General features: G+C 41.2%; 1 long non-coding RNA gene across 1 annotated transcript; it reads right to left on the reverse strand.

Annotated features, from left to right (window-relative positions):
• Positions 1-555: 555 nt before the first annotated feature.
• On the reverse strand, positions 556-38,483 carry LOC149459621 (uncharacterized). The gene is made up of 3 exons (XR_016313243.1): positions 38,361-38,483; positions 2,685-2,815; positions 556-770 (listed from the first exon to the last, which is right to left on the reverse strand). It is a non-coding gene; the product is annotated as an uncharacterized LOC149459621 (long non-coding RNA).
• Positions 38,484-72,089: the final 33,606 nt, after the last annotated feature.

Genomic DNA, 72,089 nt, shown 5'->3' on the forward strand with positions numbered 1-72,089 from the left:
TTAGTGGGTGAAATAGGTCATGACCCTTTATTGCGGGTAAAACAACATTTTATTTAAACTAAGCTGCATAAATGAATTATTAACCATAAACCAAACTTTAACAGTCACCAAGACTCCAGCCTACACTTTACAAACCAGTTCAATATAAATACCAAACTAATATTTTTCCTGGAATTCATAGACTGGCGAAGACAGATTTTTCAGAGGTGTCACATGTGTTATAAAGGTGGCACAGAGTGCACCAAATTCATGTACCTGTCTAGAACTTGTACTTAAATTTGGCACATGCTGTGCCACTTTTAGAAGGCATGCAAGATACTTTCACAAAATCTTTCTCTGTACTGCAAACGAAAGTCTGTCTTAATTACATTTTGTAGGATACAAGCTATCAGTATTTTTTACAATTTGGTGCAGGGGTTACACCGCAATGTAGAAGTAGAGCAAATTAGAAGTACCTGAATTTTGTGCATAAGATGCTGTTAGAACTAAAACTGTTGCAAATGTTTATTTTAATCATGCACAACAAAGAACAATCAAGGCCAGAAAAGTGGTGCAGCAGCTTTATTGAATTTCTTTTCTACCTATAATAACTTCAAAAAAGGATAGCAAATCGGAATGGGAGGGAAAACAGTTCAGCTTGATAGAAGATACAAACAATGATTGGCTGCTTGTTTTCACATCACAACTATCAACACTAATCTCTTTTGACAGGAGCTGTAATTTTTTCCCAGCAACATCTTTCCTTGCCAAGAAACAACCAGGGGAAGGACCTGGAAAAAAAAGATTATCAGAGAGACAGGATCTGCCCAACACAAAAAAGTCTAGAACAACCTGAGTAGAATTAAAATGACCCATGTGGTTATCTCATAAATTTTGAGGCCCAAATCAAGAAAATTCTAGTAAACTCTCCAGAACACCTCAGTTGGTTCAAATGGGGAAAGTTTGATGCAATTAAAGTTCACCAGTGCTTAGACTATGGGCATTACATTATTTACATATTCTTAGCAAACAGCAAAATAGCTTTAAATCTAACTATCCCTGGCCTTTCTAGCTACTTGTGATGTGAAACAATTTAACAGCTTGGAATATTAAGAGCTTAGAAGCAGGAATGGAAGCCTGCCAAGATCTTAATTCTTACGACTAGTGATGTTGCGCTGCTAAAACCTCGTTACCTTATTTATGTGAATCACTCATATGTGCAAGTCCATATAAATAAACAATTAAAATAAATACAAATATATATATACAGTTGTGTTCAAAATAATAGCAGTGTGTTGAAAAAAGTGAATAAAGCTCAAAATCCTTCTAATAGCTTTTATTTCCTTACACACAAATGCATTGGGAACACTACACATTCTACTCCAAATCAAAACATGAAGAAAAATATATCAAATTTGTGTTCTTCCTCTAAAAAAAATTGAAGAAAAGTGAATATTAGACTGTTCCAAAAAATAGCAGTGTTTGTATTCTTCTTTACAAACTCAAACATTCACTATATAAACTGAAAATTGTTTGAAGATTTTGCTTTCCTTTGAATCACCTAATTAATATTTAGTTGTATAAGCACTGTTTCTGAGAACTGCTGTACATCTGTGTTGCATGGAGTCAAACAACTTCTGGCACCTGTGAACAGGTATTCCAGCCCAGGATGATTGGACTACATTCCGCAGTTCTTTATTTCTTGGTTTTGCCCCAGAAACTGCATTTTTTGATCTCACCCCACAAGTTTTCTATTGGATTAAGATCTGGGGATTGGGCTGGCCGCTCCATAATGTCAATCTTGTTGGTCTGGAACCAAGATGTTGCACATTTACTGGTGTGTTTGGGGTGGTTGTCTTTTTGGAACACCCATTTCAAGGGCATTTCCTCTTCAGCATAACCTCTTCAAGTATTCTGATGTATTCAAACTGATCCATGATCCCTGGTATGCGATAAATAGACCCAACACTGTAGTATGAGAAACATCCCCATATCATGATGCTTGTGCAACCATGCCTCACTGTCTTCACAGTGTACTGTGGCTTGAATTCAGTGTTTTGGGGTCGTCTGACAAACTGTCTCCAGCCACTAGACCCAAAAAGAACAATCTTACTTTCATCAGTCCACAAAATGTTGCTCCATTTCTCTTTAGGCCAGTCAATGTGCTCTTTGGCAAATTATAATCTCTTCAGCACGTCTTTTTTTTCAACAGTGGGACTTTGCCTGGGGCTTCTTGCAGATAGCTTGGCTTCACATAGGCGTCTTCTAATTGTAACAGTACTCACAGGTAACTTTAGACCTTCTTTGATCTTCCTTAGTGATTCAGTTAACACAGAATCAGCAGCATGCATGTCATGACTGTTGGGTCTGTTGGATTTCTATTACTCTACTACACCTGCTAGTAAATTATTTGCCATGTAGAAATATCATTTCTACCAAAAACAGTGACTGCTATTATTTTGAACACAACTGTGTGTGTGTATATATATATATATATATATATATATATGATAAATAAATAGAAAAATATATAGATATATAATCAATGTGTAATGTGAATCAATATTATCCCTTGTGCCAATACATCAGTTCATAAAGTCCACATATTATTCTGTGTGTGCTTATCCAACACCACAATTTCCACACGTGCTCCTTAATAACTTTGCACAGTGAAGGTGCCACCTCTGTGCTCACAGAACTCTCACCTTAAAGATACTCTCTCAATACATGTATATGTCTTTCCATCCATATTCCACCAACTTTATCTGTCTCTTCCGCCTCCAAACCACTAGGGACCCTCCTTTCTTCTCTCTCTTGGAGCCAGATGTTGGGGTGCCTTTAAGGTTCAAAATAACAAACAACTGTACTGAACAGACTGTATGGTGTCAGTAATTATAAATACCCCAGCAGAATAGCCCATTGAAAAATAGTAGACAAAACTTTATTAGTATTTAATCAAAGATTAATATGAGAACATTACTCTGTCAAGGGGGACAAACAAACACCAGTCATATACAATAAAATAAAAGAAATCGTCTGTTTTAAGGATGTATGCTGATGGTCAATATTGTGCATCAAAATAGCCTAAGGGGCCACGTGTGTTCCATTGCATATCATTGAATGGAGAACTGACTCAAAATATGCTCTCTAAATTACAAACAATAACAATGATAAATAGGACAGCATCATGCAGATATCATGTAGATAAGGATTGACTCAGGGTAACCAGTGGAAGGCTTAACTGAAATAATTTCACATCAAGCAAGTCCATTAGTCCTCCTACATAGTGGCTAAAATTGGAAATATATCAGGTTATAAAATTTCACTAAATAGAGGGTAAATCACATGTTGGTCTGCAATCCGCTTGCAATTACAAAAAATATATAGCCATCATGAAAGCGCCTGTTTTGGATTGCTTAAGCTGTACTGGGATAAAGGTGTAGGGGTGAGCAATATGAACTCAACAGGAGTCTCCCAATCACAGTAGCCACCTTCCATCACAAAATATTGGGAATCACAAGCAGCAAACAGATAAAACAACATTAAGTAACCCCATGGACCATTTAGTATGATATTTGTAAAGGTTATATATTGATGGAAACTCAATCTGCGACAGCAGTAGTATGATCATAAATGGCCACTTAATATGAGGGAGGGTAACAGCTTGTTTAGGAAAGGACAAGCATGTATATAGGGAGGAAGTCTATTGCAGCTAGAGATAGACAGGAATAGTGGTGGCTTGAACATTAGAACATAACCGAATATATTGGTATAATTGAGTCAGTCACTTATTGCCACCTCCGATCCAAACACTGCCATGTATCATCTCCCCAGTATCAGCACTTCACTTTCCAAAATAAGGCTGTTCCTATTTCCTCATGTTGCTACTGTCGGTATATCTCCATAGTGCTTAGGAGAATGTCGGTTACTCCAATGTGATGTACGGCACATATTGGCTTCCATCCAACCATGTTAAATCCATCATTGGGACACTTGCATATGTCATTTTCAGGACGTGATGATGTCACTATGTTGAGGCATTTTGTCCACCAATCATCATGAACTTTGTCAGAACTAGGAGGGGACAGTCCTATGCTTCCTTAAATACTATCTCATGCGTAATAATGCTGTCACTACACCCACTTGTGTTGAGATGTCATCATTATTATATGAAAAACTTTAAAATTAGGCTGTAGAAAAATATCAATAGATCTCTAGATGGAAATAATCAACAAGAGAAGACCAGGAGCTATTACTATAGCTTTAAACTTTTTGTGAGTTTCTGCTTTTAATAAAGGGAGCTACCATCCAGTGTCCTGTTCTTAAACATGGGAGGAAACCCAAAAAGAAAAAGTTTAATCAAGGAATACTTTGAAGTTTTATTCGGTATTTAACCCCTTGGGTATTAGCGTCCCTAACGCGTAAATCCAGTATTTTTTCTTTTGCAATAAAACTTTATCATAATCTCCTCTTCTAGATGACAGGTTTAATAGGAAAATCCCTTTTACTTTTAGACCCTCTGTTTGTCCTTTATGCGCCTCCTTAAAATGTTGTGCTAATGGGTTTTGTCAGGGCTCCAGGGTATGACCAGAGGTATGTGAACTGACGCAGGGAAACGCAGGCTTCAGATATGTTATAAACAATATAATTTATTAATACTAACAATACATAAACGCAGTGCAATACTAAAACATAACACAGAGCAAACGAACCAAACCAAACCACCCACAGATAACAATACATACAATGCAAGCGTCGTCAGGCAGGCCGGGTCAATAACAATCGGGCAGGTAGGAACAGGAGGAGCAGGCAGAGAGTAGTCAGGTCACGAGCCGGGTACAGCAACTAACGGGCAGGTAGGTACAGGGGGTCAGGCAGAGAATGGTCGGGGTCACAAGCCAGGGATCAAACAGGAGAAGTCAGAAGAGGTCCGGATCAGGCAGGGTCGGCAACGAATCAGTCAGACAGGAACAGGAACGCAGGTAACAAGATACAGGGGCCCATAGAACAACACACACCAAGGCACAGACTGCAGGTCTGGCCATCCCTTAAATACACCTCTGATCAGCCTCAGGTGTTTTGGCTGACTGCAGGGTTGAGTCTCTGATTGCTGAGAGCACCCGCTGGCCAGCCCTGGTACTGCAGCCCACAAGGCAGGTGAGTCCCACCATTACTGGCAAGTCCATTCCTGACAGTACCCCCCCCCCTCAAGGAGCGGCCTCAGGACGCTCCAAACAGTCCTAGCTGGGCAAAATGTTACACCGCCCGGGTCTGGTAACTGGCGGGATATCAAAGACTGGCACATCGGGCCGGGCAGCGGCACATCGGGCCGGACTCTGGGCAGCGGCACATGGGGCCGGACTCCGGGCAGCGGCACATCGGGCCGGACTCCGGGCAGCGGCACATCGGGCCGGACTCCGGGCAGCGGCACATCGGGCCGGACTCCGGGCAGCGGCACATCGGGCCGGACTCTGGGCAGCGGCCCGATGTGCCGGACTCCGGGCAGCGGCACATCGGGCCGGACTCCGGGCAGCGGCACATCGGGCCGGACTCCGGGCAGCGGCACATCGGGCCCCCAGGTGGAGCGGCAGGCATCGGCCCCCGGGCGGAGCGGCGGGCGCCGGGCCGAGCGGCGGGCCCCCGGGCGGAGCGGCGGGCATCGGGTCACCAGGCATCAGGTCATTTGGCTCGCTAGCGGGCACCGCGTCATCTGGCAAGGCAGTGGGCACCAAGTCACCAGGCACGACAGTGGGTTCCGAGTCAACTGGCATGACCGCGGGCACTGGGTCAGACATTGGATCGTCTGGCTTGACAGCGGGCATCGGGTCACCAGGCATCAAGTCATTTGGCTGGACAGTGGGCACCGCATCATCTGGCAAGGCAGTGGGCACCAAGTCACCAGGCATGACAGTGGGCTCTGAGTCAATTGGCACGACAGCGGGCACTGGGTCATCAGGCATTGGATCGTCTGGCTCGACAGCAGGCATCAGGTCACCAACCATGACAGTGGGCACCGGGTCATCAGGTACCAGATCGTCTGGCTCGACAGCAGGCACCGGATCATCTGGCGCTGGATCGTCTGGCTCGACAGTGGGCATCGTGTCACCAGGCATGACAGCGGGCATCGGGTCATCAGGCATTGGATCGTCTGGATCGACAGCGGGCATCGGGTCACCAGGCATGACAGCGGGCACTGGGTCATCAGGCATTGGATTGTCTGGCTCGACAGCGGGCATCGGGTCACCAGGCATGACAGCAGGCACTGGGTCATCAGGTACCGGATTGTCTGGATCAACAGCGGGCTTCGGGTCATCAGGCATTGGATCGTCAGGCTGGGTAGAGACATCAGGCTGAAGTGCGGGTGCCGAGGCACCAGGCTGAACCACGGAAGGCAGGTTCTTAGACGGCAGGCTCACCGGTTTGGATTCTGGCAGGATGGTACTGGTTGGAAAGAATTTTCGCTTTTTTCTGGTTTTAACTACTGGAGCATTGCAAGTAAACGCAGGTCTGCAAACGAATGGAGCAGCTGAGGACAGAGAAGAGCTGGAAGATGGAACAGAGGAGGGAGCAGTTGCTACAGAGGACTTCTTTACAGGGTTAAAGAAAGGATAGGTGCAGCGAGTGGGAGCAGAGGACTGATATGTGGTAGTTAGCAGAGTATACTGGGCCGTTGCTGGGGGTGCTGTTGGGGATGTAGGAAGAGTGCCTTGAGCGGAGGAATGACGTTGTAAGCTGACTGAGGCTGGGTGCAACAAGTCTGACCATGTCTGTAGTATGGGTTGAACAAAGCTCAGCTTACACAAAGCCTGTCTGGTCAAAGACTGCACTGCGTTTATACAATCCCTTAATACCTGTGGTGAACATGCAGCATAATGCTCCAAGAAGCAATCCACATCATCCTCTAATAACCATACCAGGGACTCTACCTGGTCAGCACTAAATGGTGGCAAAAAGTCATTCCTGCTTTCAGGGGTACCAGATGAAGCCAACTCTACACAAACCTGAATCAAAGGTTGCACCTCAGAGAACTCTGTGCCCTGATCTACTAGAACATGAGTGATCCGTATACATTCTAGCAGTTGATCCCGGGTATACTCCCTCAGAGTCTGATAAGCATATTCTCTGTCATCAAAAACCAGCAGCGACAAATACACAACCTCATCAAGATCCATCCTTCCCAGCAACAAGCCAAGATGGCTTCCCTGTGCAGCCACTTCTGGTCAGGATTGGGGCCTTGGTGTAATGTCAGGGCTCCAGGGTATGACCAGAGGTATGTGAACTGACGCAGGGAAACGCAGGCTTCAGATATGTTATAAACAATATAATTTATTAATACTAACAATACATAAACGCAGTGCAATACTAAAACATAACACGGTGCAAACGAACCAAACCACCCACAGATAACAATACATACAATGCAAGCATCGTCAGGCAGGCCGGGTCAATAACAATCGGGCAGGTAGGAACAGGAGGAGCAGGCAGAGAGTAGTCAGGTCACGAGCCAGGGATCAAACAGGAGAAGTCAGAAGAGGTCCGGATCAGGCAGGGTCGGCAACGAATCAGTCAGACAGGAACGCAGGTAACAAGATACAGGGGTCCATAGAAAAACACACACCAAGGCACAGACTGCAGGTCTGGCCATCCCTTAAATACACCTGTGATCAGCCTCAGGTGTTTTGGCTGACTGCAGGGTTGAGTCTCTGATTGCTGAGAGCATCCGCTGGCCAGCCCTGGTACTGCAGCCCACAAGGCAGGTGAGTCCCACCATTACTGGCAAGTCCATTCCTGACAGGTTTTCCCTTTCCTTCTCAGTTTCTTTGTGATTACCTTTGATATCTCTTCGATGTTCACCAATCCGGATCCTCAATGAACGTTTGAACTTACCTATATAAAATGTATTGCATGGATATTCCAGCATATAGATAACTTTGCTGCTTGAACAATTTATAAATATCTTAATCTCAAAGACTTTTGTTTTATATACATTGGTGAACATTCAACAATTTTCTACGAAAGGACATATCTGGCAGTGACCACAGGAATACATACCTGCCAGTTCGAATATAATTGTTAGCCAGTTACCTTTTGGCTGGCTTTTAAATTCGGAATGTACTAGTAAATCACTTGAATTAGATGTCTTTTGTGCTGGCACTCGGTGATCGCCGTGTATCATCGACGGGGGAGAGACCTGTATTGTAAACAATACAGATCTCTCCCCTGTCAGCTCCTGCACACTGCTTTGTATGGCTCTGCATAGCAGTGTAAAGCACACACACAGTAAAACAGCACACAGTTAACCCTTTGATTGCCCCAGATGTTAACCCTTTCCTGCCCAGTGTCATTAGTACAGTGTCAGTACTTTTTATTAGCACTGATCACTGTATTAGTGTCACTAGGGATGTCAGTGACAGTCAGTTCCCCTCCAGTGTCAGAATGCCCACCGCAGTCCCACAGTCCCACTATAAGTCGCCACCATTACTAGTATAACCAGAAAAAAAAATTCCATTACCTATGCCATTTGTAGACACTATATGACTTTCACGTAAACCAATTAATTTACACATACTGGGATTTTTTTTAGCAAAGACATGTAGCAGAATACATTTTGGCGTAAATTTATGATGAAATTTGATTTTTTTAAATTTTTTTACTGGACATGTTTAATAGCAAAAAGTCAAAATTATTGTTTTTTTTTTCTCTCAAAATTGGCGGTCTTTTTTTTTTCCTTTATAGCGTAAAATATAAAAAACGCAGAGGCAATCACATACCACTGAAAGAAAGCTCTATTTGTGAGAAAAAAGGACATACATTTCATTTCGGTGCAGCACTGCATAACCTCGCAATTGTCATTTAAAGTAATGCCGTGCCCGTATCACAAAAAATGGCCTGGTCAAGAAGGGAGCTAAATCCTCTGGAGGGCAAGTGGTTAAAATAATCCCTTATTTATTAAAATATATATTGCACTCACAGTTTTACATTCAAAAATGCTTGTAATACAGAGCGATCGATAGACACTTCTTCATGACCTCACTTCTGGTTTGAGTCTGCCTCCACGTGCCCAGATTTTCTTTTGATTTCACTGCCTATGTTGAGAAAAGGGAAAAGCCAATTGTTCAGTCTTGGGTTTTAGAGTGATCGGATGAATGCTTAAACTTTTTCCAGCTTGACCCCTTATTCAACAGCAGCCAAGCATCATATATATAGAAGCAGTATTTTTACTGCTTCTATTTATGACCGCTTCCTGATGTCAGTGGCTTTACTAGCAGTAGGTACTAGCACCTGTTGTGTCCATAGCAATGAGCACTGTCACAGGAACATTACTTACATGGCTGGGAATCACCCATCATGTAAGCAAAGGAGCAGGGATAACAGTGACATAACTCCCCAAATATGGTCACTGACCATAATTGGGCAATTACATTTTTTTTTCTTTTTAATAAAAGACTTGTCACATGTTTGTGTGTCTTTATTTCTAGGTTAAATTTTTTTCTGAATGAGTAGGTGTCACATACCTGGATAGTGAGCCCGACGTGAAGAAGCAGGCCTCCCGTACAACTCCGGCTCAAGGACCGCTGATAGTGAGACAGCGGTCGCAGGGGCACGGTGGGGTATGAGTGCCTGTGATCAGTCCAGTAACACCTGATGAGTCTTAGGCAGGGAGCAAGGTTCTGATGTAGCCATGTTGGATGGATGGATACTCTAGAGCTGCGTGCTGAGGATGCAGGGTCAGATGAGCCGGGTTCGGTACCGGTCAGGCAGATCAGGCTTACAGCGGCAGGAGGAAGAGTAGTCAGGTCACAGGCCAGTTCAGCAATGCTAGATCAATCAGACAGGAGAGGAGACAGAAGAATAATCCAAGACAGGTCAAGGTCAGGGCAGGAAGCAATCAAGCTGAGATCAGGAACAGGCTGGTTCGATATCAGGAGACAATCACAGGAATCAGGGAACACAAGCAGGGAAAAGACCATACAGCAATGGGACAACTACTGCAGCCAGTTTAAATAGCCCTTTTGGCGCCAGCATTAGTGACAGGCGCGCTCCCGTATGCTCAAGTGCGCATGCGTGCACGCACGTGTGAGCGCCTATGTCCAAGTGCCTGCACATCTGTTTGGCTAGTAAGGACTCTGTGCATGCATATATTTCTGCGCCGTGGAACTTCGCCTGCACTATGGGCAGGCTTTTCCTGACAGTAGGGGTACTATATACCCCATACTCATTCATTTAGGGGGGCCTGGTATCTGGGGTCCCCCTTATTTTTAAAGGGTGGTTCTAGATTCTGATAAGTCCTCTGCCTGCAGACCCCCACAACCACTGATCAGGGCTGTGGGGAAGAGGCCCTTGTTCTCATCAACAAGCTGAGGGCATGTGACGCAGTATGGGTCAGGGGGTCACTTATCCCCCTTTCCTGGCCAGACAGGCTGCATGCTTAGAAAAAAGGTCTGGACTGTATTTTTAGAGGTGCCTCACACTTTCTTTGTGTGAAGTACAACCTTAAAATCCATACCAGATTCAAAGGGTCTAATTTGCATTTGGGGGGGGGGGCATTCTTGCTGTAGGATGTGCTACAGCAAAATTATGAAATTTAAATTGCCAGCAAATTATATTTTGGGGGACTTTTGGAGGTGTCTTTGTGCTATTTTGTTTTTTAAATAGAAGCTAAGAGGGGGAATGCAATTTGACAACAATTTAAAAATGTTTTCCTTTGTAAACCTTTTGCTTTGCTAGCAATGGCCTAAAAACATGTGTGCACTTGTAGATGCTATGTGGGCAGTGCCTACCCTTATACTATTGTTTGACACCCCTTTACCCAGAAAGTGGAAATTTTTTATATGACAGAATAAGCATCCATTGATTTCAGTGGGACTTGGATTTGCCATCCAAACCTCTTCACATTTTGGTTAAACTTGCTTTAACTAAACTCAGGGCAGTTTGGCTCATCCCTAGTAGTGAATTTAAAGACAATTTTCTCCACATCTCCTACAGATACAGAGAGTAATGAGATATTGTGTTAAAGTGCTTTTACTACATGCTTAAAATATGTAAATACTTTACTGTACATAGTCTGGGCACTAGATCACTTTAGACACTAAAGTGTACAGATGTTTTTGGTCAACACACACATTAAAGTGCAATTCTTATGATAAAAATTTAAATGACGGCATCTTTAGCAATGTCTCACAATGGCAATGTACAAAGAGATACTTATATATAATTGAAAGCTTTTTTTTTTTTTTTAATTCCTTATTTTTCTTTCCCTTCCCATTATTTGCACAGTAGGCATTTTCAATAAGGGCAAAATAATCCATCAACCTTTACTTCCTGGAACTCTGACTAGAACTTTTGGTCTGCCTCATGAAACATATGGCAGGGAGCTCCCAAGACTCGTCTGTGAGACCAGGGTATTATCACCAGTGCCACAAGAAACCAGGAAGTGGAAAAACAGCCATTGTAAGTAAAAGCAAAATGTTTGTCTAATCAATGTAAGATGATTTCATGTCAGCATGCAGAGCTGAATGCTGATATTATTTTTAGAGAAAGAAGGGAAAGATTCACTTTAACAATTCTGTTGAGGCCATGAACATCTTGTCTCTTTGCTAAACAAGAGAGACTTATATTCCATATATTCCTGTAATACAGCAGCAGACTATTGAATTGTAGCCTAGGATGAGAACAAACCAGTATTCTGAGTAATAATCTATCATAATACAGAGTAGTCAGACTTTTTCTTTCAAAACAGAAAACCTGCCAAGTACACAATCTGAAAGGCAGCCAGGTACAGAGAGCTCTCAGCTGGGTTAGTAAAGCTCAGTTGTAAGATATATATTTTTAATAACTGATCTCAGCACATTTAACATCTTAACAGTTAAAAGGCAGGGAATTCACATGCTATAGAAAGTTTATTTTGAGAGTAAATAAGAAGTATTAATGCCAATTTATTTATAATAAAGAAAATGATAACATCAGCAAAGGCAAAAAAGGAGAAGAAAATTACTCTTCCACAGGTCCTGAACCCAACAATAACATTACCATTAGGAAAGGTGACCTCAACAACTAAAGGGACACTGTCATGAGAGATTAATGGAGGTTACTATTACTGAACTCTCCTTTGAGAATGCTAGTTCCCTGATTGCCACTCTGATGTTTTGATTTTAAAGTGTTAGTGTTACTAAACCCAGGAGCCTGCATTCACTATATCTGGTCTCCCACAGTACACAGCATATGGAAGTGCAATTATTTTAGTCAAAATAAACTGCTAAATACCTTTTCTTTTCAGCAGTATATATCAGTCTTGTGACTTCTAACAGTGTTCAGCAGAGCACTGGTTAAAGCTTGTAGGAGGAGTTTCCTCTAGAAGGATGCAGAACCCATGACCTCTGTCTGAACAGTGCTGATTGGTCCTGTGCTGATCACATGCACTCTCCCAAGAAAAAAACCACTCTAGCAATACACAGCAAGCTGAACATTTGCAGTGTCTCCACATGATATGTCTTAGGAGATAAGAGGCAGACACTGAAGGAAGAGGAGGATCAGAAAAGTCAGGATCAAACAGCATTTTTACACAAAGCAGAGGATTAACCCCTTAGGTTCCACAGTAAGTATAACAAGCATGCTTTACTGCATATACAGACTGATTTTACTGTTGTGGGTTCAGTAATGCTGCCTGAGTTGCTGACTTGAAATAAGTCTATAAATATGTAGTTCTGAAACTCATATACAGCATGCTTTTTCCAGGTCTGAGACTGAACCATACTGATATTCAACCAGCCAGGTACAGTTGCAAGAAAAAGGATGCGAACCCCTTGGGATTATGTGGAGTTTTGCATGAATTGGGCATAAAATGTGCTCTGAACGTCATCTAAGTCACAACAATAGTAGAACACAGTCTGCTGAACATAATACTACACAAACATTAGATGTTGCCATGGTTTAATTGCACATAACATGTAAACATTCACAGTGCAGGGAGGAAAAAGTATGTGAGGCCCTAGCTTAATGACTTCTCCCAGAGCTAATTGGAGCCAGGAGTGAGCCAACCTTGACTCCAATCAGTGTGATGATATTGGATGTGTTGCTGACAGCTGTCCTGCCCTTAAAAAACACACACCTGTTTTGGGTTTACTGGTTTCAAGAAGCACTGTCTGATGTGAACCATGCCTCACAGAAAAGAGCTCTCAGAAGACCTATGATCAAGATTTGTTGACTTGCATGAAGCTGGAAAGGGTTACAAAAGTATCTCCAAAAGCCTTGATGTTCATGTGTCCACGGTAAAACAGACTGTCTACAAATGGAGAAAGTTTAGCACTGTTGCTACTCTCCCTAGGCGTTGTCGTCCTGTAAAAATGACTGCAAGAGGATGGGTGATGCAACAGGACAATGACCCAAAGCATACAAGTAATTCAACAAAACAATGGCTGCAACAGCACAGAATACGCCTTTTGGAGTGGCCCAGTCAGAGTCCTGACCTCAACCCGATTGAAATGCTGTGGCATGACCTTAAGAGAGCGATTCACACCAGACATCCCAAGAATATTGCTACACTGAAACAGTTTTGTGAAGAGGAGTAGTCCAAAATTACTCCAGAACGTTGTGCAGGTCTGATCTGCAACTACAGGAAACGTTTGGTTGAGGTTATTGCTGCCAAAGGAGGGTCAACCAGTTATTAAGTCCAAAGGTTCACATACTTTTTCCTCCCTGCACTGTGAATGTTTACATGTTATGTGCAATTAAACCATGGCAACATCTAATGTTTGTGTAGTGTTATGTTCAGCAGACTGTGTTCATCTATTGTTGTGATTTAGATGACGTTCAGAGCACATTTTATGCCCAATTCATGCAAAACTGCACATAATCCCAAGGGGTTCTCATACTTTTTCTTGCAACTGTATATACCCATTTCATAGGGAGGCCTGCACTAGCATCCCCCATATTTTTCTCCTGGAAAAGTCAGTTTACCCCCCCCCCCATTTTCTGTCCCTAATTCCTAACACTTAACATATATTTAAACCCTATATTTTTTTCCTTTCAGAGTGCATGCATTTTAAGGCAAGTTGGCATGTTAACTGTCTTAAAAGAAATGTAATGTACAGCCTTTTTAATGATAAATACAGCTACCAATCTAAAGGGATGAGCAATAGTGACAGCACTGCAGAGATTTTACTGCAGAAAGAAAAGCATTGTCACCATAACAAAGAAAGTGCCTATTCAATGGCTCTACTTGCAGGCTATTAGCATTACCATGAAACAACTGATAAACTAGTGTGTTGCCTCCAGTGAATCTTAAAATACATCCAAGATAACACAAATAAAAAGTGAAAAGGGCTGCTGCCTCAGTTGAAAACTCAGATAGATAAGTCCAGGAGACTGCTGCCAACACAGAAGTGTTTCCAGCACAGTGAACAAAAAAAAGTTTAATGTGTGGCGCTGTCCCTATAGCTCTCAAACAAACTAAGTCCCTGTGTTACAAATTATCACCTCCCAAAAACAACATGAAACAAAAAGTAATGATGACAATCAAAATAAAGTGAATTCCTTACATATACAGTGCTTACATAAATGGGAATTTAAATAAGGATAATAATAATAAAAAAAGGAAAGAAAGTCCATGCAAGTCTATGATGATTAATGATAATCAATTTTACAGATTGCGGTCCATATTAGTGCTCCTTCATCCTCATGTGTAAAAACTCCAAAGGAACCCAGTGCTATGAATTAAATAGCCGTGCATACACCAGCTGTGCTCTTAGGTGACCTCTCACCCTTAAATCAGACCACACAAGTCTAATAGCGCTTTACTCAGATGTCAGATGTGGGGATGGCCAGCTCAGAGGTGGCAGTCCTGGATGTCACTGCTATCCCTAACAGCCAGGAGGGCAGACCATCTAGAGGGGTGGTGAGGGTAATGCAGGAAGGCCTAGACAGCTGGTGATAGTAGGGGATTCTATAATCAGAAGGACTGATAGAATAATTTGTTGCCAGGATCGCCTTAACCGAATGGTTTGCTATCTTCCTGGTGCCAGGGTTCGGCATGTGGTGGACCGAGTTAATAAATTACTGGAAGGGGCTGGGCACGACCCAGCTGTCTTGGTCCATGTTTGAACCAATGACAGAATACATGGAAGGTGGAGGCTCCTTAAGAATCAATTTAAAGAACTAGGCTGCAAGTTGAAGGGAAGGACCTCCAAGGTGATATTCTCTGAAATATTATCTGTGCCATGTGCCACTCAGGAAAGACGGGGGGAGATTAGAGAACTCAATGCATGGCTGAAGCCCTGGTGTAAGAGGCAATGATTTGGGTTTCTAGAGCACTGGGTTGACTATTGATTGGGGTGCAACCTATATGCAAGAGATGGTTTGCACCTAAATGGAAGGGGGTCTGCTGTGCTGGGGGAGAGGTTTATGGGTTCAAAGAGGTCCCAACTAGGAATGATGCTCTGCTGGACCTGGTAATATCAAACCATGCAGAGCTTATTACCAATGTCCATGTAAAAGAACATCTGGGTAGCAGTGACCATAACATGATTTAATTTATTGTTAGCTGTAAACACCGAGCACATAAAATACAAACGCTCAATTTTAAGAGAGCTAATTTTCCAAGGCTGAGAGCTGCTCTCCAAGACTTAGACTGGGAGAAAATATTGGCATCAATGAACACAACACAGAAATGTGAGTTCTTCAAAAAGACTGTATGTGAACACACTGCAAAATATCTTCCAATGGGCAACAAGTTTAAAAGGCTAAAAATTAAACCTATGTGGCTGATAGGCACTGATGGGTGACAGGTGCACTGCTGATGGGCACTCATGGGTGACAGGAACACTGATGGGCACTGATAGGTGACAGATGCACTGATGGGCAGCAGGTACACTGATGGGTGTCAGGTGCACTGATGGGCGACAGGTACACTGATGGGCATTGATGGGTGACAGGTGCACTGATGGGCGACAGGTACACTGATGGTGGGCACTGTGGATGTGTTTGTGCACTGTGTACAGAACAGTAACAAGATCTGTGTGTGAGGAGAGGAAGCTGGTAACAGTGTGTTACCACTCTGTGTTTACATTTGTGACAGGCTGTCATTGGACACAGCCAATTATGTGTTAAAGAGTCAATGGCTCTACCTCGATCGATGATGAGCTGTGTCCAAGGAATACACTTCACCAGCGGTTGCGGCTAGAGTGGGAGGACATCATATGACGTCCTCCCAGAACGAGAGAGCACCTGCCCATCCATCATTTGCCTTTACGGTGAGCAAGAGGCGGTTAAACAATGAAAATCATAAAATACCATTAAATAGATCATAGTGCCATAATTACAGGATCAATTAAAAAGGCATTTAGGGGCACGGGCGTATTTACCACAAGGCAAACAAGGCATTTGCCTAGGGCGGCATTTTTTCAGGGGGCAGTAGCATTTTTCAGAGGGCAGAGGCATTTTTCAGGGGGGGGGGAAGCAGCATTTTTCAGGCGAGCAGCGCTGCCCCCTGATAGAAGGGATGGAATAAAGGACGCATGCAGCATGGGGACCAGGTGGGATCTGAGAGAGGCTTAATGGTGTATGCAGAGCCTGACTCTTGTTCCCGGGGATGTCTGGAGCTGTGAAGGTGAGTGTTTTCTCTCTCGCCAGGGCGTATGTGGTGGGGGGGGGTTGCCAGTGTGCATGGGGCGGTGGTAGTGGAAGGCTCTCTCGGGTGGGGGGGGGGGTGCTGTTAGTCAATGTCAGCCCCTTATCATGGGGGAGGAGGTGTTTGTCAGTGTCAGGGTCTCTCCGTGGGGTGGGGGGGGAGTTGATTTTTGTGTTGCCTAGGGCAGCACGAAACCTACATACACCACTGTTTAGGGGTATGATTTACTAAAGGCAAATAGACTATGCCCTGCAGTTGCTGCAGAGCTTAGTAAATATGCAATCAATAATGCTCTTTTTTTCCCCTGCATATGACTGGGTATTCCTTGCAAAGTGAAGCTTTACCTCAATTACTAGGTTCTGGAGCAACTTTGCAAATGTACAGTCTATTTGCCTTTAGTAAATCAACCCCAAAGTCTTTAAATGTCAGGAAGAGAGAGAAGAGATAGAGAAGTAGATATACCCATTAGAAGCTCCTACAGGTGAAACTCAAAAAATTAGAATATCGTGCAAAAGTTCATTTATTTCAGTAATGCAACTTAAAAGGTGAAACTAAGATATGAGATAGACTCATTACATGCAAAGCAAGATAGTTCAAGCCGTGATTTGTCATAATTGTGATGATTATGGCTTACAGCTCATGAAAACCCCAAATCCACAATCTCAGAAAATTAGAATATGACATGCAATCAATAAAACAAGGATTGTACATAGAACAATATCGGACCTCAGAAAAGTATAAGCATGCATATGTACTCAGTACTTGGTTTAGGCCCCTTTTGCAGCAATTACTGCCTCAATGCAGCGTGGCATGGAAGCTATCAGCCTGTGGCACTGCTGAGGTGTTATGGAAGACCAGGATGCTTCAATAGTTTTATTTCGGATAGATAAGATATAGGGCTGAGTAGATATTTTATTTATTATTTTCTTGGATGTGGAGCTTGAGTTAGTAGATTTTTATGATTTTATGTTTTATTAATTTTAGATTATTATTTCTGATGAGCGGTGGTAATTTAGGGTATCTGAGGGAATAGTAATGAATTACTGCAAGGATGGGTGTTTCTTGTAGCATATTTGTGATTAGATTTGCTTTATTGCAGTACTTGAGGGAGTGTTATGATAAAAAGAACCAGTAGAGGGAGTAGTGCAATGGTATATTAAGGGTTATATTAATAGAGGGAGTATTTTTAATATATTTTAATACATAAAATTAAAAGTATATAAAGATTATTTGTTGGTATATTTTATATGATATGATATGATATTTTAATTAAAGATTAATTTTAATTTTATTTTATTTGTATAATGAATAATGTTGTATATGGGTAATAGGATAGGATTTTACATGTATAATATATAGGTTGGTGATTAAAATATACGAATATTGTATGTGGGTCTAATAGGATATTATTCCTATATGTTTAATATATAGGCTTGATGTTTTTGATAAGATTTGGATGATAGAATGTGAGAATTAGGAAGGTATCCGGTATTTGCGGCTTTAGGGATTGATAGGATGTTGTTTTTTGCGATGTTCCCTTATCCAAAATGGCGGAAATAGCCTCACCTCATTGAGAGACATTAGGATTAAAGGAGAGGCCAATGAGACGTCGGTATCCCTTCAGATGAAGTCCGGAAGTGACGAAACGCGTTAGGGGAGTGACGTCATCACGCACGCACGCCAACCGGAAGTGTTGCCGTGGCCATTTTGTTGGTTGGAAACATATGTGTTTTTCAACCTGAAACTTGAAAGAGGAATATGTGAAGCTGGATATCCCTGTTTTATATGTGAGTTGCTATTAAAATTTGTCCATTTTTATGGATTCTGCCTAAAGAGCCTTTTTATGCTTTTATGAGGAGTTGGGAGGAAAACCTAAGAAAATGAAGGATTGAGAAATACGGATCTCCTATGTCAGTTCATGCTTAAAAATACTGCAAGAGGGTAAAAGTACCTAGTATCATTTTTTGGCTGGAGTTTAGAGGGTACTAGTACCTAGTATCACTATTCACTTGTGATTGGAGTGATCACGGTTTTTCACATTTTGGGTTTTATTTAATTTATTTAATTTTATTCACCTATTTGGATTGTGATATATATTGGATTTATTTTGCACTAAATGATTTTGAGTGTGGTTTTTGGTTGCGCACAGAGTGAAGTATATATATACATATTGTAAAAGGGTAATACACTATGAATTTTCTGTTTTATTGGATTGAAAGAAAAACATTTTTTTTTTTTTTTGTAACTTGGACACTTTGGGTTTATCGAACACAGTTTTCATATATAATTTTTTATATATAATTTTTATATATATAATTTTGTTTTTTTGGGTTTATTTTTTATTTTTTAAGATAGAATTGAGTGTGGATTTATGTAAATACAATTTTGGGGATTTATGTGTACCACAAAAGGATTTATTAGATTGGAAGGAAGGAAGGGGTGGATGGAAGGAAGGAAAGGAGGGGTGGGTGGAAGGAAGGAAGGGTGGGTGAAAGGAAGGAAGGAAGGATGGAAGGAAGGGAGGGGTGGGTGGAAGGAAAGAAGGGGTGGGTGGAAGGAAGGAAGGAAAGGGTGGAAGGAAAAAATGGGTGGAGGGATGGAAGAGAGGGTTGAAGGAATGGAGGGGGGATGGAAGGATGGGAGGGTGGAAGGAAGGGAGAGGGGGTGGAATGGAAGGAGGGTGGAAAGATGGAAAGAAGGGAGGGGGAGGTGGAAGGATGGAAATAAGGGAGGGGGAGGTGGAAGGATAGAAATAAGGGAGGGGGTGGAAGGATGTAAGGGAGGGGGGGTGGAAGGATGGAAGAAATGGAGGGGGTGGGATAGAAAGATGGAAGGGAGGAGGGAGGTGGAAGGATGGAAGGAAGGGGGGTGGAAGGAAGGGAGTGGAAGGGTGGAAAGGAGGGGGTGGAAGGAAGGAAGGGAGGGGGCGGTGGAATGATGGAAGGAAGGGGGGATGGAAGGGAGGGGGGGTGAAAGGGAGGGGAGGTGGAAGGATGGAAGGAAGGGGGGTGGAAGGAAGGGAGTGGAAGGGTGGAAAGGAGGGGGTGGAAGGAAGGAAGGGAGGGGGCGGTGGAATGATGGAAGGAAGGGGGGATGGAAGGGAGGGGGGGTGAAAGGGAGGGGAGGTGGAAGGATGGAAGGGGGGTGGGGGGTGGAAGGAAGGGGGTAGAAGGAAGGGAGGGGGGGTGGAAGGGTGGAAAGAAGGGAGGGTAGAAGGATGGAAGGAAGGGAGGGGGGGTGGAAGGATGGAAGGAAGGGAGGGGGGGTGGAAGGATGGAAGGAAGGTTAGGTCAAACTCCCCATGACTCCTTCAGAAGCATCAGAGCTGTAACTGTCGGTTGCTGTGTTCAGTTTCCTGCCCACACCTCCTCTGAAGCGGCACGGACTGTGGAGTGTGGCAAGGCACAGGAGCGAGGCAGAGCAGATCCAGCCTTTCTCTCCTCTTCTCCTATTGGTGCTGAGGATGGAGAGAGGGGCTGGGCTTCTGAGCAGTGAGAATAACACAGTGGCGGAGGGAGGGGGACCGAAAGAAAACTGTTCTGTGCAGCGGTGGGGGTGGTGACAAGCAGCGATCTTCTGTATGGCTTTCAATGAAGCAGCTGGAAGCTGATTCTCCTCCTTTCCCTCCTGTGGCTTTCAGCTGCTTCATTGAAAGCCATACAGGAGATTGCTGCTTGTCACTGTCCCCCCTGCCGCCCCTCCCAGAAACCCCTAGCCCCGGTGCTGCTCACCGCCTCCACCGCTGCACAGAATGGTTTTCTTTCTGCCCCCCTTCCTCCCACTGCTGCTGTGTTCCCGCCACTGTGTTCTTCTCACTGCCCAGCCTAAATTTCAAGTCTGCAGCCAGGGAAGGTTGGCAATTTTCCTCTGGGGGGGTTCAGACCACCCTGACTCCCCCCTTATCTACGCCCCTGGGAGGTGGTGAAACATGTAACGAAGTATATCCCAACTAGTAAGCCCATGTCAAGTTGCCCGCACCTTTCTTCAGATTCCCTTGTGAGCTTTCCAAATGCCTCTATACTTGGAACATTCCTGTATGCAAATTTAGCTCCTGTAATGAACCCACCCCCACCCCCTTCAGCCTCTTGGAAATCAATATTGTCCAGGCCATCCATCACAGTGATGAACCAACAGTGAAGCACATGAGGTAGAACAGTGGAGAGCTGGTAAAAATCTGCATAGCTGAACCCTGGATTATGGACCTGCAGCATATTCAACACATAAACCTGAGGAGTCTGCCGTGTCATACATGCCTAGTTTAATTTGATTGTACATATTATTTAAATAATCTGATAAAGCCTCCAAGACATATGTATTGAAGGATGAGACATGATGTGTTACATTTTTATTCACCCTGTGATTTCATTACAGTACATGTTCCCTATGTACATCCCCTGAGTTTATTTATGGAGCCAATCCAACAAATTAATAAAAGGAAAATGGAAAAAAATGTCAGGCTTATTTCATAGATCCTCAGAGAACATATTTATTGCAAGACCATTTGCAAATATGCCTGAAAATAACCTATATGTTAGGTAACAGCTGTTTATCTACAGTCAAAGGGCCAGAAGAAATCCATGTTTAACATGATATTATGACTATGCATGGCAGATACTAACAACTCTACACACACACACATATTGCAAAAGTCTACAACAATCTATTTAATTTACATCCTTTTAAACAAAGCCTCACAATACGTAGCCAAAAGTGAATCTTTTTATTTATTTATTAATATTTATTATTTATTCTTATTTACTCATATGTTATTTATTTAAAGAATTTTGTACACAATACATACAACCTTAGACATAACATAGCAGCCAAACTAGAGGTGGCAAAAGAGGAAAAAAAAAACCTGAATTTCATCTAATACAACTTTGGTGTAGCCAACAAGATGCTATGCAAAAAAACTTAGTACTAGGATGTACCTAACAGCCTACCCAACCGAATCAATTATGAAAAATAAACAAAATACAGGTGATACATGTAAATTACAAAATATCTAAATATGTAGTGCCTAACCAGCATTTCCAGATACTGTCAAATTTACACATTACATTGCATAAGAAACATGACCACTTTTCATATGCTTTGCACCTGCTCAATTCCTGTAGCCATCCTGCTATTATAGGGGGGGAGGTGAAATCAACTTAACAGCAAGCATTCTATGAGCAGCAAAGAGTGACCTGAAAACCAACAGGGATTTATGATCATCTAAAAATGTAGTAGTAGAGTTAAAATATCCCAAAATACATGTCTCAAAGGATCTACAGTAGAGTACACTGTGAATGTGAATCTTTAGTCTGTACTGTGTGGCTAGTTTAACCACTTCAGTAGCAGGCACTATTACCCCCTTTCTGCCCAGGCCAATATTCAGCTTTCAGAGCTCTCACAGTTTGAATGACAATTGCGCTGTCATGCAACACTGTACCAAAACTAAATTTTTATCATTTTGTTCATACAACTAGAGCTTTCTTTTAGTGGTATTTAATCACCAATCACTAGATTTTTTATTTTTTGGTAAATAAACGAAAAAAGACTAACTTTTTTTCTTCATTCTGTTATAAAATTTTGCAAATAAATAATTGTTCTTCATAAATGTAGGCCAAAATGTATACTGCTACATTTCTATGGTGAAAATATTATTTAGTCTGTAGGAAATTTATAGAGTCCACCAACTATGGTATATATCTGAAAAGGATCTCATTTCTTGAGGACCAGAAATGTCAGGACAGTACAGATATCCCACAAAGTACCTCTTTTTGAAAAGTAGACAGTATACAGTAAGAGGCATGGCAAGTTTTTTAAGATGTAATTTTTTGACAGTGATCAGTATTTTTTTTTTACACATTATGATTGCCTATAGCAGTGTATTTCACTGCTTTAGGCAAGCATTTGAATTAATGAAATCAATTCATTCAGTGTTTTTTGTTGTGATTAGCTGTGACTGGCCACAGCTAATCACATGACACAGATGGGCTGTGATTGGCCCAGTCTGTACCATGTGATCACTGTGGCCAATCACAGCTAGAAACACAATTGTATACAATGGATGGTATGAAAGTAAGCCATCCATTGTTTACAGTTGTCATGTGACCTTCTGTGAGTGGTCACATGGTACCTGCAATGGGCCGGTACACAGATTGGTCAACAACCGTGTCCGATGGACACAGCCGGTGACAGATCTCACCACAACGTGGTCCTGTGGGTGCGCTAGGCCGTGATCTGGGAGGGTGTCATATGATGCCCACTCAGACCAATGAAAGTACCACTCGGCCATCATTTTGCTATTGGCCGGGTGGGAACTGGTTAAATCTAGCCATAAACGCTTGAGTTTTGTCTGGTTCCTGCTGAATCAGTCAAAGCTTGAGCCAGTGGTGGCCCTGTCAGCAACTCCAGGCTCGACAAACTTCAACTGAAAAATCAAAGTAGGAGTGCTGGCCAAACAGTCACTGCTTCCATTCCGATGCAGTCACTGCATAGGTATTTAGATAGCTGTGAGGGTAGGGATATTTAAACAATAGCGGGCAAGGGAGATTCCTCTATCCATGCTTTTTAGCACAGATGGAGATCTCTATTAGATCAAATGGACCAAGCTGGTGAGTCAAGCCCAAGGAATCAAATTGGGCAAGTGTCTCTCAATTAAGCCTGCCATACATGGCTTGAATTTCTGACATTTACTGCTGATGGCACCAACCAGTTTGGCCAAAGACAATTGTTTAATTGACTTTAGCCAATGCAGCCAGGTGGAAATTGTTGTCCAAATGGAAGCAGTCACTGTTCAGATATTCTGACAGCTGTGGTTTCAGTGTGGATGAAGGAGTTTATTAGATTTCTCTCATTCTACCTACAAGCTGAACAAGAGAAATCTATAGGTGTATAGCTAGACTCAGATTGTATATTGTGTAAACAAGGTATCATTAAGAGAGGCCATGGGCTATTATCAGTCAGCTTAACTGAGAAGCACTAGACACCCAATGAGGTTGATTCACTAAAGCCAAATAGGCTGATCACTTTTCAGAGGAAGTTTCACTTTGCAAGGAAAAGTTTCCCCAGAGTTTACTGAATAGGGTAAAATTTCACTTTGCAAAAAAAAAAACCTGGTCATGTGCAAGGTAAAAATAAAATGGCATTTTTGCTTGCACATGATTAGATGATGGAGGTCAGCAGAGCTTCATCTCATTCACTAAGCTCAAGGGATAATTTTCTTGCAAAGTGCAACTTCCCTTGCAAAGCGAAAAGTCTATTTGCCTTTAGTAAATCAAATAAAATATCTTGAGATGTTACATACGCTGCTACTTATGGGGATATTGTTTGGGCTCAACTGCAATGGAAATTTTAATGTCTTACTATTGAGTGATTTAACTACTTGGTGTCATTTACCTCATCACATTGAAGATTTTTAGTGACTACGTCGTGTTTCTAAAGTTCATAAATCCAAGTGCAGCGTTAAACATTCATAAGAGTGTCCACTTGTGTGACCCAATATAATAAAATATAATAAATGATAAAAGTTCATAAGGGGACAATCTGTGCTTAAAGTGCCAACTGTAACAATGCTTCAGTGCTTGTGCTTGTAGGTGTAGTAAAATTACGTACTCACCAGATGCGCAATGGAAATGTGCATATAAATATAAAATCAGAGGTCCTCTTAAGGGAAGCAAGGTAAGCAGGGTAAAGGATTATCCTCCCTCTGGGTGGTGGGCAGCACAGCAAATACTCCTGGGTTATACGAAAATCCAATCAACCAGAGGTCCCCTTTAAGGGATGGATGGGTGTTGCATCCTGAGTTTACAGGGACTCCCTTCTCTGGATACTGGGATGGATCATAATCTTTGATGGGCTCTGGAAATCAATGGCTCCACAGGGGAGCCAAACAAAAAGTGCCCATAGTGTAGTATAATTAAAGGTATTTATTTCCAAAGAATATCTGTTTAAAATTTATAAAATTGATGCATCGGTATACAAGATATATAGATAGGACTATCCATCCCGGAACTAAGATGGCCGCCGGACCTTCACAAGGCTCTGGCAGCATGACGTCACGGCATATTGGCTCCTTGCGAAGGTCTGGCGGCCATCTTAGTTCTTGGACTGCTCTTTTACTGTCTAGTCAGAAGGTTTAGAGTGGAGAAAGGCCACCACTGTATTTCTTTACTGCAGGAGGTGCCATCCACCTTGCTTTGTGAGGAATTGTATAAACCTCAGGTCTGGATGACCAGAAATACAAATTCTTCTGCAGTTAAAAAAGCTCAATTATATGTATTCGATCTGTGCATTTAGTTTTCTGCCTAGAATTCAGTTTTAAGTGTCAGGGTTTTAGAAACATGATTGAACTACTAAAAATCTCCTCTGTAGCTCTAACCTAATGAGGCGGCAGCAAGTAGTTATATTTTTCAGTAGCATGAGATTAAAATCATCTGCATAGCACAGTCCTTACAATTGCTGCTGGAAACTAAAAGGCATATTTGTAATGTTAACATGTGGATAAAATTATCTTAAAATCATGATAGACGTATGAGAAATATACTGCCACTGAGAAATATAGTGATTGTTCATGCTGCAAAGTGGAAAGGCTACTTCCTAATTCAAACGCCAAATTTTCCAGGCTCTTGGAGCCGCTTTGGTAGCTCATATAAAAAATATTACTATCAATTTAAAACACACGCAATCACTCATAATGTTATATATAAAAGTCACGACAAGTAAAACTTAAAGAAGAATTATCATTAGAATTGTTTTTACATTATTCTTCCCCCTAAGTCTAAGATCTGCTCCCCTCCATTCCCTGTGTGACAAATCTGACAACAGCTTGGAAGGAAATGGATCCTTTGTAAATGCAGCTTGTCTTGGCTCAGAGCACTTTCCAGAGACAAGCTGTGGCATTAGCAATGCAGAAAGACAGGGAGCTGACAACCCCCACCCTCTCCTTCTCCATTCTTCTTGTCTCAGAAAAGTGCTCTTATCTAAGGCAAATGGCAGTTATGATGGATCTGTCTCTATCCAATTGGTTGTTGGATTTGATGACTGGAGAATGGACAGGGATAGGTAAGACTTTATAACCAGACTTAAACACATAGCTACATGGAACAAAGTACTATATGTACTTTGTCCCATGGGGAGAGGCAGAACAATACAAATAAGATTGTAACAATAGTTGTTCGTTAACCGCTTTCCTATCGCCCCATAGAAGAAATACTGTTACAGGGCGGCAGGGGTGCGTAAAATCATATATATATGATATATACAGTTGTGTTCAAAATAATAGCAGTGTGTTGAAAAAAGTGAATAAAGCTCAAAATCCTTCTAATAGCTTTTATTTCCATACACACAAATGCATTGGGAACACTACACATTCTATTCCAAATCAAAACATGAAGAAAAATATATCAAATTTGTGTTGTTCCTCTAAAACAAATTTGAAGAAAAGTGAATATTAGACTGTTCAAAAAAATAGCAGTGTTTGTATTCTTCTTTACAATCTCAAACATTCACTATATAAACTGAAAAATGTTTGAAGATTTTGCTTTCCTTTGAATCACTTAATTAATATTTAGTTGTATAAGCACTGTTTCTGAGAACTGCTGTACATCTGTGTTGCATGGAGTCAACCAACTTCTGGCACCTGTGAACAGGTATTCCAGCCCAGGATGATTGGACTACATTCCACAGTTCTCTATTTCTTGGTTTTGCCTCAGAAACTACATTTTTTATGTCACCCCACACGTTTTCTATTGGATTAAGATCCGGGGATTGGGCTGGCCACTCCATAACATCAATCTTGTTGGTCTGGAACCAAGATGTTGCACGTTTACTGCAGTGTTTGGGGTCATTGTCTTGTTGGAACACCCATTTCAAGGGCATTTCCCCTTCAGCATAAGGCAGCATGACCTCTTCAAGTATTCTGATGTATTCAAACTGATCCATGATCCCTGGTATGCGATAAATAGGCCCAACACTATAGTATGAGACACATCCCCATATCATGATGCTTGCGCAACCATGCTTCTCTGTCTTCACAGTGTACTGTGGCTTGAATTCAATGTTTGGGGTCGTCTGACAAACTGTCTGTGGCCACTAGACCCAAAAAGAACAATTTTACTTTCATCAGTCCACAAAATGTTGCGCTATTTCTCTTTAGGCCAGTCAATGTGCTCTTTGGCAAATTGTAACCTCTTCACGTCTTTTTTTCAACAGTGGGACTTTGCGGGGGCTTCTTGCAGATAGCTTGGCTTCACATAGGCGTCTTCTAATTGTAGCAGTACTCACAGGTAACTTTAGACCTTCTTTGATCTTCCTGGAGCTGATTGTTGGCTGAGTCCTTTCCATTTTGGCTATTCTTCTATCCATTCAAATGGTAGTTTTTCACTTTCTTCCACGTCTTTCAGGTTTTGGTTGCCATTTTAAAGCATTTGCGATCATTTTAGCTGAACAGCCTATCATTTTCTGCACTTCTTTATATATTTTCCCCTCTCCAATCAACTTTTTAATCAAGGTACGCTGTTCTTCTGAACAATGCCTGGAACGACCCCTTTTCCTCAGAATTTCAGAGAGAAATGCACTGTAACCAGCATGTACAACATTTGCTGCCTTCCTTGCTTAAATAAGGGCAATAATTGCCACCTGTTTTTCAAAGAATGAATGACCTCACTAATAGAACTCCACACTACTATTATTTTGAACATGCCCCTTTCAATTAGTGATTCAATTACACAGAATCAGCAGCATGCATGTCATGACTGTTGGGTCTGTTGGATTTCTACTACTCTACTACACCTGCTCCAGCCACTAGACCCAAAAAGAACAATCTTACTTTATCAGTCCACAAAAGGCAGCATGACCTCCTCAAGTATTCTGATGTATTCAAACTGATGCCATGATACCTGGTATGCGATAAATAGGCCCAACACTATAGTATGAGAAACATCCCCATATCATGATGCTTGCGCAACCATGCTTCACTGTCTTCACAGTGTACTGTGGCTTGAATTCAGTGTTTTGGGGTCATCTGACAAACTGTCTCCGGCCACTAGACCCAAAAAGAACAATCTTACTTTCATCAGTCCACAAAATGTTGCGCCATTTCTCTTTAGGCCAGTCAATGTGCTCTTTGGCAAATTGTAACCTCTTCAGCACGTCTTTTTTTCAACAGTGGGACTTTGAGGGGGCTTCTTGCAGATAGCTTGGCTTCACATAGGCGTCTTCTAATTGTAACAGTACTCACAGGTAACTTTAGACCTTCTTTGATCTTCCTTAGTGATTCAGTTAACACAGAATCAGCAGCATGCATGTCATGACTGTTGGGTCTGTTGGATTTCTATTACTCTACTACACCTGCTAGTAAATTATTTGCCATGTAGAAATATCATTTCTACCAAAAACAGTGATTGATCAGGTTAGTGATGTCTGACTGCTATTATTTTGAACACAACTGTATATATACGTGATTTTGCATTTCCAGGTAGGGGGCACGCATGCCCTACCTGCGCCGCCATTCGTGGCCTCAGTTGTCAATCACCAGGTCCTGGCCGGTGATTACTCGCCGGCACTCGGTCATCACCGATGGAGGAGAGAACTGTATGTAAACAATACAGTTCTCTCCCCTGTCAGCTCCTGCACACTGCTTTCCACTGTAAGCATATATAACAGAGCCATACAAAGCAGTGTTCTTACAATGGAAAGCATGCCTACAGCCTCATAGTATAACACACAGCACACAGATAACCCTTTGATTGCCCCAGATATTATCCCCTTCCTGTCCAGTGCCATCAGTACAGTGCCAGTGCTTTTTTATTAGCACTGATCACTTTATTGGTGTCACTGGGGATGTCAGTGACACCAAGTCAGTTCCCCCCCCAGTGTCAGAATGCCCTTTGCATTCCCACTATAAATTGCTAATTGCCACCATTACTAGTGAAAAAAATGTAAAATTCCAGTATATATACACTATCATTTGTAAACGCTATAACTTTTGCATAAACCAATTAATTTACACATATTGGGATTTTTTTTAGCAAAGACATGTAGCAGAATACATTTTGTCCGAAACTTATGATGAAATTTGATTTTTAAATTTTTTTTATTGGACAAGTTTAATAGCAAAAAGTCAAAAATGTTTTTTTCTCAAAACTGTCATTTTTTTTGTTTATAGTGCAAAAAATAGAAAATGCAGAAGCAATCAAATACAACCAAAAGAAAGCTCTATTTGTGTGAAAAAAAGGACGTAAATTGCATTTGGGTGCAGTGTTGCATGACTGCGCAATTGTCATTGAAAATAACACAGAAAATGGCCTGGTCAGGAAGGGGGGTAAATCCTCTTGAGGGCAAGTGGTTGAAACATTGTGGGTAGCAGCCAGTTTCCAACTGTTACTTTATTAGTGCCATTTACAGAATTAAATTAAAAACCTGTTTGATTGCCAAGGACACCACCACTATTTTCTTTCTGTATTAGTTTTTAGAAATTAGCTGTACTGTTCTCAATAATTTATTTTGCTGGTGAACTCAGTGTGATAGTTGTTTTCTTTGGTGTTTTCAAAAGAATAATAAATATAAAATGATGTACAATTAATTTATCAATGCATGGGTATAGTCTGCCCTTTGAATTCACGGTTTAAAGCACAACAATTTATCAACAAAGACTTACTGCAGACATACTTCAGACTGAAGCATGGTGTGGGAGGTAGGAGGAGTGAGATTTAAGCATGTAATTTTGTTTAGTGTATTGCTCAGTCATTGTTCTAAATTGCTTTTTATCTTTTCTGGAGGGTAAAAAAACGTTCAATTACCATGCAATGTGTTCAGATCCATTTGTTTCATAGTTTTTTTTTTAAACTGAAAATAACTAAAACCAAAGCTTTACATTTTATATGCAACTCAACACTGTACTAAAAATAATTTTTGATATGTAACATAACGTCTAAAACTCAATTTTCCAACTAAATGATACCATGTTATATAAACCATGTAGTCTAACTGAAAATTATATTATCATCTGGGCTTTTTTAACAAGATGGATTGCAATTGTGCTTGTGTATCCAACATTTAATTGCTAATTGCAGACAAGAAAAAAAAGAGTTTCAATAATAAACTCTTGTAAGAAGAGCGGCTAAAACACTCTGTTAATATTGTTGAACTCTGCAGAATTATTACAGGCTGATATAAAATTCATAATGAACATCATTTGTCTGAGATAACTGGACAAATTCCTAGTCACCAGCCATAAATCACAGAGAGATAATTGTAATCTTTACACCACCAGCATCTCCTGATCTTGTAGTAGATCAATTGAAGCTTACTTATTGAATTGCAAAGGTATCATATATTTGTTACTTAAGCTTGTTTTATTGGCTATTCACATGATTTAAGCGATTGACTTTATAGTCAGTGTTCTTCCTGTCACTGTCATAGGTCCAAAAAGTGCACATTTATCTACAGAGAATATATGACAAATGTCCTTTGTTCAGTGTATTCATGTAGAAGAATATTGAATGCAGAAATGGAAGCAGGCAAAATTGTAGAGAGGTGACAGTGTCTTTTTACACACCGAGAGGTTTGTCTGGGAGGTCTTCCCTATGCTACAACATTCGATGCCGGAGGGAGGATGAATCTCGGGACTTACCTGGGGACATTAAAGTGATAGGGAGGGGAAGCCCGTGTACGTGAAGCTGCGGGACACACATGTTTGTGTCACGCTGTTTGTAAAGTACATGCTTACTATTTGCAGAAGGGAGAGATCTATTTCAAAGGGTTTGGAGGAAATAGACAATGAAGAGTATGTTCAGCAATGGGGGTAGAGATGTAATGTTATTCCAAAAAGGTAGGGTAGAGCCCCTATTAACAATTTCAGAAAACAAGTTACCAATGGTGTCACTAGTGTGGCACCCAGAGCACATTCCCTGCATCTCTTGCAGGGTGCAACAGGTCCACAAAGCTGTGATCACCAGCAATGTTTTTTTTATTTACGATTTTGGTACCTATTGCACTGCAGCCTCTGACATAACTAAGATACTGTGGCAGGCTTACAGCAGATGCATTCTCAGCTCTGATATGCTAAAATTACAGAGGTGAGGGAAAGACTTCCCTCATGCTGATCTGCTGTGGTATCTGAGGTCTGAAAAAGCTGTGACTGTGGGATGGTGCAGATATGCATTAATTTATTGTGAAATGATGTGTATGGGGAAGGGAGGGTGAAGAAGAGAGATGTGTACTGGTGGGGGGGGGGTGGCTAGATATGGGACAGAGATGTTGAAGGGAGCAGAGATGTGAACTGGAGGAAGTAAGAGGAGTGAGATGTGTACTGTGGGGTTGCAGGGGGCAGAGATATGCATTGAGGGGGAAGAGATGTGTACTGGAGGGGGCAGAGGTGTGCATTGGTGGGGGGGAGATGAGAACTAAGGGGGAGGGTTGGATGGGAGAGTTGTGTACTGGGAGGCTTAAAGGGGGCAGAGGTGTGCACTGGAGGGAGCAGAGATATGTATTGGAGAGTTGGATGGGGAACAGATGTGTACTAGAGGGAGCAGAGGTGTGGGAGAGGGGGAAGGGGAGAGAAGTGCACTGGGGGAGGGGTGGAGGGGAGAGATGTGCACTAGGGAAGGTGAAAGGGGCAGAGCCGTGCACTGGAGGGAGCAGAGATATGTACTGGGGGGTTGGATGGGGAAGAGATGTGTACTGGACAGAGCAGAGGTGTGCACTGGGGGTTGGGGGAGAGGAGATATGTGCACTTGAGGGGTTGAAGGGGAAAGATGTGCACTGAGAGGGGGTAAAGGAGGCAAATATATGTACTGGTGGGGTAGGAGGGGGCAGAGATGTGTACCTGAGGAAGTAAGATGCATACTGGGGGGTTGGAGAGGGCAGAGAAGTGTACTGAAGGGGTAGGAGGGGGCAGAGATATGTACCTGAGGGAGAAAGATGCATACTGGGGGGTTGGCGGGGGCAGAGATGTATACTGAAGGGATAGGAGGGGGCAGAGATATGTACCTAAGGAAGAAAGATGCATATTGGGAGTTTGGAGGGGTAAGAGATGTGTACTGGAGAGAGAAATGATGTGCATTGGGAGGGGGAGATGCATACTGGGGGAAGTTAGAGGAGGCAGAGAGGTGTACTAGGGAAGTTGGAGAAAGGCAAGATGTGTACTGGAGGAGGCAGAGGTGTGTACTGGGGTGTTGGGGGAGAAAGAAATGTGTACTGGAGGCTTTGAGGGGACAGATATGTGTACTAGAGGAGGGAGTGATGTATACTGAGAGTGAGTTAAAGGAGGCAGGGATATGTACTGGAGGGAGAAGATATGTGCACTTGGGGAAATTGGATAGGAGTAGAGAAGTGTTCTGTGGGGTGAAGGGGGCAGAGATATGTAGATTGTGTACTGGAGGGGGCAGACATATGTATTGGGGGGTGGAGGAGGCAGAGATGTGTACTGGGGTATAAGACTAGGCAGATATATGTGCTGAAGGGGGTAGAGATGTGTACTAGGTGGTTGGAGGGGGAAGAGATGTGTACTAGAGGGAGAAGTGATGTGTATTGGGGGTTGGAGGGAGGAAAGGCCCACTGCTGGGGTTGGAGGGAGCATGGGTGTGTACTCAGGGGTTGAGGACAGACATATACTGCAGGGGGAGAGATTTGTACTGGAGGGAGAAGATAAGTGCACAGGGGGTGTGAGGGTAGAAATTTGTACTGGGAGGTATGGAGGAAAGAGATGTGTACTGAGGGAGTTGGAAGGAGGGAGATGTTTACTGGGGGGAAAGTGAGGAGACCTGTACTATCTTCATTGTGTACTCCAACCCCTGCACTCTGAGCATTAAACATCCTTGCACTCATCATGTTATATAATACTAACCCCTGCACTCTGTGAATTACATACTTCTGGCTTCTACAACCAGTGCATTACATACAGTGAAGGAAATAAGTATTTGATCCCCTGCTGATTTTGAATGTTTGTCCACTCAGAAAGAAATGATCAGTCTAAAAATTGAATGGTAGGTGTATTGTAACACTGAGAGACAGAATAGCAACAAAAAATTCAACAAATTCTGCACTGATTTGCATATTCATGAGGGAAATAAGTATTTGATCCCCTTCACAAAACATGACTTAGTACTTGGTGGCAAATCCCTTGTTGGCAATAACAGAGGTCAGACGTTTCCTGTAGTTGGCAATCAGGTTTGCACACATCTTAGGAGGGATTTTGGCCCACTCCTCTTGGCAGATCCTCTCCAAGTCATTAAGGTTTGGTGGCTGATGTTTGGCAACTTGAACTTTCAGCTCCCTCCACAGCTTTTCAATCGGATTAAGGTCTGGAGACTGGCTAGGCTACTCCAGGTCCTTAATGTGCTTCTTCTTGAGCCACTCTTTTGTTGCCTCGGCCGTGTGTTTTGGGTCATTGTCATGCTGGAACACCCATCCACGACCCATTTTCAATGCCCTGGCTAAGAGAAGAAGGTTCAGTGCAGTTGTCCTGTCCCTTTAGCAGAAAAACACCACCAAAGCAGAATGTTTCCACCACCATGTTTGACAGTTGGGATGGTGATCTTGGGGTCATATGCAGCATTCCTCCTCCTCCAAACACGGCGAGTTGAGTTGATGCCATAGAGCTCGATTTTGGTCTCATCTGAACATAACACTTTCAACCAGTCCTCCTCTGTATCATTCAGATGTTCAGTGGCAAACTTCAGATGGGCCTGGACATGTGCTTTCTTGAGAAGAGGGACCTTGCGGGATTTCAATCCTTGTCGGCGTAGTGTGTTACCAATTGTTTTCTTGGGGACTGGTCCCAGCTGCCTGGAGATTATTGTCAAAATCCTCATGTGTAGTTCTAGGATGATTCCTCACTGTTCTCATGATCACTCCACAAGGTGAGATCTTGTATGGTGCACCAGACCTAGGGAGACTGACAGTTGTTTTGTGTTTCTTCTATTTGCGAATGATTGCACCAACTGTTTTTACCTTCTCACCAAGCTGCTTGGCGATAGTTTGGTAGCCCAGTCCAGCCTTGTGTAGGTCTTCAATCTTGTCCCTGACATCCTTGGACAGCTCTTTGGTCTTTGCCATGGTGGAGAGTTTGGAATCTGATTGTTTGATTGCTCCTGTGGACAGGTGTCTTTTATACAGGTAACAAAATGAGATTAGCAGCGTGCCTTTAAGAAACTTCTTCTAATCTCAGCTTGTTACCTGTATGAAAGACACCTGGTAGCCAGAAATCCTGCTGAATGATAGGGGATCAAATATTTATTTCCTTTATGAACCTGCAAATCAGTGCATAATTTGTTAGACATGCATTTCTTTTGAATTGTTTGTTGCTATTCTGTCTCTGTGTTACATACACCTACCATTCGATTTTTAGACTGATCATTTCTTTGTGAGTGGGCAAACATTCAAAATCAGCAGGGGATCAAATACTTATTTCCTTCACTGTACTCCTGACCCCTACATTCTCTGTGGTACACACACAGGACCTCCAACGTCTTTGTGTTTATTCTTATGGCCCCTGCAATCTGTGTATTACCCACTCCTGACCCATGCACTTCATGCTTTACCTACTCTGCATTCAAGGACTCTGTGCATTGCCTATTCCTGACCACTGAAGTCTGTCTGTGTCTGACCTTTACACTTTCTGCAGCATACATGCATGATGTACTCCTGACTCCTGTGCTCTGTGTTACCTAGTCCTGACCCCTGTACTCTGTGTGTTACATACTCCTGACCCCTGAACCCTGTGTGCTATGCACTCTTGATCCCTCCAATGTACATGTTGTGTGCAGAAAAGCATCTGTAATGGAAGAGTTTTTTTTTAATTGATTGTGCTGATGTTTATGTATATCTGTAAGACTCTTACTTGTGGCACAGTAACTAAAACCATATTTTGTGGGTACAAGGACTATAGACTTTATGAGCTATGCATTCACTTTAATCTCACGATATCCTTTTAAACCCTTCCCACTGTTGCCAAAAGGTTCCCCAGGTCTTTCACAAGTCTAGAAATGCCCCTGCAAGTTAGTGTGATCTTGCCATTGGTGGAGAAGGTAGACCCTCAAGAGTATATTCTTGATACTGTGGGAATTTACATATTGTCACCATTTAATGATATCATACTGCCAGTCGAGGAAAGTATCAGAGCACGTGTGACTAATCTTATAAGGAATAATAGCAAGGTTGCTTCCCCTGCAAGGTACTAGATATGTGGAGTGATTACAGCTTCACTATGCCAAATGAACATTCACTTTACAATTGAACATTCTTTGCTCCTTTGAGAAATCAACCCATGTCTGCAAAGACTGTCTACAAACAGTATTTATACTTCTGCTAAATGAGTTGCCAGTTAATCCTGGATGTTGATTTAGATTTACTGTAATATCTGCCAACAGCTCCTAAATTCTATTTGTTTCAGTCAATTCCCTCCATCCCTACCTACCTCTATACTACAGGAATATTAGTATTAATATTTTGGGGGGAATTCTGCTTTTTTAATTTCTCCACTGGCCATTGCCAAAGAGATTAGAACAATTAGGCCTTATAGCCTCCCTTGAAATGTTTCTCTTTTCTATATGCCAGGTGAAGGTATTGTGTGAAAACATCATTATGCTGTGACCATAATGGTGCTTTCTCTTTAGTTCCTCAGAAGTCTTTTTATGCTTGAGCTAAATTTTTAGCAGAAGTCAATGGACATCGCCAGAGAGACCCCTAGATCCCTGTAAGTATTAGGGGCATGGTAACACCTCCACTCTTATGGTTCTACCACTATCTCCATAGTCAGAGCAGTGTACATAAATGTTCATATCATACGAATAATGCTAGGCTATAATTTTTTGGGGTATGCTTATCTATGAAGACAAAATAAAACCAAAGGGAATCAGCTGAAATGATCCATTTGCATAGGAAATTTAATTTTAAAGGGAGTATGTGAGAATAGAAACATGGGAACTGTCGTTGCTGGTTTGCATTTGTGAAAGTTATAGCGTCTACAAATGTATATATACTGGAATTTTTATTTTTATTTTTTACTAGTAATGGCAGTGATCAGCAACTTATAGCAGGACTGCGGGACTGCGGCAGGGATTCTGACACTGGGTGGGAACTGACTAACTGCCACAGACATCCCCAGTGACAATAATACAGCAATCAATGCTAATAAAAAGCACTGACGCTGTGCTAATGATACTGGGAAGGAAGGGGTTAACATCTAGGGTGATCAAAGGGTTAACTGTGATGTGTGTGTTTTACTGTGTGCTGTGTTTTACTAGGGAGACATGCTATTTTGTATCTCTCTGGTATGCAGAGAGATACAAAACAGCATGTCCATTCTGACAGCAGAGAGACCTGTGTTGTTTACACACTGGTCTCTCCCCTGTCAGCTTTCCCCGAAGATCGCTGAGTGCCAGCCAGGAATCGCCGTCCGGGACCCGGTGATTGACATCTCTGGGTAGCGTGCCCCCTATCCGGAAATGCAAATCACGTATGTATACATGATTGTGCACAGCCCTGCCGCCCTGTAGCAGTACTTCTGCTATAGGGCGGAGGGCAAGCGGTTAAAGATGCAGTTTCTAGAACTGTCATTGTTATCTTTTTGTCACTACTGATCTAGAAAAAGTATGCAGGTGTCCAACTTACCCCTAACACAAGTGGACAAGCAATATAGCTGGCTTCTGTATTCTTCACCTATAGCAGCCCTCTTTCTCATAAGGCAAGCAGGCCTACCAGTTCTCAATTGCCCCCAGAACTTATACACAATGCTATAGTTACTGGCCACCACTCCTTGGCAGGAGCGAATTGAGCACAGTAAACAGGCACTTGCCGTTGGCAGACAGGCAGAGTGGTTCAATGGAAGTCCAGGTACAAGACAGCCAAGGTTCAGAATAGTCAGCCTCAAATCCATAATCAAAAGACAGGCAAAGTTCAGAGAATAGTCCATATTGGATTCGAGGTTGTCAGTAAGAGAATCCAAGCTAGCAGGTACAGGAACAGGACAGACAAACAGGGAGCTTGGGGCACGTGTTACAAATGCAATATCACAAGCATGATATTGCAGGCTTGGCTGGCTTAAATCAGGTTTAGTCTTCAACCAGAGACTGGCCACTTCAATCACCTTGCAGGTGGACAGACAGACAGGGAGAGCTTGCAACTTTAAAAACTAACCAGCCGTGGCACCTTACATATTTCTCTCCACACAGGTTATGATTCGATCTCAAATGAACTTTCAGTTTGTCAGCTAAATACATACAAGGTGTATCAAAAGAAAAGGTGCACAAAGTGCAGTTAATTTTCTTCAGAATGCAGCCTCACCCTAACTTTAAAAGCCTATGTCCTGCCTCTGTGTGGAAGCAGTGGTCTATCTGCAGAGGTCCCACATGCCCCAAGTTAAGTCAGAGTTACAGCTGTCCACTAAGCAGGAAGCATAAGCTTTGCTGATTGCAGAGCTATGATTCAGCAGGGGTCATGTCAGACTTCTGGAGCAGGAACATTGCTTCCATACAGAGAGCACAGGCCCATCTCTCCAGAATGCTGGTGGGGACAAAAATCTATAAGACTTTGAAAAAGTTTTACAGCATTGTTTGTTTACCCATGAGACTTTAAATAAGGCACGTCAACAACATCCAAATGAATTAGACATACAATAATGATTTATTGATCTATACATAACAATCTCAATACATCCACAAGAAATTGATTCAAAACAGAAAGCTGATTTACTATATTCTAGTATGTATCTTGTATATCCATTCCATCACACTGTTTCCATACATTCAGATCAATAAGGAGAATGAATCCCATATCTCAATGCGTTTCGTGAACATAAATTCACTTCCTCAGAAGTGGATGCTACTGACAATATATCTATGGAGTATCAGAAAAACATAAATTAACAGTTATAGCTGAAGGGTACTGGTCTAAAAGGGCACCAACTCCCAATCATTTACAAATCATTTTGAAAATAAACTGCAAAACTTCAAGAGGAATGACATGGAGAATGTTTGCCCCAGGAAACATGGGGGGAGACCTGAGACCCAAAGAGGCAGAATGCACACGGATGGTGCTGAGAAGTAAAAAATGGATGATCCAAACTGGGGATAATACTCAATGAGGCTATTCTTAAAGGTCAAGTTCACCTTTTGGAACATGTTACATGTTCCACCCATATTTAGAGTGAAACATGTAACATGTTCCAGATCCTACCGCCAGTTCCCCTGATCCCCCCCTTCTCAAAGCGCAGCCATGCGGTCTTCACCAATACAGTCATGTCATTCATTTACAGTTTCTTGTGAATGCATGAATTACAAGTGCAGCTATCCACTGCGGCAGATGGCTTGTAGTTCTGAATGAACTGTGAGAATGCTGATGAGCGGTCTCGTACTTCATTCACAAGCTCTGCAGACAACCCATATGAAGGTACAGGCAGAAAGCTGCAGGGCTTGTCTGCAGAAGCCTGACATTGTACCTCTGATCCACTGATCATGGGTCCAATACTTTACAGCCTTCTGCAGGAAAAAATAATAAAGGCGTATTTATCTTCTGCAAAATTATGTGCATTTCTTATTTTTACTGTAAAGATGAACTTATCCTATATAGAATAAACAGCATCCCACAGAAATAAAACTATTGTTTCAAAATTAATCGAATTATAAAATAAAGTACACATTTAATTTAAAAATATACCATAGGTAGTCTGCTAGCATTATCTAATATTGTGCAAACCTACTGGTATGTGTACAATAGTATAAAAATAAGCCCCATAAGCAAAAATGCACCCAACAAGTCAGATACCTACAGAGTGTAAGAGATCCAGGTAGTATGCCACGGGTTTGTTCCATCCCAAAGAAGGACCCCCTTCTCATTGTTTCCTCCTCTTACAGGTCCCCAGTACCACCACAACGTCAGGAGGCCCCACCCTGGAAAAAAAGGAAAAAGAGATCCACTTCTTTGAAACCGTTTTTTTTTATACACTTGGAATATATTTAGATAATTAAATCTAAAAGTGCAATTTGACTTTAAGATGATTGATCAGTCCTTTAATGTTTAAGTGATTTTTCTGTTTATAACCAATGAGCTTGTGAGCATGTGCAGTTGATTGTGATACTGGATACCATTTGCCAAATCCAAAATAAAGATGGTTGGTACTGAAACAGGGTGAAACACAGGGATATCTATGCCCCGCTATAAGAATTTGATATATCGTTATAACTCAATTTATGTAAATAAGAAGCCCTGCCATAAAAAATCTGGTGCCAGTAATGCATTTCTTATACATCATTTTCTAATCCTTCAATTTTATTTGGCACTGTAAATGTGTCAACAATTTGTTCCAGCTCATAATCTTCATAACATGCATTTCCCCTTCACCGTTTAATACAGTACATAAAGAATATCTTCAAATATTACTGAGCCTGTACACTCAACTTCGAATGTGCCTGGAATTATACAATTTTCTGTCAGTCTGTTTTGAACAAGCGACAAAAAATTATTCATGTTACGATCCAGTTATTTTTTGCTATGATCCCTTCAGGAACCATCTGTTATTCTATTCAGTCCTATGTATTCCCGTTAGCTCTCTAGAATGGCAGTGAATACGGTTCTCATGGAGAGGCTGTTCTAAATTATCCATTTACTGCACAGAGCAGCTGATACACTACAGAGATTTTCCGTGAGGATGGAATGACTTCTTCAAGTGCAGGTTTTGTAACAAACACATACTTTACCCTGGACAGTCCTGTGCTCTTTTTGCTGGTTACAATCTAATATTTCAGCTGCCTCATTTCATTGTGGATGTACTACAAGCCAGCGTGACCTGCAAGCAACAATTGCTGTGCCCCCACCTCCATATATTATTTTCTCTCTAGGCTTCGACATCAAGGCCTTATTTTTCTGGGTGTCGTTTGTTGGCAAATGTTTATTGACATCTTTGCATCGCCTGTTATTTTTGCAGCATCTAATCATTACTGTACAAACTCGATTACGGCATTTTTCTGATTGTCACTTTTACGTTACAAGCACTTTACCTTTGTCATTCGTTTCCCCATTTCATTTTCTAGTCTTAATGTCGGAGGAGATAATCACTCTGATTGTAGATGTCGGCCTGTACTGCAATAGAATTGATGGCAAAGCATCTCTCCCTCTCTGTCTCTTACAGAAATACTGTGAATATATGTAATTACTGCTCTGTCACTGTCACCACCTTATCGCCAGTTATCCTATCATCTCCGTGTAGCCTTTGTTTCCCTAAAAGAATATAAGACATGCTACCCGCTGCTTCTTTCTGTGGCCTATTCTCCACTGGCTATTTTTTTTTTAGCACTTTTTTTTCAACATTAGATTTATGTTCTTGAAATGTTTTATCCTCCTTTCCTTTCAGGGTTGAAACATCTTGATAAAAAAGAAAATAAAGACACAATGACATGAAAGTGACTCATAAGAACATCTATCTAAATACAGACAGGTTAAATATTATGAAGTGCTAATCAATTCTTTTTTGACAGGATAAATTAACTCAACATGGACACAGCATTGCAGAGGGCAATTATAAGTGCTGTGATGAAAGGAAAATGTGCTGTGAAAGAGCTGCATGTGTAATGTGTGTTCGTTTCTTGTTACAACTAGCTAGTTTTATGGTTATACATATATACAATATTAACACCAGATCAATCATGTTTGTTTACATTTTAATGTAACCTCTTCCTGCCCACCCCAGTAGCAGTCTAAACAACTCTGAATTCCCAAGGGGCAGGAAGGATCAGCAATCATATGATCACTGTCACAGTGGTCACATGATTGGATGCCGGTGCCCGCTGGCTATTGATCTTTTGTCTGGCCTGAGAACTGGGAGAGCAGGGAGTAAGCATGCTCTCAGCTCATTAAAATCAGCCTCCCAGTGACACATATGTGTGGCCCCCTTCCTGCCCAGGCCAATTTTCAGCTTTTAACGCTGTCGCACTTTGAATGACAATTGCACGGTCATGCAACACTGTACTCATATGACATTTTTATAATTTTTTTGGAGACAGATAGAGCTTTCTTTTGGTGGTATTTAATCACCTCTGGGTTTTTTTATTTTTTGCTAAACAAACCAAAAACAACTTAAATTTTTTTTAAAAAAAGTTTTTTCTTAGTTTCTGCTATAAAATGTTGTAAATAAGTGATTTTTCTCCTTCACTGATGTGCGCTAATGAGGCTGCACTGATAGGCTGCACTGATGGGCACTGATAGGTGGCACTGATGGGCATTGACAGGCATCACTGATGGGAACTGAAAGGCAGCACTCATATATGGCACTGTTAGGTGGCACTGACTGGCACTGTTAGGCGGCACTGATAGGTGGCATTGATGCGCACTTATAGGTGGCACTGATTGGCACTGAAAGGCAGCTCAGATGGGCACTGATATGTGGCATTGATGTGCACTGGTAGGCACTGATATGTGTCATTGATGAGGCGCCGATGGGCACTGGCAGGTGGCATTGATGGGCACTGACAGGTGGCCCTGCTGGGGCTACAATGATCATCAGGGCACACTGATCATCAGTGCCCTGATGATCAGTGTAGATGTCCCCTCTGAGGAATGCTGATTACAGCTCTCCTCTCCTCACAAGCTGTCGGCATGACAGCGCGTGAGGAGAGAAATGCCGATAACCGGCATTTCCTTATTTACATGCAATCAGCTGTGATTGGACACAGCTGATCACATGACAGAGCTGATGTCTTCAGCTCTTTCCATTGATCGGTGATCCACTGTGTCACAGGGACACAACGCACCACCGATTGCAGCGCTGCATGCCCCCGGGGGCACGCGCGTGCAGTTAGAGTGGGAGGACGTCGTATGACAGTCTCTCAGAACGAGAGAACCACCTTGCACCCGTCATTTCCTTATATGGCAGGTTCTTACCTTTTGCAGGTTTTACAGAGAGTTGCATTTTCAGTTTATTGAAGAGCAATGCCGGACAATAAGTTAACACATTCAGTGCTCTACTAATGATGTTCAGTAAACACAACTGTGCTTAAAGTATAACTGAAGGCAACATTTTTTTTAGTTTTGGATAGAGTGGAGAGGGATTAGAATACCTGTCAGTTTTCATTGCTGTCTGTCATGATTACCATTATCATTGAAAGTAAAAGTAAAAGAACATCACAAATGTCGGGTTGTCCCCAGAGAAGTAATAGAGGAAAACTTAAAATGGAGACACCAGTTCTGGTGACCTAGGAGTCCCCAAGAGATTCTCTTAATTGGCAGGGATTTCCCCACTTCCTGTTTTGGCTATGGGCCAGGAAGTGAAAGTAAATCTCCCCAATGAGACAGAGAGGGCAGTAATAAACCTTAAAGTGGTTAGAACCCTCTCTTATTCTAAAAATGACAATCCAAAATGAAACATATTTTGCCTATAGTTCTATTTTAAAGTCAACCTTTACTTTTACCATTCAAGACAAAGTAACAGGTTCACTTTATAGCCCTCTTCTGTTGATGCTTACCTTACCCATGATTCCCCAGCCACCCCATTCACCACTTGCAGCCCAAAGAAATAGCCCTGTGTAAGTTCCTGGTTGGCCTGAGTTGGAGCCTACACAGAACAAAATGCTATCCCCACCCCCATGTCACAGTGCTTGGTCCTAGCAACTGGCCATGTGGCAAGCACATCATGGTAAGAAGGGGAGAATCACATATTCCCCCATACCCTATATTAGGTATTTTAAATTTTTGGGGTGATGGGGGAGCCTCAAAAAGGCAATCAGCAGTATAAGGGGAAAACTTTAAAGTGAACCTTTTCCTTTGGCCTAAACAAGCACCTTTTACAATTTGCATTTAGATTTCAATGAGATTTGATAATTACAGTCACAAGTTGAAAAAAGGTACTTACTCTTGTGCTAAAGCTTTGTGAATTGAGCCTAGTGTCTGCTACTTAGGCAGCCATGTTGAGGAAGCTTGTGCCTTAGAGGGACTCCGTACTCTTTAGAGAATAAAGTGGCATATTTCACCTCAGATACTCCAATATTAACAGAATATACAGCAACTCTATTCAAATTATTAAAAAAATGTAAAAAAATTATAAAATTCTAAAAAAAAAATTATATATATAATTTATGGGCAAGTGACAATTTTACAATTACTATTGCTTTGAAAAAATAAGCTTGACTTTATATTAGTCCAGGGGTGGGCAACTGTGGCCCTCCAGCTGTTGTAGAACTACAAGTCCCATGAGGCATTGCAAAACTGACAGTTAAAAGCATGACTCCCAAAGACAGAGGCACGATGGGACTTTTAGTTCACCAACAGCTGGAGGGCCACAGTTGCCCACCCCAGTGCTAGTCATATGATGATAACCACTTCCCTGCAGTACTTTCTGTGTAATGTAAGTATAACGGCTTAAAGAGCAGATATGCAGAATAGTTAGGATTTATTTAAAGAGAGAGCACAGTAGTAGCGTATTGCCTTCTCTCTCACTGCGAATTAAATTCTATACTTTCTGTCTGTACAGAGCAAACAGGAATGGCAAGGAAGGGGTCATGGTCACGGTTTGAATCCTCCAGTTGTGAGTATGAATTACATCTTTAGTTACTGAGCACTATAAATAACAGCCAAAGTAGATATGAATAGCCTGAAAATCTTGTAAAAAGGAACTCTACCAGATAGTGAGAGATAAGAATACAAAATATTAATATGCAATATTTCATATTCACATGATTTAAAAAAAAAGAAAACTATTTTTGTATTTTTTGGTCCTAACAAAAAAAAAAAGAAAATGTATACAAAACCACTATGGATTCCCCTTATAGCCCTTAAACAAACAGCTGTTGTGAGATTTATTTAACAAAAATAATGGAGAAAGAACAAATGAGATTCATCTGCCCACATATAAAATATGAACAGATTTGGTTATGCTATTTGCCTTATTGTAACACATAATTATTTCAATGTGCAAACATCCGAATTTAAGTGAAAGTATCATAGAACCTTGCAACATAGAATGTGAAGACAAATTGCAGAGTTTAAACAGGTCATGTGTCAGACACTAATGTAATGTATTTTCCCCTAAGAAAACATCTATCCAGCCATTAGTTTAGACATAGATTGTGGAAACTGAACAAGATGAATTGTGTCTTTAGCTAACTTGGTAAATCCTACATCATAAAGAGAAATATTTATTTGACATCTGAGTAAAATGCTGCAATAAAATTCATATTTTATAGTGAAAGTAGATCCTCTTTATATTACTAGATGCAAATGGGAACCTGAAAGTCACATTATTTAATAAGAATAAAATGGAAACATATGCATTATAAAAACTTTGAGTAAGCTAAGCAGAAATTGAAACATTATTAAAATGGTCACTTTAAATCAAGTGTAAGCATGACTAAAGAAAAATAATACATGCTTTCTCATGACTGTATTAAAATATGATGTCCTGAACATGTTATTAAGGGTAAAATCGGAAAATGTTGAATTCCAGTTTATTCCAAGTACATAACCTATGTATGGAGTGACTTGTTTATATTGTGGCATTCATCTTGTTCCCACTTCTTACAAAGTCCTTATTTTATAATTGTGTGTTTCAGTCTACTAAAATTATAAGGAAAGTGTTCCCTGGTCCCTAGATGCTGTCCATCCCAAAGAGGGAGGTATCTGAAACTGCTGATTCTCTTGAACATAAAAATATACAAAAGTTAATGAAGCAGGTATATGCTGTTTGAGAGTCTGAGCAGCAATATATCAATGTATTGGGCTGCAATCAATATAAACATTCAGAATTTCTCCATCAATATGCAGTATACAATCAATTTGTGTAAACTACTGATTAATTAACATACAGTAGTTATTATACATTTTCCCAGTTATACATAGAATGGATATATTTGAATGGATAGCTGGTTGTCACAAAGTGCATATCAGTTGGGTAATGTATAATGGTTTTAGGTAAATTTTATGTCAATGTTTTGTTACAGTTTTATATTCTGAAATTTAAAATTTTTGTCTACTATTTAGAAACAATGTCTTTTTTACTTTACAATGACTTTACATTGAGACGAAAGTTCCACCCAAATCAGTTAGGCTTTCTTTCACTGCTATTCACATGGGCACTCTGAACAACAATGGAGAAGCGTGCATAGGTTATTTTAGCACTGAAAAATAAGGCTTAAAGGCAAACTATAAAGATTTTGATTCTAATCTGTGAACAGCATTTCGCATATCTGTGAACAGTAGATTAGATTGGCCTAGTAGACATATGAAAGAAATCCTAAAGCTCTGCCCATTGGCTAGAAGTAAAAAATGTGTTACACATTTATATACAATACTTATTCTTTTCCTGACTTTATGAATATTAAAAATGTCTTTAAACATTGTATTTTAGCCTGAAACAGTAAATTCAGAAAATGTAAAGAAAAACACTTAGTGCCCATTCACACTATTGCAGTGCGTTGACATGTGTTATTACATGCATCAACATGCCTTGTGTTAAGGCAGCCCATTCATTTGTATCAGCTGACTAACAAACCAAAAATAATTAAATATGGTGCATGTACTAATGCATGTTAATATATTGTTCTGAAAGGCACATCCATCAGAAAGGTGTGTTAGGGTATAATTTGGAATGGATACCCCACATCGCATAAACTGCATGTTTTGCTGTGTATTACTCCACCACAGTGGCGGGAATGGGTCCTTAGGGGCTTTGATGATGTTTTCACCCCAAAATCACACAAATTTTATCCAAGATTCACATATTTTTCTAATTAACCACTTTAAGTCTGGACACTTTCACCCCCTTCCAGTCCAGGCCAATTTTCAGCTTTTAGTGCTATCACACTTTGAATGACAATTGACGGTTATGCAACACTGTACCCATATGAATTTTTTTAGACAGATAAAACTTTATTTTGGTGGTATTTATTTACCACTGGGATTTTTATTTTTTTGCTATATAAATGAAAAAGTCCAAACATTTTGAAAAAAAGGTGTTTTTCTTATAAAATTTTTCAAATAAATACTCTTTCTTCACAAATCTTGGCCAAGTAAAAAAAAAACAAATTAGTTTATAACTAAAAAATATAATTTTTCAAACAACATTTTTTATTTTTTTTTTAATATTATTTATGGGTGTTTTACATACTGTCTCCCTAGCAGTATAGTGTCACCGTAGTGACACTACTACTTGTGGGGGGTGATGAAGATTTTTTTTTTTTTACAGTTATTGCTTTTACACCAAGGCTGTAAAAACAATCATTGAGCCATTGAGAAATACTGTGAGAGCTGTGATTGGTTACAGCTTGTCATTGGTACAAGGCTGTTGTGAATAGCCTTGTACCATGTGACCTCTGTGATCATTCACAGATTTCACAAGTAGTAAGCAATGATGTCAGGAAGTGACATTTTGTTTACTGCTATTCATGTGATCACTGATTGGCCAGTCAGTGATCACAAGAAATGGGACCTTAGACAGTGGTCCCGTACAGTGATCTGAGTTCCCAGGGAGTGAGTACAGGCAATGGATGTGGGGGGGTCATTTAGAAACATCCACCTGCATTGGCAGCGCTCCCGCCCAGCTGTTTATCTACATTGGCCGGACGAGAAGTGGTTAAATCTAATTAGGAAAGAGTGTGAACCATGGTTGAAATGTATATAAATCTTACATAAAAACCATCACAAATAGAGCCCTTAAAGTAGAATTCCAGGCTAAACACTAACTAATCTTAAAAATGCTCCCTCCTAACACCTATATTAACTAGCCAGTGTAAGAAAGATGTATTAACTTAACTTTTTTCAGGCTGTTCTGGTCTGGTCTTGTGATCTCCACTATGTCAGCCATCAGCAGCTGCAGGCGATAGAAGAAAACTCTTGACATCACTCATAGGCTTCTATGTTAAGAGGAAGCATTTTTTAAATTAGTTAGGTTTAGCCTGGAATTCTACTTTAATGTTCCCTTTAACTGAAATTTTATTTTTTTAAAGGATGTATTTATATTTATTGAGTGGATTTGTGTATGTGTTGATTAACTGTGCCACTATAATAATTGTGCATTATGTACAATAACAATAACTGATTAATAACTGAAATGAGGATTATTAGATTAGTTGGGAAGTAGAAAAACATAATTTAGTGAAGTCAGAAATTAATGTTTTGGAACATGATTTCAGTAAATGCGAACCTATCTGCAGTGTAGTTAGTACTGAATAATAAATGATCCATCTTGGAATACAGGCCACTTATGCAATATAAGACTTCTCTGGCTCCCCTCTCTCTGTAGTAATATAACTTTACAATGTGCTAAGCTTGCCAAAGTGTGCTAAATGTGTCCCAGCCTAATCAGATATAAGCAAAGTGGCAATGGCATAAAGATGTACAAGACCAGCCTTCATTTACATTGTTACAAAGTTAGTCAGGTTGAAAAAGACACAAGTCCATCTAGTTCAACCAAAAGAGAAAACAAACAAACAAAAGAAAAACCTCCATATCCACAACCCTATAACCACGACTGATCCAGAGGAAGGCAAATAATCTCAATAAAGCATGATACAATTTACTCCCCCCCCACCCCAGTGGGGGGGGGAATGATTTCTTCCTGATCCCTCAGGAGACAATTAGATTTTTTTTGGATCAACTTCCCCTGGCGTTATTACCTACAGTGGGTATAAAAAGTCTACATACTCCTGTTATAATGTCAAGTTTCTGTGATGTAACAAAATGAGACAAAGTTAAATAATTTCAGAAATGTATCCACCTTTAATGTGACATATAAATTATACAACTCAATTGAAAAACAAACTGGAATCTTTTAGAGGGGTAAGTATACATAGAAAACTAAAATAATGTGGTTGCATGAGTGTGCACACCCTCTTACAACTGTGGATGTAGCTGTGTTCAGAATTAAGCAATCACATTTAAAATCATGTTAAAAAGGAGTCAGTACACCAAAAGAAGGGGGGATGTGAAAGGGGATTCACAAGAAAAGCGGTTACATCATGAACAGAAAGCGATACCCAAAAAATAAAAAAATGATGCTTTATTACAAAATGTGCATATATAGACAATTAGGTAAATATCTCAGTTAGCCATCATCGCAAATTGAGACCATACAGAAAAGTATGACCTAAAACCAAAATATAATTAAAAACAGACGTCATGACCGGTCATGAATATATAGTACTGTAAATGTAATGACACTTGGTCTAGTACATAAGCAGCACTGACACAAAGGTAACACCACCATCTAGGGGATGTGTTCAAAAAATTATACCATAATAGGCGATATATCAGTAAATGTAGGCAATTGGCAAGTCTGTTTTTTTGTATAAATAGGGTAGTATGGGAAACTACAGTATATTGACTATATTGCCTCTTTTCTCCTCCTGTGAATAAAAGTATCTTAGAATGGTTTTACTCCAGTGATATAGTTAAAGCATTGAATTACTATTGTCTCCACTGACTATATAGCCTGGTATTCATATGTATTTATATGATGACCGCTTCTTTTTATTTCCCTTTCCAATGAGATGCGTCACCTGTATCACATTTACATATATGGGCGGGAATTAGCCCAATACAAATGAAGCCTGTGATCTAGGCGTCTTATTGGCCCTGATGAAGCTGAGTAAGATACGCCCATTGGCGAAACGTGTTGACGTCACATGTCAGTGATGTCACTACCGGTCAGACGCGTTGGCGCCATACATGTAGTCCTGCAGGGGATGCAGTTACACACGCCTGTGCTGGGCGTCCATCAGGCTGCACATGTACCAGGATGGTACTGGAGCCCGTCTATCCATTGTCCTGATGCTGGCGGCTGCCTCCGGTACTTCGGGTATGACTCAATCTATGAGAGAGACCATGCACTGTCTTTTTTTTCCTCAGCATGGGTGGTGAGTGGAATAATGAAAACATAAGGAAAGAAACACGGGTGATTGCCATTACTGTCTTGATATTCTTAGTGACAACCATATTGACTCTCTTTATGTAAGCTATTTACTACAGGATGGAGACATCATGTTATATTTCCTGAAAGGTGCACAGCACCCCACTTCTACTATACGGCATGGACACCCCTACATTCTGTACTACATAATAAGGGAGTTATATAGTCCGCATGCTGGCGGTGAAGAATCCCTATATTTCATTGGCAGGACCCTGCCACTTCAACTACAGATGGCGTATGTCATATGAAGATATTATCACGGTCACTAAGTTTATTTACTAATATAATTTAATTATGGACATGACTGCCTCAATTGGTTTGTCAGTACACACCTGCCATCATTTAAAGTGCCTCTGATTAACCCCAAATAAAGTTCAGCTGTTCTAGTAGGTCTTTCCTGAAATTTTCTTAGTCGCATCCTACAGCCAAAGCCATGGTCCACAGAGAGCTTTCAAAGCATCAAAGGGATATCATTGCTAAAAGGTATGAGTCAGGAGAAGGGTACAAAAGAATTTCCAAGGCATTAGATATACCATGGAACACAGTGAAGACAGTCATCATCAAGTGGAGAAAATATGGCGCAACAGTGGCATTATCAAGAACTGGACGTCTCTCCAAAACTGATGAAAAGGTCATAAAAAAACTGGTCTGGGAGGCTGCCAAGAGGCCTACAGCAGTATTAAAGGAGCTGCAGGAATATCTGGCAAGTACTGGCTGTGTGGTACATGTGACAACAATCTCCCGTATTCTTCATATGTCTGGGCTATGGGGTAGAGTGGCAAGACAGAAGCCTTTTCTTATGAAGAAAAACATATAAGCCCAGCTAAATTTTGCAAAAACACATCTGAAGTCTCCCAAAAGCATGTGGGAAAACGTGTTATGGTCTGATGAAACCAAGGTTGAACTTTTTGGCCATAATTCCAAAAGATATGTTTGGCGCAAAAAGAACACTGCACATCACCAAAAAGAACACCATACCCACAGTGAAGCATGGTGGTGGCAGCATCATGCTTTGGGGCTGTTTTTCTTCAGCTGGAACTAGGGCCTTAGTCAATGTAGAGGGAATTATGAACAGTTCTAAATACCAGTCAATATTGGCACAAAACTTTCAGGCTTCTGCTAGAAATCTGAACATGAAGAGAAACTTCATCTTTCAGCATGCCAACGACTCAAAGCATACATCCAAATCAACAAAGGAATGGCTTTACCAGAAGAAGATTAAAGTTTTGGAATGGCCCAGCCAGAGCCCAGACCTGAATCCGATCGAAAATCTATGGGGCGATCTAAAGAGGGCTGTGCCCTCGCAATCTGACAGATTTGGAGTGTTTTGGAGTGTTTTTCAAGGAAGAGTGGACAAATATTGCCAAGTCAAAATGTGCCTTGCTGATAGACTCATACTCAAAAATAAAAGTGTGCTTCTACAAAGTATTAGTTTAAGGGTTTGCACACTTACAGTATGCAACTATATTATTTTAGTTTATTTTCACTTCCAACTAAAAGATTTCAGTTTGTTGTTCAACTGAGTTGTACAGTTTCTAGGGTACATTAAAGGTGGAAAAAGTTCTGTAATGATTTATCTTTGTCTTGTTTTTTTACATCACAGAAACCTGAGATTTTAACAGGGGTGTGAAGACTTTTTAATCCACTATATATATATATATGTATATTTTGGCTGTTTCTTGCTGTGTTTTGGCTGTGTGGTATAGCTGTGTTAGCTCTAAGATTTCCCTAGGATACCCCGCATCATCCAGGACTCTGGGCACCTTTATGTATACACTGCTAAAAACAAATTTAAGTGGAGCTCCACCCAAAAGGGAACGTTCCACTTTAAGGCTTCATCCCCCACTCCCCATTAATGATTGGCACCTTTGGGGAGCGGGTACCCAAATTGGACAGGTACCCATACCTGCTCCCACTTCCACTCTAATTGCCTAGGTTATCAGAAGTGGTAATTGTCCTCCCCCCTCCCTCCCCGTAGTTTTCTGGGACACCTGACAGGTCCCAGAAGACTAAGGGACCATTCACAAAGCACAGGACAAATCGCACATACACAGTGGGCACCCGGCTGTGCAGCCGCAAACTGTTACAGCACGGTGCTCACACTGAAGATGCTGGTATTGGGGGCCACAGGACGGCCAGTGAAGCCGACCAGTGTGAACACACCACTGGATTGAGGGACAGGTGAGTGTCTGTTTTTGAAAAGACAGCAGCTACAGTTTCTGTAGTTGCTGACTTTTATTTTTTTTTTATTTTGACTGGACCTCTGCTTTATTTCTTTACAGCAAAATAATATAGCAGTTACTTTGGAGAGAATATATTTGGCATCAATTTGTCACACCTGAGAAAACATGTTTTTTTAATCTGAGTAACTAATCCGAAATTCTATCGCTGAACCTACACCTAAATGTAGCCATTCAACTCATTCTAACCCTAAAGTCTTATGAACAAATATCTACTGCACTCTCACTGATAACCATAATTGATTGTGCTATCATGTCTATACTACTGTTAATAATCTTCTGCTGAAAACATGCACCCCAGTTTTTAGGCCATATACAAATGATCAGTGATCCTGCAAATTCAGGGCTTGACAAATCCTTTCTGCAGCTATTAAGAACTAACTAAGTCTATTTAATTAGCAATAAACAAATCTTCATCTTTCATTGTCTTGACTGCCCTAAACCGATGAAAGGTGCTTATGGTTGCAATGGTTTACAGTGCTTTGCACATCATTATTAGCTAGCCTAATCTTCTCTAATCTACAACACATAACTGTATCGCCCCGTACTAGTGCTGTGTGTGCTTTGTATTAACTTTTCTTTGAATAGATTACAGCTATTCTGTGCTCTGCATACACACTCATGTAAATTCAAATATAAACAGTTAGATAGGTATAGGTTATATGTTAACGTAACAGCTTTTATTTAATATTTGCTAATTACTATATAAATTAAACAAGAAATTATGCACTGCAAGTCTATCATCTTAATTCTTAGTGTATGATATTTGGTGCCTTTACAACACCCATGCAAAATATTTAGATTGCTAAGCACACATCTGAAATGAATAAAGATGCGCAATCAGCTACAATGAAGATCCAACACACTGAATGCTATTATTATGGGGACCTAGCAGGGGTTGGGCACATAACAGCTGTGGTGACAGACCTGCAGACTAGTGAATTTATTTATGAACAAAAAACAAAGAAAGATAAGTATCTTAAAATGCAAATGTGGAAAGGTGCACGTAAACTCCTTAAAGTATTTAATGCCAATAATATAATTCATCAAAAAGAGAAACAACACTGCCCAACAAACATCAAGTGGTAAAGCACTGTAAATTATTATGCAATTAAACTACAGCAACAGATTGTGGTAAATTTTATTAGGTAAAACAGATCAATTTCACAGCCCCTATAATAAACAGAGTTTACACTTTATAGGTACATTATGTAAAGACCAAGTCCCTCCAAATCAGGTGTATGCAGGCTGACCAAAAGCCCGGCTAGCCTGGTAGATGGGTCTTTTCAAAAACCAACAATTGGAAGTTTCACTCTATATCTCTACCTACCATCCTGCTGGTGGGTGGAATCCGCCATTGGCTCAACATGTCATGGGCACTAAAGGCAGACCCAACTTCTGGTCCCCCAGTCTAAGTGAGTCCCTTCTCCCATAGGAGATGGTTCAGCCATCACACTTGCCATCCATGCCTGTGGCTTGAAGATTATTAAACTCATATCAGTTGTGGCTTTGAACTTTTACTAAACCGGGGAATACCTCACAGTAGAAGGGCCCATGTTTTGTGGTTAGGCTCCAAGCAATTCCATGGGGGCCACAGAGCTGGAGGCTTTATCTTCTTTCTGTAGCTACTGAAATACTCTTTGTATACCAGCTCACTGGCAATCTCTCTCTTTCCCTCTCCATATACAGTGGATATAAAAAGTGTACACATCCCTGTTATAATGTCAGGTTTCTGTGATGTAAAAAAATGAGACAAAAATAAATAATTTCAGAACTTTTTCCACCTTTATTATAACCTATAAACTGTACAACTCAGTTGAACAACAAACTGAAATCTTTTTGGTAGAGGGAAGTAAAAATAAAAAACTAAAATAATATGGTTGCATAAGTGTGCAAACCCTTAAAATAATACTTTGTATTAGCACATTTTGTTTTGATTACAGCACTCAGTCTTTTTGGGTATGAGTCTGTCAGCATGGCACATCTTGACTTGGCACTCCAAATCTGTCAGATTGCAAAGGCAGCTCCCGTGCACAGCCCTCTTTAAATCACCACACAGATTTTAGATCTGATTCAGGTCTGGGCTCTTGCTCGGCCATTCCAAAACTTTAATCTTTTTCTGCTGAAGCCAATCCTTTGTTGATTTGGATGTATGCTTTGGGTTGTTGTCAAGCTGAAAGATGAAGTTCATGTTCAGATTTCTAACAGAAGCCTGAAGGTTTTGTGACAATATTGACTGGTATTTAGAATTGTTCATAATTTACTCTACCTTAACTAAGGCCCCAGTTCCAGCTGAAGAAAAACAGCCCCAAAGCATGATGCTGCCACCACCATGCTTCACTGTAGGTACGGTGTTCTTTTGGTGATGTGCAGTGTTGTTTTTGCACCAAACATATCTTTTGGAATTATGGCCAAAAAGTTAAACCTTGGTTTCACCAGACCACAACACGTTTTCCCACATGCTTTTGGGAGACTTCAGTTGTGTTTTTGCAAAATTTAGCTGGGCTTGTATGTTTTTCTTCATAAGAAAAGGCTTCCATCTTGCCACTCTACTCCATAGCCCAGACATATGAAGAATACGGGAGATTGTTGTCACATGTACCACACAGCCAGTACTTGCCAGTTATGCCTGAAGCTCCTTTAACCATTTGCCCCCCGGCCCTATGACCGAATGGCGGCCGGCAAATGTCATCAGCGTTCCGGGTGGACGCCATATGGCGTCCTCCCGCACATGCACAGATTGCGCTCCTGCAGAGCTGCGCAGCGGCGTGGTCTGTCACCAGCCGTGTACCTCGGACACGGCCGATGACAGATCTGAGTACCGGCCCCTGTTGCCGGTACCATGTGATTTGCTGTGACCAATCACAGCAGGTCACATGACAGTTGTATACAATGGATGGCTTCATTCATGCCATCCATTGTATACTAGTGTCTAGCTGTGAATGGTCACAGCTAATCACATGCACATGTCATGTGATTAGCTGTGGCCAAATCACAGCTAAGCACAAAAAAAAAAAACTCTGAATGAATCGATGTCATTCAGGTAAATGCTTGCTTATAGCAAAGTAATTTTTTGCTATAAGCAAATTGTGTAAAAAAAAAAAAAATACTGATCACTTCCCCAAAGTAGTACAATGTTACTATGGTAACATTGTACTACTTTGGTCATAGTGAAATATGAAAACAAATCTTAAAAAAAAGAAAAAAAATGTAATAAAAAATAATTAAAAAAAATATGTATAAATATTTTTTTTTCATACTGTCACCAGTCAGTGTCCCTGATCACCGCCATGCCAGTTATATGATGACTCTGTACTGCACTGGTGACAATATGTAAAAAAAAAATTGTGAAACTAATTTTTTACATTTTTTCATTTTCCAAAAAATTATGACAAAAAAAATACAACTTCAAAAAACTCGTCATGCCTCTTATGAAGTACGTCAGACTGTCTACTTTGCAAAAAGGGGTCATTTGGGGGATATCTGTACTATTCTGACATTCTTGGACCTCAAGAAATTAGATTGGCTGTCAGTACTTCAGGATTGATCAATATTCAGATCTATACCATAGTTTGTGAACTCTATAACTTTCCTACAAACTAAAAAATAAATCCTAATTTGGGTTATTTTCACCAAAGACATGTAGCAGAATACATCTTGGCCTAAATTTATGAAGAACAATTATTTATTTGCAAACTTTTATAACAGAAACAAAGAAACGTTTTTTGTTTTTTTTAATTTTTGGTCTTTTTTTGTTAATTTAGCACAAAATAAAAACCCCAGTGGTGATTAAATACCACCAAAAGAAAGCTCTAGGTGTGTGAAGAAAATGATAAAATTTTAGTTTGGGTACAATGTTGTATGACCGCGCAATTGTCATTCAAAGTGTGAGAGCGCTGAAACCTGAAAACTGGCTTGGGCAGGAAGTTGTAAAATTGCCCGGTATTGAATTGGTTAATGTTGCTGTAGGCCTCTTGGCAGCCTCCCAGACCAGTTTCTTTCTTGTCTTTTCATCAATTTTGGAGGGACATCCAGTTCTTGGTAATGTCACTGTTGCGCCATATTTTCTCCACTTGATGACGACTGTCTTCACTGTGTTCCATGGTATATCTAATGCCTTGGAAATTCTTTTGTACCCTTCTCCTGACTCATACCTTTTAACAATGAGATCCCTCTGATGCTTTGGAAGCTCTTTCTGTACCATGGGTTTTTCTGTAGGAAAATGTCAGGAAAGACCTACTAGAACATCTGAACTTTATTTAGGGTTAATCATCAAATGATGTCAGGTGTGTACTGACTCCTTTTTAACATGATTTTGAATGTAATTGCTTAATTCTGAACACTGCTACATCCCCAGTTATATGAGGGTGTGCACACTTATGCAACCGTATTAATTTTGTTTTTTATGTTTACTTCCCCCCCCCCCCTAAAAGATTTCAGTTTGTTTTTCAATTGAGTTGTACAGTAATTAGGTTACATTAAAAGGTGGAAAAAGTTCTGAAATTAGTTATTTTTGTCTCATTTTTTTACATCACAGAAACCTGATATTTTAACAGGGGTCTGTAGACTTTTTAGATACACTGTACCTGGGGCTTATATAAACAGTTTCACTAAAAAAGCTACCCACAATAGACATTAAGAGCAGACCATAATAAAACTTTCCCTACAGATGCAAGCACACTACTGGTCCCTGCTAGTAAGGAAAAATTAACAATTGTAATGTATTTTAATTATTTTGGGTCCTGTGTCCAACAATTGCAAGCAATCAGTCAGCACCTGTAGTAGTGAGCACTTGTTGATACTCAACTTAGGGTTCCCCAGTGTGCAGAGTCTAAGCCCCAGCCTGCTTCTTCACCAGAGCCCCTGATGGTAGTGAAATAGGAGCTGTGAGCTGCACAGTATGTAAAGGGACCAATGGTTTTGGCAGCAAAGAGGGTAAGGAACTAGAGGTGGACACCACTGAAAGGGGGCCCGCAATAGGAGTACGTAGGGGAGCAGTTTTACTACAAGAAACATCTTGGAAGGCCTGGCAATGTTGAGGAAGCATCAGAGAGGTGGTGGCCTCAGCTATGGGTACAATGCGTGGTGGGAGCACCTTAGGGAGACAAGTCCAATTGCATTTCGACCCCCAAGACAATACCCGGCCAGAGTTCCAGTCAAGATTGGGTGAGTGTTTCTGCAACCATGGAAGTCCAAGAATGATGAGGCTAGAAGACTTAGGGAGGATCAGAAAGGAGATTTCCTCACGATGAAGAGCGCCAACATGCATAGTTATGGAGGTGGTTCAGAAGTGTAGAGGTCCTAAGGCCAAGGTAGAGCCATCAACTGTAGATATTGATTAGGGTGTCCTCAAGGGGACAAGAGGAATGCCCAATTCAGTGGCCAAAGATTGCTCGATGAAGTTCCCGGCTACCCCAGAGTCCACATAAGCAGAAACTTGTACAAATTCAGGGCCCAAAGAATGGAGACAGGTATGATAAATCGAGGGAAAATGGAGGAATTCAGGTTCTGGTCTAGATCACCTCCCTCAGAGTGACCTAGACTCGAGTTTCCCAGGCGGACAGAACAGGACTTAATTAGATGACATTCAGCCCCACAGTAAAGGCATAGACTAAATATTAGGCGACGCGATCGCTCTTGTGGAGTGAGGTGTTTTCAGCCTAACTGCATAGGCTCTTCAGATGTCAGTACAGTTGCAGAGGTAAGTTGATCAGGGGCTTTCTGGAAAACAGGAGCAAATGAACCCACTGGGGGGTGACGTGGAAGAGTCCTTTCCAGATCTTGCTCCTGGAGGTGGATATCGATTTGGATGCTAAGAGCAATCAAGTCATCTAGGGTGGTGGGTACAGTTCTTCCAGCTAGTTCGTCCTTCATACGGTCTGCTAGACCCTGCCAAAAAGTTGCAGAAAGGGCCTCCATGCAAGTTCCGAAGCTAAGGTGCGAAACTGAACTGCATACTGACCAACTGTCATGCTACCTTGACAAAGCTGAAGAAGGGCTCCCGCAGCAGATGAAGTCCTGCCGGGCACATCGAAGATTTTCCGGAAAGCTTGCTGGAGGGCTGGGAGACTGGAAATAGTGGGATCTTGACTTGACTTGAAAGGCCCAAGCCAGTGCTTAACCCGAAAGGAGGGAAATCATGTATGCCACCTTGGAACGGTCAGTAGAAAAATGTTGGGTTGCTAGCTCGAAGTGAATTGAGCACTGATTGATGAAGCCCTGACAAGCTTTGGGATTACGAGAGAAGCATGGCGGTGGAGGCAGCTGGAGTTGCGAAGGGCTGTGTTCCACTGGAGGAACAGCAGGGGTTGGAGCAGCAGGAACCGGAGCAGGAGCCAAAACAGAGGGTGAAGAAAGGGACACAACCTGCAGCTGATCCAACCGGGAGGAAAGTTCCTGCAGACACTGCTTAATACATTCCTGATAGGCCTGCTGGACATTGGCTCTCTGCGCCAAACACTGGAGTTGTTGCAGGAGAGGCTGCGGGACCTCTGAGGAGCTCATGGCCTGAGCAAACTGTCAGCACCTGTGGTAGTGAGCTTTTGTTGATACTCAATTTGGGATTCCCCAGGGCGTGGAGTCTAAGCCCCAGCCTGCTTCTACACTAGAGCCCCTGATGGTGGGGATGGACTTGCAACAAGCTGGGACCAGGTTGCAGCCCCCAGGTATGCCCAGCTGAGGTTGAAGAGACTGCTCACGGGAGCAGAGTATAATGGGAGGAGACAAATGGAATCCAATAAGCTAGCCAAGGTCAGGACAGGCAGAATACACAATTAGTCAATGTAGGATTCAGCCAGTAGTAACACACAGGAGCTCCGACAACTAGGAAGTTGCTCAGGCAAAGTGGCCTAGTCTGAGCACGTCTTATATAGACAGGCAAACAAGGAGGCAGGCCAGGAAGTGATGGAAGGGAAGGAAAAATAAAACCCGGAGGACAGCAGACAACGCCCATAGATGAGCACAGACAAACACATGAGTAGGGATCAGGAACAGGACTGCAGCAAGAATGTAAGAACACAAACAAGAAACTGCAGGCTAACTTGTGACACAATCCTTATTAGACATTGGAATCACTTACAGGCATTTATTGTAGCTCAGGGATATCACAGTACATTCCTTGACAATGCTTTCACCTGATTTTTTCTCTTTGGAAGTATGGCACCATCTTTATTCAGGCATCATACAGGCGTATACAATATGATCTATCTCCCGGACTGAGATGCTGAAGCCTTTCACCTTGTGACTTGCTACAGGGTTACAATGCTGTAGACTATACAATCGAAAAAGGAGACTAATAAAATTATTCTTCCTGCCTGACTGAAGACATCAGCTCAGCCTAGGCAAAGTCATGATATAAAATATACAGCTGGGGTCAGACATTAAATAGCCTTTCACTTCCAGTCCAAACAGTTTCATGAGAAAATGGAGGAGGAATTAAATCCCATGTCTAAGTGGCAGTCAAGTATGGAAAAAAAGAGGTGCTGGATGTCTGACACTATTGAATATTAAAAACCAGGAGCAGGAAAGGGCATTATCAAGAATGCCACTCACTTGTCACCTGCCTGGACAGTGTTTGTCTTTATGACAGGAGAATGAGGAACAGGCTTCAAACAGACTCCTATCTAGTATAAATGGCTCCTTAGGTCCCCCTAAAAAGCTGCAGTACAGTCTATATAATTGGTTTTGCAATCCTTTCCCTGGAATTTAACTCCAGAACTGAATATGTTTAAGTCATCGTAGTAGTTTACAATATTTCTGTTAAATTATAGTATTGCATGTCTGCTGGATTCTTTGTTATAATTTTGGCATCCTGTCTGCTACTTCACATCCTGCCTGCTACTCGTCCAGTTCTAGGGGAGGGAGTCATATTACATCCTCCCAGAACTGTGCCTCCCACGTGCCCCCTGGGGTGCTCAAATGGCATGCTCTGTGATTGCTGTGTCCGTCTGACACAGCTGATCACAGATCACAGTAAAGGGCCAATCACAGCAGCCCTTTACCATGTGATCAGCTGTGTCCAATAAAACACAGTTGCCGGTTATCAGCTGCACTTTCCTCACGCTGTAACAATATGAGGAGAGTACCGGCAAGTGTGAAAGAGGACATCAGTGCAGCCCCAAGGGGACTTTAGTGCGGCCCCAACAGTGTCCATCAGTTCAGTCCCAACATTGTCCATCAGTGCTGACTGAGAGTGCTCATCAGTGCTGCCAATCAGTGTCGATCAGTGCCGCCAGTCAATGACTATCAGTGCTGCCAATCAGTGCCCATCAGTGCTGCTAGTCAGTGCTACCTATCAGTGACCTTCAGTGCTGCCTATCAGTGCCCATTGGTGCCTTATATCAGTGCCTCCTCATCAGTGCCCATCAGTGCGGTCTATCAGTGGCCATGATTTCTGCCAATCAGTGCCGCCTCATCGGTGCCCATAAGGGCTGCATATCAATGCCCATCAGTGCAGCCTCATCAGTACACGTCAGTGAAGGAGAAAAATTACCTGTTTGCTAAATTTCATAACAGAAACTAAGGGGAAAATGTTCTAAAATGTTTGGTCTTTTTTCATTTGTTTAGCAAAAAAAAAGCAGCGGTGATTAAATACCACCAAAAGAAAGCTCTATATGTCTAAAAAAAAAAATGCTAAAAATTTTCTTTGGGTACAGTGTTGCATGACCACGCAACTGTCATTCAAAGTGTGACGGCGCTGACAGCTGAAAATTGGCCTGGGCAGGAAGGAGGTGAAAGTGTCCAGTAGGCAAGTGGTTAAAGTTAAAGTTAAGAAAGAGAAGAAAAATCCTTAGTATAAAAGGAAACTTCCTAGCTACTTAGTGTCTATCTGAACTGGAGATGCAATAATTTGTAGCAAAACCTTCCTTGAAAAAAAGCTCATGATATCATCTACAACAATGTTAGACTTTCTGTCCTTGCTAGCTGAGATGCCCTAGAAGTAACAATAATGTTTTTCCTTCATAAAAAAAGACTTAGGTGTTCTTATGCTTCACATAATTCAATGGCAAGTTCTTTATATATGTTATCTGTTATGAAAATAAAGAAATGCAATGAGCGCCCAGGGAGGGAAGAAACAACAGCCGCTAGCACAAAAGGACAACCCGCTATATCCTCAAACAAATGGTAAAAAGAAGTGCAGCGCTATAATGAATTACATATAAAAGAAATTGCAGCACTATGGTGCAGCGCTATAATATAAAAATGATAAATGGTGACTTAAGTGAACAAATAATATATATTATATATGAATTAAGTGCAGCGCTATATTGCAGAGCTATGGTGAATATGAATGTAAATATGAGATATGAATAGTGACTTAAGTGAGCAATTGGATAAATAATACAGATAAATGAAATGACTGAATGACCAAAGATCAAATTCTTCTATAGTGTCCAGAAATTGATTGTAACATCAGGTGATAGGTGAATCTGTGACAAATACTTCCTTCTAATGCACTCACCAGAAGTACATATTTAATGCGCATTAAGAACAGCAATAAAAACTCTTCCAGCAGGTCAGCCTTATCCACCCATAGGAAGGAGCCTACATGCTGACGTCATGCTGCATCCAAACGATGGTCCGGTGGCCATCTTTGTGAGTGGATTACTCTGTTTTATTGCTCCACGTGGATGCTTTCATATACTTAATAAAAATACTGAGCCATAAGCACTTTCTTTCTCTGGGCTCTGTTTGTGAGATGTTCCCTTCAAGGTGGGGCAAGTTTTATTGCTGAGGATTGAGCAATCTGTTGGGAGAATCTCCTGCCTCTGGTGCATGAGAGCTGTGCATTTCCTTTGCTTATACCTGGCGGTGGATAAGGCTGACCTGCTGGAGGCCAGCGTGACGCATGGTTTAAATAGAACTTGGAAGGACACTCCCCCTCATTGGGATGTGCGCCATTGACAGGAAACGGTACCTCCAATGGGAAGTAGATTTAACCCAGGTTATAAGATAAGATGTTTGCTGCGTTCCAAACACTGAAAGAGTCCTCATATGCAAGCACCTAACAATATTAGACTAAGAAACAGTCAAATATCATAATATAAAGGAATACATTATCCTACCTGATACAACATATTAAAAATTAAAATGCTAAGACCATCTTTAAAAATACAGTAATCAAACTGAGGACAGTGCCATCTTGTGGTACGAAATAAAATTAAAACACATCTAAAAGCAAAACATCCAACAATACAAAAACGATATATATCAACACAAATTGATCATTATAAACCAAGCATATAAAAGCCAAGTACACAATAATACAGATAGAAAGATCAACTGTTGTTTATAAAGGCACTTACACCCCACTCAATGTTAAGGCCAAATGGGGCATATGTTTTTAGGGAATATTATTATACAGGATTTATATAGCGCAAAATGTTCGCTCAGCGCTTTACAATATAACGGGAGACAATACTGCAACAATACAGTTCAATACAAGAGGGTTAGGAGGGCCCTGCTCCTTGGAGCTTACAATCTAATAGGAATAAATCCATACAGTTTCAAATGTAGAGATTACTCGTCTCACATGGTTACCCCTCCAACTAGGCATAAACCTATCAATAGCAAAAAACAAGTACCATCTGGATTTTTGTTATGGTGTATTGCATAATGTTTAGACAAATTATGATTAGGGAACCCCTGCAAATATTCCTAATATCCTCATCTAGCCTGGTGCACAATATGCGCACCGTCCATCCCAAATATTGTAAGCCACATGGACACTGAATCAAATACACTGAATATAGCATTAGACACTGTCACATGCACCACTAAAAAGTGATCTATTTGTTTCTTGCTATTGATAGGTTTATGCCTAATTGGAGGGGTAACCATGTGAGATGAGAAATCACTAAATTGGAAACTTTATGGATTTATTCCCTCAAAACCTATGCCCCGTTTGGCCTTAACCTCCCTAACGGTATTCCCGAGTGTAGCTCGGGGTAAAATGTCTGTACCAAAAGCGGTAACCCCGAGCTACACTCGGGCTTACCATGCGGCGCTGCATAGGAAGTCCCTGCAGCACTTACCTTGTCCTTGGCTCCCGCGATGTGTCCCCTGCAGCGTCCCCGGCCATCTCTTCTGGCTGATGCCGGCATCCGCCTCCTGTGTTCCGGTCCCTGTGACGTCGGGACGTACAGGCGGCGGCGGCGGGAAATTTGAAAATTTGAAAAAAATGTCATTTTTTGCAAAACGATTTTACATAGTAAAACATTGCTGTTTCAACCCATTTCACATACATTTTGTCCCTAGTGCTTTGTCCTGTCCCCTGTCTGCATTTTGATTGTTCTTTCTGCCTGGAAACTTAGAAAAGTCCATGGCGTCCAAAAAGTGTCCCTTTAGGTCAAAAGCGGGTTTAGATCAGCTAGAGAACAGCGATAGTAAATCAGAACCACTTGTAGAATTGAGTGATAATGATTCGTGGAGAAATTCGTCATCAGACACTGAAAACAATTTTGCGACTTTGCTCAGCGATGTGCGAACTTGGCGCTATATTTCAAATTTCAGTGTTTTTGGTTTGATTATATTATTGAATTAAATGTATGATTTAGAATCTTGTTCAGACAGATTTCAGTTATTCCTAAAAATTACAGCCTACAATAAAAAGCTACATATTTCCATGCAAAATAATGGTACCGCTTTCAGCACCAAAAATATGAAATAATCATACCGCTAGGGAGGTTAACATTGCGTGGGATGTAAATGCCTTTATAAACAACCGTTGACCTTTCTATCTGTATTATTGTGTACTTGACTTTATGATTTTATATGCTTGGTTTATATTGATCTACAGTTGTGTCCAAAATTATTCAACCCCCAATGCTGTAAAGGGGTTTAGGGACTATAGTGTACATTTGGAATTGTATTCAGAATCAAATCCTACAAGGACGTTGTAACTACCCAAATGCAACTAAAATGACATCAATTGTTTATGTAATACAGTAGTAAATGGTTCTTATGTGGTTTCTTCATTGCCACAATTATTCAACCCCTTAAAGACTACCACTCTGAAGAACAGAGGTTCATACAGGTGCTTTCCATCAGGTATTGAAAACACCTGTGGATGTCACCGAGCAGCAATCAAGCATAATAAGCACCAATTAGGCAGCTTTAAAATGACTGTGATACTCAGCTCCTTCTAGACATTTACTGGTGTGGTTACAAACATGGTGAAGGCAAGAGAATGGTCCAGGAAGACAAGAGAAGAGGTGATTTCTCTTCACAGGAAGGGCAATGGCTATAAGAAGATTGCAAAGATGTTAAACATACCAAGAGACACCTTAGGAAGCATCATTCGCAAATTCAAGGCAAAGGGCACTGTTGAAACGCTACCTGGTCGTGGCAGAAAGAAGATGCTGACTTCGACTGCTGTGCGCTACCTGAAGCGTAGAGTGGAGAGAAGTCCCCGTGTGACTGCTGAGGAACTGAGAAAAGATTTGTCAGATGTGGGTACAGAAGTTTCAGCCCAGACAATAAGACGCACACTGCGTAATGAAGGCCTCCGTGCCAGAACTCCCAGGCGTACCCCCTTGCTGTCTCCAAAGAATAAGAAGAGTCGACTGCAGTATGCCAAAAGCCATGTGGACAAACCACAAAAGTTGTGGGATAGTGTTCTGTGGACTGATGAAACAAAATTAGAACTGTTTGGGCCCATGGATCAACGCTATGTTTGGAGGAGGAAGAACAAGGCCTATGATGAAAAGAACACCTTGCCTACTGTGAAGCATGGTGGAGGGTCAATCATGCTTTGGGGCTGTTTTGCTTCTGCAGGTACAGGGAAGCTTCAGCGTGTGCAAGGTACCATGAATTCTCTTCAGTACCAGGAGATATTGGATGGAAACGTGATGCAGTCCGTCACACACCTGAGGCTTGGGAGACGTTGGACCTTTCAACAGGACAATGATCCCAAGCATACCTCCAAGTCCACTAGAGCATGGTTGCAGAGGAAAGGCTGGAACATTTTGGAGTGGCCATCGCAGTCACCAGACTTAAATCCGATTGAGAACCTCTGGTGGGACTTAAAGAAAGCAGTTGCAGTGCGCAAGCCTAAGAATGTGACTGAACTGGAGGCCTTTGCCCATGAAGAATGGGCGAAGATACCCGTAGATCGCTGCAAGACACTTGTGTCAAGCTATGCTTCACGTTTAAAAGCTGTTATAACTGTAAAAGGATGCTGTACTAAGTACTAAGATTGAATGTCACTTGGGGGTTGAATAAAACTGATAATGCTGTGAGCACAGAAAAGACATTTGTGGTTATTTCATTATAACTGTTATGTTATATTTGTCTGACCTACAAGTGCCTCTTTAATGTAAATGTAAGCAAGATGACTGAATGATCAAAAGCAATGTCAAACTGGCCAAAACACTCAATTTCAGTGGGGGTTGAATAATTTTGGACACAACTGTATTTGTGTTGATTTACACCGTTTTTGTATTGTTGGATGTTTTGCATTTATATGTGTTGTAATCTTATTTCAAAACAAAAGATGGCACTGTCCTCGGTTTGATTTCTGTCTTTTTAAAGATGGTCTGATCGTTTTAATTTTTAATATGTTGTATGATGTAGGATTATTTATTCCTTTATATTATGATATTTGGCCATTTCTTAGTCTAATATTGTTAGGTCCATGTATATGAGGGCCCTTTTGGTGTTTGTAACGCAGCAAACATCTTATTTGGCCCATGGTAACCTGGGTTAAATCTGCTTCTCATTGGAGGTAGCGTTTCCTGTCAATGGAGCGCATCCCAATGAGGGGGAGTGTCCTTCCTTGTCTTATTTAAACCATGCAATGCGTCACGCTGGCCACGCCCCTGCTTATGTCTTTTGATGAAACATGTCGGATGCAGCCACACCATGTGACGTCATTGCACTCTGGAAAGACAGTGGCCATCTTGTTGGTTTGAAACATACTATTCTGTTAGGCTGCTTTTGATGATGCCTATGTAAGCGCAATTTTAATAAATCTCCTGGTTGAACTTTTCTACTACACTATGAGCTGGCATTTTTTCTTTATATGGTGTTGTGTCACCTCATGGGAAGCTTGCTATTCAGAGTATCTATAATCTGGAGAAGTGTCTGTGAAACATACCGGGAGCAATCCACACTTAGGATCTCGTGGTGTATCAGTTGGATATATTTTATTGCATGTTTTGGCCAGTCCTTTGGGTGGTCAAATCCTCTGATAAGAGGCCAATTTTTTTGAGTGGAAGGTGATGGTCTTCTTTCTGGATCAGGCTCTTTTCTTCATGCACTAGCTTCTGCCTGCATATGTGGATCCCATATGGACTTTGCTGCCACCTATGTGCATTTATTATTAATGTCTTTTTTTGAAATACAATTAAGATGCATGTATAGATAGCGCTGCAATATTTGTTTATATTTATGTTTTTGCCTTTTTTTATATCCTTTCCATAAATGCAATGATTTCCTTTTTTTCAATCCTCTGCTGCTCTCCTGCTGCCTTCATGAGGGGTTATGTCTTCCCTCATTGTGGCATTTATCATTTATTTCATAATATGCAGAATGTCGCAGAAGGGTGGAAACCCCTTCATTAGAGGGAGAAGTGAAATCCAATAGTATGTTGTGTGTGAGTTTGGAAAATCATGGGTTTATATAGGTCTTGTAAGAGCTAGAAAAGCTGATTACACCTGTTGCACCACATAATATGTTTGATTGGTGTAGAAGTGCAAATTCAAACTTAACAATCCAAGGTATTAGAGCTCTCCTCTAATATGCTAAAAGAATGTGAGGCATCCATTTTCAGCTTTCAGAAGGATGGCTGGCAGAGACTCCTGCGTAATACTGTATATTGTACATGAACCTGTCTATGCAGCCAACCTAAATGACCAAATCTAGGCAATGCTCATCTCATGTATGTGGCTAGCAGCACCCCATGCAGTTATTCAGGCTGGTGGTGTAGTTTTCTGTAATCTGAACAAAATTGTATTTTGTGACAAGAAAACATTTTGGAGTCTAAGCTATTTCAAGGAGCTGAAATAGGTCACTTTGCTTTTTATGAAGCAAAGCAACCACGAATCACAGAATACTGGGGCTACATCGATTCTGTATGCCTACTCAGAATATGTCTCCCATGCTTTCAATTCCATCTTTTAAATTGTTGCTCTTATTTGGCACTCTTACTCACTTTATAACTGTTTGGCAAGTTTCTTTCATCACCATTTCATTTTCTTAATGCTTTTTCTTGTATTTTTCTTATAGAACATAGCAGTGCATTGGGCAGACTATAGTATTCTATTATATGTGTATTCTACAATTTTAGTATTTATTGTATTAGTTTATTATTCATTGCAAGTTTCTTACATTAATCTTTTGAACAGTCATTTGTCACCTGGGTAGGTTCATACTGGGATCTAACCTTGTGGGGTACTATAAATTCTTTATTCAATAGATATGTAAATGGATATTCTTATTGCATAGCTACAGCATACCTGAATTTTATTTTTTATCTTGAATTCTTCTCTAATAAAGGAACGTATTGTTGTCTTCAGTATTTAGTTGGTAGACAAATCATCTGTAATTGCTTGTAAGTGATAGACAAGGAGAAGCTAAAAACAGATTTTGTAGCAGCCACAAGTTAGTCTATGGGGAGGTTTCAGAATACTTTTGTGTATTTTCAGTAATCCATAGATTACAGCTGTTTGAGTTTTTGATTAAAGCAAAAATGTGGCAGCAATCCAAGCATTATGCTCAGTTGAGAAAAACAGATTCAGATTTTCTGTGTTGTATCCAGAAATTGGATCCAAAAAAAGGGGATAAGCAACAACATCAGTTAGTACATTAAACCCACCCTTCCTTGTGTCATACTCAATACAAACATAGCACTCTGAAGTTCACATGGTCAAACGGAAATTACATTATCTTTGTTATAGCTAAACAAAGGACTTAACATGCTTCAGAAATCAAGAGTTTAGTATACAGTTATAAAATAAAGTACTGTCAAAGTCTATATTCCACATCAGATATAATTTATAAAGTGAAAAGTTTCATCGTCCCATGATAGAGGGAGTGCAGACAAATCAATAATGTGTGCTAAACACCGAACACCACCAACCACTCAAGGTGCTCAGTCAACAGATGGCAAGACCTCACACCTTCAGAGATCTATAAATTATATCCGGTGTGGAATATATACTTGATTTTACAGCGCTGCAATTTATTTCTGATGTCATGTAAGGACTTCGTTTATCACAAATCACATGTGCACCAGGTTATAGTAGCTAAACGAATAGGCATATCTGCAGTGGAACAAAAGGGATCAGGTAGGTGAATAGTTACAGACAGGCCAAAAGTCAAAGCAGGTGAACTAAATAATGGGTGTAGGCTACAGTGCAAAATCCCTTTGAACAGTCCAGCGACCAATCTGAGCAGGGCACTGGGAGAACATATAAGTCATGCCTGCAAACATCACACAGAGCAGAAGCAGACAAAGGAGGGTAAAGCTGGCCATACATTGATCCCTGACGGTTCAGCAGGGATTGTCTGAATTTTGATCAGCATGTGGCTATTGGAATAAAGTTGGAGAACTTTATTTGATCAGCAGCAGCACTGGGTGCTGCTGTCAAAATACAATGTCCCATCATAGGGCATTCCTCCCTCATCTCATTTGTGTGGATAGAGAAACCTTTTAGCTGTTTTTTTTTTTTTTCTTCAGCCTGCTGGTTGGGTATGGCCAGGTTAAGTCCCTTACAATTGACATCTGCAAAGAAGCAGTGTACAGGCCTATCTCCCCCTGACCCAGTAAAACAAAAGTTTTCTGGCAATATGACCCTTTAAAATGGCCTGTCCAGATTTCAAAAACCCCTACTGTCCATTTCAGTAATTTACCTATACATGTGGTAGATTCAGATAGTTCTTAATAGCACCACTTTGAAGTGAAGCTATTAATGTGCCAAAGTAAGGAATAATTACCCCCAGGTTATAGATAATGAAACTGGTGGTTATTAAGACCACCCTATGTTGGCATAGAGAGACAGGCAGAATTCCTGTCCCTATATTCATATTTCCTGTTGCTACCTCCTCATTGCTGTCACTGGTTGTTTGGGATGCTGCCAGGTGACAGCCGCCTAGCAATCAGCGACGCTCAGTGGGCAAATCCTGATGGGGAAGTTGAAACATTAGTTCTCCACCAGGTTTGCTCGTTTCTTGTAATTGACAGCAGGCAATGGGTGGACTTTATAACCAATAACAGGCTGTCTGTTGGCTAAGGATCTGGCCACTGTCTGCTGTCAATCACAAGGGGGTGGGCCTTATTGGGAACCAGTGTCTGTTAATCCCTGTTAGATTCCACACATCCAGATACAAAACTCCCCATTGCTGTGCTGTGCTGTCTGACAGCTGCAGCGGCAGGGAGGAGGCACATTTTTAGAGATTCTGGCCCCAGTAAACCAGTGAAATTTATGTACCTGTGTACAAGAGGTACAGTCAGGTCCATAAATATTGGGACATCGACACAATTCTAACATTTTTGGCTCTATACACCTCCACAATGGATTTGAAATGAAACGAACAAGATGTGCTTTAACTGCAGACTGTCAGCTTTAATTTGAGGGTATTTACATCCAAATCAGGTGAACGGTGTAGGAATTACAACAGTTTGCATATGTGCCTCCCACTTGTTAAGGGACCAAAAGTAATGGGACAGAATAATAATCATAAATCAAACTTTCACTTTTTAATACTTGGTTGCAAATCCTTTGCAGTCAATGACAGCCTGAAGTGCGGAACGCATAGATATCACCAGACGCTGGGTTTCATCCCTGGTGATGCTCTGCCAGGCCTCTACTGCAACTGTCTTCAGTTCCTGCTTGTTCTTGGGGCATTTTCCCTTCAGTTTTGTCTTCAGCAAGTGAAATGCATGCTCATTCGGATTCAGGTCAGGTGATTGACTTGGCCATCGCAGAACATTCCACTTCTTTGGTTGCTTTGCAGTATGCTTTGGGTCATTGTCCATCTGCACTGTGAAGCGACGTCCAATGAGTTCTGAAGCATTTGGCTGAATATGAGCAGATAATATTCCCGAAACACTTCACAATTCATCCTGCTGCTTTTGTCAGCAGTCACATCAATAAATACAAGAGAAGCAGTTCCATTGGCAGCCATACATGCCCACACCATGACACTACCACCACCATGCTTCACTGATGAGGTGGTATGCTTAGGATCATGAGCAGTTCCTTTCCTTCTCCATACTCTTCTCTTCCCATCACTCTGGTACAAGTTGATCTCGGTCTCATCTGTCCATAGGATGTTGTTCCAGAACTGTGAAGGCTTTTTTACATGTCGTTTGGCAAACTCTAATCTGGCCTTCCTGTTTTTGAGGCTCACCAATGGTTTCCATCTTGTGGTGAACCCTCTGTATTCACTCTGGTGAAGTCTTCTCTTGATTGGTGACTTTGACACACGTACACCTACCTCCTGGAGAGTGTTCTTGATCTGGCCAACTGTTGTGAAGGGTGTTTTCTTTACCAGGGAAAGAATTCTTCGCTCATCCACCACAGTTGTTTTCCGTGGTCTTCCGGGTCTTTTGGTGTTGCTGAGCTCACCGGTGCGTTCCTTCTTTTTAAGAATGTTCCAAACAGTTGTTTTGGCCACGCCTAATGTTTTTGCTATCTCTCTAATGGGTTTGTTTTGTTTTTTCAGCCTAATGATGGCTTGCTTCACTAATAGTGACAGCTCTTTGGATCTCATCTTGGGAGTTGACAGCAACAGATTCCAAATGCAAATAGCACACTTGAAATGAACTCTGGACCTTTTATCTGCTCATTGTAATTGGGATAATGAGGGAATAACACACACCTGGCCATGGAACAGCTGGGAAGCCAATTGTTCCATTACTTTTGGTCCCTTAACAAGTGGAAGGCACATATGCAAACTGTTGTAATTCCTACACCGTTCACCTGATTTGGATGTAAATGCCCTCAAATTAAAGCTGACAGTCTGCAGTTAAAGCACATCTTGTTCATTTCATTTCAAATCCATTGTGGTGGTGTATAGAGCCAAAAATGTTAGAATTGTGTCCATGTCCCAATATTTATGGACCTGACTGTACATGAATTTATTGCCCGCACCAACATTTGTCAATTGGGGGCATGTTAGGATTCTAAGGACTGTCTTAGACACTCTTTAATCCCCTAAATGCCTTTTTACTTCTGCAGGAAAGTCCTCACATTTTTTCTAAAAAGAAGAAGAGGGGAATTCTAAATTCTTCATTTGACTGATTAACAAATTAAACGATAATCAGCATTTCACAGTGAGCTGGCTTGTTAAATTCTTCTTGTCAGATTCTCTTGCTGCCACACAGAACCCATAAATTCACATTCACATGTCCACAAACACTCACCGGCCACTTTATTGGGTATACCTTGCTAGTGCCAAGAAAATATCCCCATACCATTACACCACCACCAGCCTAAACCATTGATACAAGGCAGGATGGATCCATGCTTTCATGTTGTTTACTCCAAATTCTGACCTTACCATCTAAACGTCGCAGCAACCAGTCTGCCCATTTTCCTCTGACATCAACAAAGCATTTTCATCCAAATAACTGCCACTTGATATTTTCTTTTTTTGGGGGGGCTATTCTCTGTAAACTCTAGAGATGGTTGTGAGTGAAAATCCCAGTAGGTTAGCAATTGTTTAAATACTCAGACCAGACCGTCTGGCACCAACAACCATAGTTCAAAGTCACTTAAATTCCCTTTCTTTCCCATTCTGATGCTCAGTTTGAACTTCAGCAAGTCATCTTCACCATGTCTAGATGCCTAAATGCATTAAGTTGCTGCCATCTGATTGGCAGATTAGCAATTTGTGTTACAAAGCAATTGAACAAGTGTACCTAATAAAGTGGCCAGTGAGTGTATGTCACATTGAAGACAGTCCAGACTACCCACAGGATTGTGTTAGGTTCCAGTTTTGTTTATTCTTTTGCAGGTTATAAAAGGCTGAATATTTCAACTTTTTATATGTGCAGTTCCTATAGCACAGACCTGGATATCTGTTTCTCTTTACTTCTCTCTCTCTCTCTTAAGACATTGGCTATCACATATCTTTCTCAACTTGTTATTAATTTAGGCAAACATTTTCCCAAAACTCCTGGAGGAAAACAGCAGAATCTTCTTCAGACATCCAGACAAATCTCACCACAGGAGAAGGCCACTTGAAACAGTGAGAGATAATATCAGAAGTCCTACAGCTGAAACAGAACAGAAATGAAGGGAAACACTGTCTGATCCAATCAACTTACACTTATAAAGGGTCCATTCCCATTGTTTTGGCTTTCAAGCTATATCATGAGAAACAAAATTGCTTAGAAACAGCAAGGAAGACTCTATATCATTGAATTTAATGGTACAGTTACTAACTATGTGTTTCTGTGAGGTTTAGGGTTGCAGCCTGTTCAGTTATACATTGGATGGATGGGTTATATAACCTGCTCTTTAACTGGCTTTATTCAGAAATATATTGTAACAAAACTGTGATAATGTATTTAGTTTATGTCTTAAGTGAATCTCAAAGATTTGTAATTTAATCTGCACATACTGTCCATTTCAGCAAAGTTTCAAGTAAAAACAAGCAACACTAAACCCTATTACTGTATTTTTCGCTCCATAAGACGCACCTAGGTTTTAGAGGAGAAAAACAAGAAAAAAATATTCTGAACCAATGGACTGCAGACACAGTAAGGAGATGACCAGAGACTGCAGACAGGGGCGGGCTGACAATGCATGGGGCCCCGGGCAATGGGGCATCATGGGGCCTCTGTGGCCATGCCCAAACTCAAAAAAGCCTATGAAAAAGGTATCAGGGGCATCTCATGGGGCCCCCTACTGACCCCGGGCCCTCGAGCAGTGCCAGAGTTTCCAAATGATCAGTCCGCTCCTGACTGTGGACACAGTACAGGAGATGACCAGAGACTGCGGTTATAGTACAGGGGATGACCAGAGACTGCGGACACAGTACAGGAGATGACCAGAGACTGCGGACAAAGTACAGGAGATGATCAGAGACTGCAGATAGTACAGGATATGATCAGAGACTGCAGATAGTACAGGATATGATCAGAGACTGCAGATAGTACAGGATATGATCAGAGACTGCAGATAGTACAGGAGATGACCAGAGACTGCAGACAGTACAGGGGATGACCAGAGACTGCAGACAGTACAGGGGATGACCAGAGACTGCGGACATAGTACAGAAGATGACCAGAGACTGCAGACAGTACAGGAGATGACCAGAGACTGCAGACTGTACAAGGGATGACAAGGAGACTGTGGACATTTGGGGAGGGAGGGGGAGTGGGTACCTGCATTTGACAGGTACCCACTCACACTTCCGC

Source organism: Staurois parvus, unplaced genomic scaffold (genome assembly GCF_062004578.1).
Source record: "Staurois parvus isolate SC_StPar_1 unplaced genomic scaffold, SC_StPar_1.0 ptg000251l, whole genome shotgun sequence".
NCBI lineage: Eukaryota > Metazoa > Chordata > Amphibia > Anura > Ranidae > Staurois > Staurois parvus.